The 67,180-nt window shown below is 52.9% G+C and overlaps 5 protein-coding genes across 13 annotated transcripts in view; 4 read left to right on the top strand and 1 right to left on the bottom strand.

Moving 5' to 3' along the window:
* Positions 1-5,697, bottom strand: part of ITPA (inosine triphosphatase) — a 10,423-nt gene extending 4,726 nt beyond the window's left edge. The window contains exons 1-6 of one of the 2 annotated variants that reach the window (XM_040981756.1): positions 5,575-5,697; positions 2,487-2,544; positions 2,330-2,394; positions 1,704-1,777; positions 921-952; positions 1-113 (exon numbers count right to left, since the gene is read on the bottom strand). The exon at positions 1-113 is cut by the window's left edge and continues 3 nt beyond it. In XM_040981756.1, the coding sequence (XP_040837690.1) occupies positions 1-113; positions 921-952; positions 1,704-1,777; positions 2,330-2,394; positions 2,487-2,544; positions 5,575-5,640 (408 nt within the window). In that variant the 5' untranslated portion in view covers positions 5,641-5,697. The remainder of the gene's footprint in view (positions 114-920; positions 953-1,703; positions 1,778-2,329; positions 2,395-2,486; positions 2,545-5,574) is intronic. The other variant, XM_040981757.1, reaches the window with a different exon arrangement.
* Positions 5,698-6,844: 1,147 nt separating this feature from the next.
* On the top strand, positions 6,845-15,908 carry DDRGK1 (DDRGK domain containing 1). 2 transcript variants are annotated; one of them, XM_040981749.1, is made up of 9 exons: positions 6,845-6,984; positions 7,893-8,099; positions 8,987-9,099; positions 9,292-9,393; positions 11,997-12,119; positions 12,403-12,441; positions 14,744-14,800; positions 15,283-15,331; positions 15,618-15,908. In XM_040981749.1, the coding sequence occupies exons 1-9, from the start codon at positions 6,894-6,896 to the stop codon at positions 15,782-15,784; spliced, it is 948 nt and encodes a 315-aa protein (XP_040837683.1). In that variant the 5' UTR covers positions 6,845-6,893; the 3' UTR covers positions 15,785-15,908. The 2 variants fall into 2 exon arrangements, with proteins under 2 accessions (XP_040837683.1, XP_040837684.1); XM_040981750.1 differs by having other exon boundaries at positions 8,987-9,103; positions 9,296-9,393.
* An 8,622-nt stretch (positions 15,909-24,530) lies between these two features.
* LZTS3 (leucine zipper tumor suppressor family member 3) lies at positions 24,531-32,151 on the top strand. Of its 4 annotated transcripts, none has more exons than XM_040981746.1 (4): positions 24,531-24,625; positions 29,330-29,796; positions 30,052-30,912; positions 31,138-32,151. In XM_040981746.1, coding segments are annotated over exons 1-4 (2,034 nt in total). In that variant the 5' UTR covers positions 24,531-24,624; the 3' UTR covers positions 31,843-32,151. The 4 variants fall into 4 exon arrangements, with proteins under 4 accessions (XP_040837680.1, XP_040837681.1, XP_040837682.1 ...); XM_040981747.1 differs by lacking the exon at positions 24,531-24,625 and adding an exon at positions 28,787-28,893; XM_040981748.1 differs by lacking the exon at positions 24,531-24,625 and having other exon boundaries at positions 29,330-29,466.
* A 2,713-nt stretch (positions 32,152-34,864) lies between these two features.
* Positions 34,865-61,518, top strand: UBOX5 (U-box domain containing 5). Of its 4 annotated transcripts, XM_040981739.1 has the most exons (5): positions 34,865-34,929; positions 52,636-52,728; positions 54,657-55,857; positions 59,555-59,716; positions 61,281-61,518. In XM_040981739.1, the coding sequence occupies exons 2-5, from the start codon at positions 52,675-52,677 to the stop codon at positions 61,487-61,489; spliced, it is 1,626 nt and encodes a 541-aa protein (XP_040837673.1). In that variant the 5' UTR covers positions 34,865-34,929; positions 52,636-52,674; the 3' UTR covers positions 61,490-61,518. The 4 variants fall into 4 exon arrangements, with proteins under 4 accessions (XP_040837673.1, XP_040837672.1, XP_040837678.1 ...); XM_040981738.1 differs by lacking the exon at positions 34,865-34,929 and having other exon boundaries at positions 52,485-52,728; XM_040981744.1 differs by lacking the exon at positions 34,865-34,929 and having other exon boundaries at positions 52,485-52,728; positions 61,286-61,290.
* FASTKD5 (FAST kinase domains 5) lies at positions 34,876-44,746 on the top strand. The gene is made up of 2 exons (XM_040981737.1): positions 34,876-34,929; positions 41,835-44,746. Exon 2 carries the CDS (start codon positions 41,872-41,874, stop codon positions 44,275-44,277), a length of 2,406 nt encoding a protein of 801 aa, XP_040837671.1. The 5' UTR covers positions 34,876-34,929; positions 41,835-41,871; the 3' UTR covers positions 44,278-44,746.
* Positions 61,519-67,180: the final 5,662 nt, after the last annotated feature.

The raw sequence follows: 67,180 nt of genomic DNA, 5'->3' as shown, positions 1-67,180 counted from the left end.
GGTCCGGCCCCGGAAGAGCTGCACGGGCTCGTTGGGGTCCCCAGTGCTCAGAGCAAATGTGCAGAGCGCATAGGCAGACTTGTCCTCGAAGCCGGCCAGAAGCTGGTGGAGACCTGCAGACATGTGGGTACAGTAAAGCTCAGTGCATCTGTCTGTTCATCCCCCCCTCGCCCCTAGAATCCCACCAAGGGCGAGGGGAGAGGACTGGGTTCGAAGTTGAAGGCGGTGGCTATGGAGGGCTACCTCCAGCACATGCTTTGTGAAATGCAGAAAACCAGCCATGGCCGTGTGCTTCCTGGTTCACCTGTAAGAAGGGACTTCTGCCACCATGGAAATCTACAATTATGTATGACTAAGAAATTATCATTATTATTACATTACTAATAGTATTATTTTGGCTGGTGGTTTTATGGGACTGAAGAACTTAATAGAGATGATGTTTGGGATTTGCTTTTAAAACACTGGACTGAGGCAAAACTGTGTAGGGGTGCAAATCTCACAAGACAGGCATGGTGCTGACAACTTGGGAAGCTGGGTGACCAGGACACAGCCTTCAGGCCATTACCCAAATGCTCTTTTTCTCCTTAACTGACAAATGTTCTGTGACAGCAAGCATCTTGGCCCACACCTGTGGGTGAAACCATGGACTCCAGGCACCTCCCGGGGACTGCCCCTGAGGCCTGGGCCAGGCCCTGGCTGAGGGCAGGCCAGCAGGCAGGCCCCAACAATCAACTTCAGCCCCTCTGTCTTCACTCCCAGCTGTCACCAAGCCTTCTCTTACCCACCCACCCCCACTTCTGTCTGAGTCCAGGAAACTCCTGCGGGCTGCAATGTGGAATTCCCGACTGGCAGCCTGGCCACCCATCCCCGCCGGCCCCCAGTGTCCAGCAGATGCACGGGGAAAGGCAGGGCAAGATTACCTTCAGGCTTCAGCTTCCCCAGAAACCACTTGCTGCAAGAAAAGCAAAGGCGGTCAGACGCGGGGCAGAGGATCCATCCCACCGCCGGCGCCAGAGGCCCGGGCCGACTGGCTGGGTGCCAACGAAACCAAATGACTCAGATCCAAACCAAGGGAGCGGATCTAACGGGGAAGAGGGAACGAAGGCCAAGACCCCATCAACTACTGCAGGGCTCAGCTTCCCTTGTAATATGGAAAAATGCAAACGAAAACTGCACACTCCCCAAACCACCACCTAGGGAAAGGTTCTGGTGGTGCTGGCCCAAGTCCCACGGGAGTTGGTATGGTGGCAGCTGTCCCGGCCAGCTGTGTGCTGTTCCACAAATCATACACAGCCAAGCCCAGCACCAGCACTTCCACACATGTGTCCCCAACCCCACACAGCGGTACCCCATTCCAGATACCAGCCAGGACCTTCTGAGTGGGCAGCCCTTTTAAGAAACCAGTTTTCACATCACCACGACCTCATTTCCTCTGTCCTAAAATGGTTCTGTCTACGGACGTAGTCCTCCAACAGGTGGCCCCCTTTCCCAACTCCACTTACACAGTCTCATTCACACACATGTAAAGCCGAGACTCCCCACCCAAGCCTCCTTGATTCTCCTTCCAGACGAGCTGAAATGTTTGCGCTGCGCAGAGGCAGTGAGAGAGCTGCGGCACCAGCTAACTGGTCACTGCACTCCTGGCACTTTGGTGACAAGGCCCACAAGGAAGCAGGGGGTTGGGGGTCGGGCAGGGCACTCACATGTAGGGGCCGGGGAGACCCCCGAGGGCATTGAAGCACAGACAGGTGTCTTCCACCAAGACGGGTCCCTGAACCTGCAGCAACAAAGACATGTAGCTCTGAGACCAGCAACCAGCAGCAGGCTCCTCCCTGCTCTGTCCTCCAAGGTCACAAGGCTGGACCACGCTCACAGCTGAGATCTGCAGCAGCTGACTGAAGCCCAACACGAGCCAGTTACCTCCTCTCGGCTCTGAGAGAAGGCGACACACCAGAAGCTTTTGCTTGCTCCAGGGCAGAGCAGCGGGAAGTGCTGGGACTCACACTCAAACAGCTCGACTCTTTGTAAAGTGCTCCTTTTCAGTTTCTCATGGGTGTGGGGGGCAGGCCTGCACGTGGTGGGGAGAGCGCAGGGCTGCAATGCACATTTTTGGATGGGAGGAGGGAGGTGGGAGAGTGTGTGTGTGAGTGTGGCAGGGGACCAGCGTGGAGGACGCAGAATGCAGTCAAGGCTGGGAAAGGCAGGCAGGGTTCCAAGGCCAAAAGGAACAGAACAATACGAACACAAATTGTGCCTGCTCTATTCTTGTCTGCTGTCCCCAAGAGCCAGCGGGATGAGGGTCACGGGGATTCAGGTACAGGGCACACACCTGGCGAGCAGCCTCCCGACACTTCTGAATGGAGATTTCGTCCGGCTCTCCCTGGTACTCGGGCACTTAGCAGGGAAACAGACACGGAGTCAGGCCATGGCAAGACAGACACGGCAAAATCAGCTTTTACACACAGAACAGAACAGAACAGACGTACGGTCAATCTTGCGAGCTTCCAGGGTGCACGGAAACGTGTCGCCTAGAATCTGAATGACCTGTTGCAAGAGGAAAGAACATTCAGCACAGGCTGCCTGCGATGCCTGTTCCCACAGGCCCACCAGGGAACTCTCTTGCTAGGCGCTCTTGCCCGCCTCCTTCAAGCCTCTGCTTGGGTCAAACCATCCCTTTCCTTCCAAGGCTCTCAGAGACCACACGCCTCCGCCAGGAATTCTCTAGCAGTAGCTACCCAGAATCCAGGAGGCCTGCAAACTCTGATATGAAAATAAGCACCTATTTTCACTGAAATTTAATCAAAATATAGCTTGGGGCTAATGCCATGGCATAGAAGTTAAGTTTCCATCTGTGGTGCTGGCATTCCATATGGGGGCCGGTTCAAATCCTGACTGCTGCGCTTCCAATCCAGCTCCTTTGCTAATCACTTTGAAAAACAGTAGAGGGAGACCTGGAGGAAGCTCCTGGCTCTATATCAATCCAGCTCCAGCTGTTGTAGGCATTTGGGGGGCAAACAAGTAGATGAAAATCTTTTCTCTCTGTAATTCTGCCTTTCAAAAAAAAAAAAAAAAGACCAACAGGACAGATAAGGGGTGAGCACCGGGTACCCGGTAGGACAGGCCAGGACAGGCCACTAGGACATCCCGTTCTGCAGGATGCCACTAGGGGGCGCTGACACCTTCTCCCTGTGGCTCTGGACCTAGCAGCCAGTCCTTTCAACCTCCAGCATCCCCTCAGCTGGCCACAGGTCCCCACGGGAAGACACCAGGATATCCAGTTCTAATCTATTACTCTTCTAAGCTTGGAAAATAATCCCCCCAAGTCTGGCTCTCTGGGACCCAGAAGCTCTTCAAAAAAGCAAAATCCTTCTCTGAACATGCCCTGTCCTCCTCCTCCCTCTTGCTCCCCTCAAACAAGCCACAGCGAACAGAACTTCCCTTCGGATTTATCTGATTGTCCACAAGACCCCCATTTCAGGGTCAGTATGGCACACATAGTGGGTTAACTGTAATACCCACATCCCACATGGAGCACAGGTTCAAGTCCGGGCTACTTGCTTCTATCCTGTTCCCCAATGCACCTGAGGAGAGGAGGTGGCTCAAATGTCAGAGGTCCTTGCACCCACATGGAAGAGTGGCTCAGCCTCAGACACTGCAGTCATTTCAAGAGTAAACCAGTAAAAAAAAAAAAAGGGCCCAGCACAGTAACCCAGTGCCTAAAGTCCTTGTCTTGAAAAGGCCAAATGGGCATCAGTTCTGGTCCTGCTCCACTTCCCATCCAGCTCCCTGCTTATGGCCTGGGAAAGCAGTTGAAGACAGCCCAAAGCCTTAGGACCTGCACCCATGTGTGAGACCTGAAGGAAGCTCCTGGCTCCTGGCTCCTGGCTTCAGATACGCACAGTGCCAGCCGTTGTGGCCACTTGGGCAATGAATTATTGGATGGAAGATCTTCCTCTCTGTCTCTCCTCTCTGTATATCTGACTCGGCAATAAGAATCAATAAATCTTTTTAAAAAATAAAATAATATAAAATAAAATCTCTCTCTCAGGACAGGTGCAATGGCTCAATGACTAAATCCTCATCTTGCAAGCACTGGAATCCCATATAGGCACTGGTTCTAATCCTGATAGCCCCACTTCCCTTCCAGCTCCCTGCTTGTGGCCTGGGAAAGCAGTCGAGATTGGTCCAAAGCCTTGGAACCCTGCACCCATGTAGAAAACCCAGAAGAATCTCCAGGCTCCTGGGTTCGGACTGGCCAGTGTGGCCGCTTGGGGAGCAAACCTGCAGACGGAAGATATTTCTGTCTCTCCTCCTCTCTGTATATCTGCCTTTCCAGCAAAAATAAATAAGTATTGGGTCCGGCGCGGTGGCGCAGTGGTTAAGGTCCTCACCTTGCATGCCCGGGATTCCATATGGGCGCCGGTTCTATCCCAGCAGCCCCGCTTCCCTTCCAGCTCCCTGCCTGTGGCCCGGGAAAGCAGTTGAAGAAGGCCCAAAGCTTTGGGACCCTGCACCCACGTGGGAGACCTGGAGGAGTCTCCTGGCTTCGGATCGGCATAGCATCAACCGTTGCGCTCACTTAGGGAGTGAGTCATTGGACGGAGGATCTTCCTCTCTGTCTCTCCTCTCTGTATATCTGCCTTTCCAATAAAAAAATAATAAAAATAAATCTTTAAAAAAAAATAAATAAGTATTTTTTTAAAGTTACAATGAGATCTTCCATCTGCTGGTTCATTCCCCAGATGGCCTCAATGGCTGCAGCGGAGCCAGAGCAAAGCCAGGAGTGAGGAATCCTGCAGAGTTCAAGCACTTGTGCCATCCTCGGCTGCTTTTCCCAGGCCATCTGGGAGCTGGATCCAAAGCGCAGTGCCAGAAGCTCACAGGTGTCACAGGCAGGCACATCAGCAGCTTTGCTGCAGTGCAGGCCTTATACTACACTTACCAGCTTCCTGCTAACGCACCGCCAGAGCCAGCAACAGCCCCAGTACACGCCTTCTGCCATCCAAGTTTGAGACTGGAAGTTGTTTCCGGTCCTGGCGCCCACCTGTTCTAGCATTGGTTGCTGGGGACACTAGGGGACCCAAGCAGTAGATGGAAGATCTCTGTCTTTCAAGCGAGTACATGTTTAAAAGGGAGAGCTTTCTCTACCCGACTGGCTCCTATGCATGGCAAATTTCGATCCAATCCATTTTTCTCTTGCTAACGTACGTTTTGCTGCATTTATGTGGCCATGAGCTTTACACAGAGTGAGGTTAGAATCGCCCCCTTTCTCATCTCACAGATGCGGAGAGAGGCTGTGGACACTGCTGGACCACCTCAGGACTCCGATTGCTCGGTTCAGACCTCCGTCCCACGTTCCCTCAGGCCCCCGAATCCTCGTCGGGGTCAGTGCCAGGGCCGTGAGGGGCCCTCGCCCCTCTCCAACCCACGGCCGGCCCTTCCACGCAGCCGAGTACTCCCCCATCACCGCGGACCCGCCACACTTCCTCCCGCCTGTTTCCTCCCGGAAGCCCTTTTTGTTCCTTATTCCCAGCCCCCTGATAATCCACCCACACCCCTGTTTCATAACAGCACCTCCTCCAGCTTCTTGGCGTTGCCGGTGACAAACACGATCTTCTTCCCAATCAATGAGGCCGCCATCGCGAGCCCGAGCAGCACGCGAAACCCCAGAAGTCTCTTTGCCCCGAGTCGCAGGGCACTTCCGGCTGGCGTCGGAAGGGGGCAGCCTGGTTTCCGGTCTTCGGCCGGAGAAGGAGGAGTTCCCTGGGCGCTGGACCCGCTGCCGCTCACCGTGTTGGTTGTTAAGGGCCAGGGGAGCCAGGAGCTGCAGCGAGCACCCGCCTGGCGCGCAGGAGCCTGCAGGAACGCCTAGGGGGCACAGCCTGAGGGGCTGCACGGGCCAGGTGGCGCTGCCCCGCCTGAGCTGGAGCTTGGGTGCATCTCCTGGTGGGGGCCATTCAGAAGTGACCACTCCCGTTCGCCCTGCACCCACCCCGGGCCCCGCTGACGCCCCCAAGGCTATCCGGGAAAACCAGAGCTCCCCAAACGTGGATTTTTACCGTGAACTTCTTCTTGCCAGCCAACCCTAATCTACCTGTGAACTTGAATTTACCATAGCCTGAAACAAACTGGGTTTTCACCTGTTCTAGTTTTCTGGTTGCCTCACCTCTCTACCGTTCTACCCACGTATCAGAAGCAGCAGCTTCACAAACTGCACCACAACACTGGCCCTATTTGTTTTTAATTGCCAATGCAGACTATATTTCAAGTCATCATGGTGGGATAATCCCGGCAGCCCTGCTTCCTATCCAGCTCCCTGCTTGTGACCTGGGAAAGCAGTCGAAGAAGGCCCAAAGCCTTGGGACCCTGCACCCTGCATGGGAGACCCGGAGGAGGCTCCTGGCTTCGGATCAGTTCTGCTCTGCCTGTTGTGGCCACTTGGGGAGTGAATCAGCCGACAGAAGATCTTCCTCTCTGTAAATGCTACTTTCCAATGAAAATAAATCTTAAAAAAAAAAAAAAAAAAAACAGATGTCAGGTCCTCCCCTAGTTAGAGCGCTGTCCTGAAGTTGGTATTACTCTCAAGAAGTTGGTATTACTCTCAAGCGTCTTTTCGTACTTCCGTCACGTTTATTTCCATAAACACTGCGTGGTATTTAGTGAGTTTTTAAAAGCCCACATAAATGTTGCATCTTGCACGTAACCGTCTGCCAGGATTTCCCACCTCGCGTGTTTGACACCTGCTAGGCACAGCTGAGAACTGAGGGGGCGTGGCGGGACTGCCGTGGGCGGGGCTGGCCGAGGGGCGTGGCGGTGGGCGTGGCGGCGGGCGGAACTGGGGCGACTCGGGGCCTCGGGGCGGGGCGGCTCGTTGCGGCCCGGAGCCCGCCACCATGGTGGCGCTCGAGGTGTATCTGGTGGCGGCGGCGCTCCTGGCCGGCCTTATCTTCTTCCTCACTCGCAGCCGGCGCCGGGCGGCAGCAGGTAGGAGGTGCCGCGGCGTCAGGGCCGGCGGATCGCGGCTCTCGGGCGGTCTCCTCAGGGCCGCGCTGGCCTAGGCCGCGGTGTCGCCGCTCCTGCGCACGCGCCGGCCGTGCTGCCGAGGCTGACGAGTCTTGGGCGCGAGCATGCGCGTTTGTGGGGCGTGGGGCGTGGGGCGCCCCGGGCGGAGCCCCGCGTGGGCACGCGGTGTCTGCCCACTCGCCCCTGGCCACTGTCTCCTTGAAGCAGTCCATACCTGTAGTCCCAGAGGGGCCAGGCACACACCCTCCCGATCTCCTCTTCGGAGTTCTGCCCGCTGGAAGGCCCAGGGGATTAGCAGGCCTCCAAGGCTGGCCTCTCTCCGAAACTGACAGCCTCCCCGCCCTGGGGAGAGCCAGGGTGCCACCTTGTCCTCGGCTCTCCCGTCCCTCGTCCTTACACCTGACCAGAAGACCGCGTCACTGGCCAGGACTCAGCCGCACGGGTTGCCCACCCTCCAGTCCCCTCCTTTAGCAGCGTTTGGGTAGGGTTGTGTGACACTCTGGGCTCCCAGGCCACCTGAGCACCTGTGTGTCCCCGGGACAGGGGAGAAAAATGGGTGAGGCAGGTAGCTGGAAACGCAGCCCCCACCAAGGAAGTGTTTGATGCAGGTGGGGTGCCCCATAAAAATCACAGCAAGGGAGGCAGGGAATAAAAAAATCGTGCCGTGGGCATTGGAGAAAATCTAGGGACATGAGGATGGGAGTCTTGATGGAAGAGTGGAGTATCTATCCCTGTGGGAGCGAGGTGTAGGCCTGGGCTGCAAAGGCCTTGGTGGTCAGACGGCTGCAGGTGCTGTGGGTGCAGGAGGCTGAGGCCTCCGGCATGCTGCCCCACCTGCTGCCTGCAGCATTGCGGTTCTGTACCCTAAGCCGGTCCAGAGTCGCTGCCCAATGACGAGGAGCCCATAGCAGCAGGCCGGGTGGCCCAGCCCCGGTCTCTGGAGCCGGAGGAGCAGCGAGCTGGAGGTCGGCCCCGACGTCGTAGGGACCTCGGTAGCCGCTTGCAGGCCCAGCGTCGGGCCCAGCGGGCTGCCTGGGCGGAAGTGGATGAGAACGACGAGGAAGCAGGCATTCCAGGTAAGGAGGATGGAGGATCCAGCCTTGTGGGGAAGGGAGCTAAGTGGAGGTGTGGGACACACAGGCTCAGTGTGGGAGGGGTGTTTGGAAACCACGAGATGCAGCAGGGGAGATGACTTGGGAACTGGCCTGTCATTGTGGAAGCCAGCAGTTCCAGACCCTGAGCGAGGTCCCACTGATCCAAGATGTGAAAATGTCTTCACACCGACCCAGCCCACTCCTTGTAGCCCTGCACCCTTATTGGAGTGGGGTCCCTGTGACCGTGGAAGGATTTACACAGAGGCCTCCATATCCCTGGTGCTGGCAGACCAGCAGGGCCCTTAGGAATTAGCTCCCTTGGTTCAAAAAGCAACCCGACCTTGTGCCATCCCTCCCATCCCAGACTTGAGGTCAGACATCCTTGCTGAGCAGCCTCAGCGGGCCTGGTCCCGGGGTTAGCCCTGAGATCAGAGCTGCCACTCACATTGGCTGTTGTGGGACAAAGCCACTAGCCAGTGACTGCTCCCATTGCCCTCAGCAACTTTTGACTGTGGTAGGGAGAATGTCACATGTGAGGCTGGCATACGTTTCCCCATGAGTTGCCTGGAAGTTTGGTCCTGAAAGAAAACCAGGGACTGTTGCAAGCCTGGGTACCCAGGGCAGTTGGTGTCTGGCACCTCCTGCTTTACGGCGATTCAGGACCTAAGGTCTGTTATGTTGTCCTGGGGTTCCTCTCCTCCTTCCCCTCTCTAGGTCCCCTCACACACATGTGCGCATGCATGCGTTCAATAGGGTGCCTGTGGAGCAGGTGCCATCCCCTTGTGAGGAGAGAGATGAGAGAGGGGTGGGCCCGTTGTTACAGTCCAACCTGGCTAGGACCTGAACTGCCTTTTTCTGACTGTCCACAGCCCAGGAGGAAGAAGGTGTGGAGAAGCCAGTAGAAACACATGTGTCTGGGAAAATTGGAGCCAAGAAACTCCGGAAACTGGAGGAGAAGCAGGCGCGAAAAGCCCAGCGTGAGGCAAGTGGGAGGACTGGGGTGCAGCTCTGGAAGAGGGCAGGGCATCCCCCCTTCTTTTCTCTCCCCTAGAGGGCCCCCTCACCTGCTGGGCTAGTGTTGGCTGCTTGCTTGACTGTGAGCTCTACGGCCTGTCCGGGAGGGCCAACCTCTAGCTGGGGATGGGGGCTACACCCCATGAACACTTCTCTCCAGGCAGAGGAGGCTGAGCGTGAGGAACGGAAGCGTCTTGAGTCCCAGCGAGAGGCGGAGTGGAAGAAGGAGGAAGAGCGGCTTCGCCTGGAGGAGGAGCAGAAGGTAAGGGTGACCTCTGACCTCTGACCCCCGACCACTTGCTTCCTGAGCAGCACCATGAAACCCTGCAGGTTGAAAAAACCCTGCAGGCTGCGAAGCAGGCGGCAGGCCGGGTTTACTTGGTTGCTGGACTCTTTTTGTTTGTTTGTTTGTTTGTTTGTTTGTGTATTGGCCAAATAGTCTGTAGAATGTTCCTCCAGTTGCCATTTTTCTCATGGGTAGGCAGGGTTACGGGTTGGAATGAAGAAAGCAGGTGAAGTTCCTTGTTTCAGACCACATCCCGAGGGTCTCCAGTGGACACCTTATCATGGGCGAGGCTGGCCTGGGTTACTGGACTGAGGATGTGTGTGTCGGATGTCTCCCCGATGATGTCACTGTGTTTTTCCTGTCTTCCTGTGCCCGTCCCACATGTGAGGAGTAAGGGATTCGGCTGCACCCCCTTGAGGAGAGAGAGCATCTGCCCATGTTACTGTCCGTGAGTCTCCCGTGCAGGGATTGGCTCTTCCCCGGTTCATCCAGTCATCTCCTCTTATCCCTGTGGGCTCAGAGGTGTTTACTTTGAGCTTTGTGCCGGAACTAGTGGCAGCTGACTTCTGGTCTTGCTCTGGCTGCTCCGGCTTTGGCCCTTTAAGCTGGCTGCTGTGTGTGTTTTGCATCACTTCATTGTTTTATGTTTTGTACATTTTCTTGCTTTCTGGTTCCATAAGGTATTTCTAGCTCATCCTGAGTATTTCCTGCCACAGCTTTACCTGTGTGTGTATGTGCGCGCCTTTTTAAAGAACTGTTGTCCTTTTTTTTTTTTTTCATTATTTTACTTATTTGAAAAGCAGAGTAACAGAGGCAGAAAAAGAAGCAAGAGAAAGATATCTTCTCACATGATGGTTATGATACGGGCTGAACCAGGCTGAAGCCGGGAGATAGGAACTCTATGTGGGTCTCCCACATGGGCCATCTTCCCAAGTTGGATCGGAAGCAAAGCAGCTGGTACTTGAACCTGTACTCCAGTATGGGGTACTGGCATCACAAATGGCAGTTTAATGCACTGCGTCGTAACACCAACACCTACCTTTAGATTTAAACACATTTTTTTCTTGGACTCAGTGTTGTGACTTGGTGGGTTAAGCTGCCACCTGAAATGCCAGCAGCCCATATAGTCACCAGGTGATGTTCTGACTGCTCTACTGAACCAGCTCCCTGCTAATGTGCCTGAGAAAGCAGTTACGAGTGGCTCAAGTTTCTGGACCCCTGCACTCATGTGGGAGACCTAGAAGTTCCCGGTCCTTCTCCAGGTTTTAGAGTCATTTGGGGAGCGAACCAATGAATAGAAGATCTCTGTCTAACTCTGCCTTTCACATAAGCAAATCTGAAAAAGATTTTTTTTTCCCTCTGTGCTCTGGAAAATGGATTGTGTTTAGGAGGAGGCTGTTGCACCACATGAATGTGGCGAGGGAGTACCACGGATAGGCTGATGCATTTTCTAAAAGTTAGAGAAAAAATTGGGACATAGGACCTCGTTTCTGACCAGCAGGCAGCAGGTTGAGTGATTGCCCAAGCCAGGGCTCAGTAGGAAGACCAGCGATGAGGAGATCGCGTAGTCTGCCTGGTGCCAGTGAGATGACCCAGCAGCCATGTCACAAAGGCAGAGGAATTTGGGCAGAGATACAACTGTGACAGCCACTGAGAAGGCAGTGCTTATGCATGGCAGGAACCTCAGCCAGGTGGGCTAGGCAGAGTGCGGAGAAACAAGAAGGGGCAGAGCTGTGATGGCAGCAGCAGGAAAGACGCCCCAGGGAGCAGGAGGAGAACCTGGAGAATGGATTCAAAGGGGCTAACTTGCAGGTAAAGCTGCTGCCCTTGTGAAATAGCAGGTAAAATTACCACCTGCCAGCATCCTATGTGGGCATCCATTCATGTTGTAGCTGCTATAGCTGCGCCACTTCCTTTTTTTTTTTTTTTTTTGAGATTTATTCTATTTTCATTACAAAGATATACAGAGAGAGGAGAGACAGAGGAAGATCTTCCATCCAATGATTCATTCCCCCCCAAGTGACTGCAACCATTAGTGCTGCGCCGATCCGAAGCTAGGAGCCAGGAGCTTCTTCCAGGTTTCCCACGCGGGTGCAGGGTCCCAAGGCTTTGGGCCGTCCTTGACTGCTTTCCCAGGCCACAAGCAAGGAGCTGGATGGGAAGTGGAGCTGCCGGGATTAGAACCGGTGCCCATATGGGATCCTGGCGTGTTCAAGGTGAGGACTTTAGCTGCTAGGCCACTGCGCTGGGCCCATGCTGCTCCACTTCAATCCAACTTCCTGCTAAAGGCTTGTGAAAAGTAGGAGAGGGCCCAAGTGTTTGGGCCCCAACCATCCACATGGGAGACCCAGAAAGCTGCTGGCTTTGGCCTGTCCCTGCTCTGTCTTTGTAGCCATCTGTAGAGTGTACCAGTGGATGGTTCTGTTCAGCTCAGAACCTGGGGCATCCCAGACAGTAGCAAGCCATGTCCCTGAGAGCTCGGCTCCAGGCCCTGCACCCTGCAGGGAAGCAGGTACCAGAGCAGAGATGAGGTGGGTATGGTTCCCAAATTCCTGATTCTTGCTCCTCTGTGTCTGCAGGAGGAGGAGGAGAGGAAAGCCCGGGAGGAGCAGGCCCAGCGGGAGCACGAAGAGTACCTGAAGCTGAAAGAGGCCTTCGTGGTGGAGGAGGAAGGCGTGGGCGAGACCATGACTGAGGAGCAGGTGTGATGCCCGCTGCTGCTGGGGAGCCCTCCTTTCACCCTGGAGGGTCCCACCTGTGGGAATCAGGGCCACCTCCCCATCCCAGACCCCAAGCTGGCAGTGGTCAGAGGCTTTGTCCCGGGAAAGGTGCCTCTGAAACCCTTACCCTAGGGGCCCTGCCGTTTGTGTGGGCAGGCGAGCATGGGGCTCAGCACGTGGGTAGGCAGCCCCAGGAGGTGGGCCAGCACAGACCCTGGTGGCCCCTTCCAGAGAGCCGCTCACCCTGACTTCTCTGCTCCTCTAGTCCCACAGCTTCCTGACAGAGTTCATCAACTACATCAAGGTAAGAGGCCTCAGGCCAGCATGGGCATCAACTCCGTCTCACGTGTACCCGTGGTGTGCCTTCTAGGCTGGGGGTGGGGGCAGACATGAGCCTGGCTCCAGGATGTTCATGCAGGGGTTCCAGAGGCTGGTATGCTGGCCCCAACCATGGGAGGCCCTTCTCTGCTAGCTGAGGGTGCAGGCGTGTGGGCAGGGCACAGGCACGGCCTTTGAAGGCTGTTGCACACCCTGGGCTTGACAGCTTCGCTGCTCCTCAGACCCCACGCGCAGAGTGAGTCACCATGTTTCCAAGCCTCTCCACGTGTGTTTCCTGTCAGTCCGTCACAGGGAGGCTCTGCTGAGCTGAAATAAGCGTTCCTGCCACATGCTCTGCCAGGAGCTTCAGAGATAGTAGGAGGGTGTTTCCCTGGGAATGTAGGGTGAGCAAGGCAGCAGTGGGCCCTTCCTGCTGCAGCCACCCCGACAGCAGCACAATGCCACGCGGGGTTGCATAAGAGCGACCCGTGCCACCGCACTCAGTTCTCAGCAGCAACCCCTCCCACAAAGGATGTGGTGAGGGGACAGGTTTGCCAGCGCAGCTCAGAGGTGCAGAGGCGGCTCAGGGAAACGGGGCAGAGGGAGCGGGGGCGACGGCTTGTAGGGGGTGGCACTTGGGCTGCCGGGGAGCCAGAACTTGTGTAATTCTCCCCCTACCTCTGCTGAAAGCAGCCCTGGGAGGCCTCCCACAGCTTTGGGCCCAGTGCTGCTCAGAGGACAGAAGGCCAGCTGCCCCAACAGGCTGGACATATCCCCTTCTAATGGAGGTGTTTCTGCACCAGGGCATCCAGAAGGGCATGCAGTGCGCTGCTGCTGTTGGGAATGTGCTGTCCCCATCTGCCTGGGAGGGCAGCCAACAGGTTGCCTCCAGGAAACCTTCTAAAGTGGATTTAGAGGAGAGGGTCAGCTTCAGGGTGTCCCTCTCCCCTTCAGAGGGAAGACCCCTGGACAGTTCTGCCCTTGCCTTTGGAGGTACCATTCATAGGGAGTCCTGGAACTCTGGGAGCTTGGAGGGTTCTGTGGCTGTGCTGTCTTGTAACGACAAGAAAGTTTCTAAATTTAGCCCCCCATGTTGCTCCCCACTTCCAGGAGAGAGGCTCCTTTGCCCTAAGATCTGAGAGCCAGAAAGCATGTTCTGTGTAGCCTTGGGTAGCTGGGTCTCCTCATTCACCTCTCCTTTCTGATCAAGGGTGGGATGGGTAGATTCGTTTTTCCAATGCACCTTGGGCCCTAGCAGTGCCTCGGCCCAGGTCCTCGGGAAGTGCCTGTGGTGGCTTCATGACCCTGCTCCGAGCTGTTCCGGAGAGTCCCATGCCTGCTCCCTGGGTTATAGAGAGAGGCCAGCTGGCCAGGTCACCTTGTGCTTGCCCAGCTGTCTCTCTCCTGCCTGCCTGCTTGCGTATTCAGTTTGGCATTTCAAGCAAGTCACATGCCATCTGCAGCCGGGAAGGTGTCACCATGTCACTCCTCCCCCAGCTCCCTCACTGTGGAAGATCATGGAAGTGTGAAGGACCACCTCTTTTTGAGTCACATGCTGTCTGTGGGAGAGGTGGGGGTGCTTGAATTTGTATTCCCAGCCATGTACCCCACAACTGAAGTTTCCAGTGGGAGTGTAGGGGCAGCACGTGCAGTGTGGCACGTGGCTGTGTGTGGCAGGCGTTCAGCAGGCTTTATGCTGCTGATGGTGTTAAGAGTGTGTGTGCAAACAAGTGTGGGCATGTCACGGCTATGGGGGTCCAGGCCAAGGGGCAGGGAGCCAAGGTGTGGCAAAGTGAGCTCCACTTCCTCTGCTGAGAGCTGCCCTGGGCTTGGGGCCTTGTCCACTCTTCCCATCCGTGAGTTCGTCTGTCTCAACAGGTGGCCTGTGAGTTCAAGGGTAGGAGCTGTTCCACCCTCTCAGTACCTTTCCTGGTGACAGTGTTTAAAAATAGCTTTTGGTGACTATCATTTCCTTTGTTCCTCTCCTGGTCTTTCTTCCAGCTGGGTGCAGGGGACAAGGAGCTGCGGGCCCTGGTTGCTCCCTGTGTGTCTGTCTCAAGTAGTCCCCAGGCCAGGATGGGACATGGGAAGGAGGGGATAGTGTGGGAAAGAGCCTTCCTCCCACATAGGGAATGAAAGTGTGTTCGTGTGTGTGAGTTTGTGTGTCTGTGAGAAGCAAAGATCTCTCATAGGAGCATGCGCTGGCTGATCCAGCCACTCACCAGAACAGATCAGCACGCACATCTCCGAAGGTGGTCATGCTCAGCTCTCCCTCTCTTTCCTTGCAGCAGTCCAAGGTCGTGCTTCTGGAAGATTTGGCCTCCCATGTGGGCCTGCGGACTCAGGTAAGCCCTGGAAGGTAGCCTGCTGGCAGAGGAAGCCTGCCTTCAAAATAGAGCCTTACTGTCCCTTGCCCCCAGCTGAGAGTATAGGGTAGAGGAAGCTCTTGCTTCCACAGCAGTCATACATTTTTATTAGAAGAAAAGATAGGAGAGAAAAAGAAAAAATAAATAAATTAATGAATTAAAATCTAAACTCTCTCATTCCATCAGCCCCAGCCCAAATCCAGTTACCTTGACAACTCTCTTGCAGGCAGGCTGCACCAGCGTGGTGAGAACACATCACCACTGCTCCTCTCAGCTGGAGGCAGGCCTGCACTGGGAGTGTGGCTGAGCCCAGGACCAGAGCTTGTGCCCCAGCTGAGAAGCACCAAGTGTCATTGGGGGCACGTGGGAGGGCAAGGTGATCCGACTGTAGGAAAAGGAAGGTTGCAGGTGCCAGGGGGTAGCAGTACCTGCCTCGGCTCTGAGAATTATTCTCTTCCTAGGATACCATAAACCGCATCCAGGACCTGCTGGCTGAGGGGACTCTGACAGGTGAGAGGATGAGGATCACCGCCAGCCCTGGCTTGGGGCACATCTAGCCACAGAGGACTGTGGGGTCGCCATCCGGATCTGGGCGGGCTGTGCAGGGAGGGCATCCTGAAGTCTGGGAAGGTGTGTAGCCAGTAGGACAGAAAACAGGCCCGAGTTGAGATTGTCAACATTGACTTCTGCCAGGCCTGGCCAGGCCAGGCACAGAGGAGGCCTGGGAGGATCTGAGGCAGTTATGAGTGGACCAGCCCAGGCAGGGCTCAGCCCCACGACCTGTCTATCCCCACAGGTGTGATTGATGACCGAGGCAAGTTCATCTACATAACCCCAGAGGAACTGGCTGCTGTGGCCAACTTCATCCGACAGCGAGGCCGGGTGTCCATCGCCGAGCTTGCCCAAGCCAGCAATTCCCTCATTGCATGGGGCCGGGAATCTGCTGCCCAAGCCCCTGCCTGACCCACTTGGACTTTGGAGCTGGAGTGGCCACACATCTTCAGTTACCCCCCAGCATTCCCTGCCATCCTGTGGCAGGGATGGTGCATGGCCAGGCAGTTGCAGATTAAAGACCTGTGAGCTCTAATGAGCTTGGTGTGCTTGCTGTGGCAGGAGAGCCTTGAGGCCTGGATGAACAGGTGACACAGGCTTCAGAAGGCAGGTTTCCTGGGCAGGTGATGGAAGTTCATTCAGAAAACCCCTGTTTCATGCTTACTATGTGCTTTTGTGCCTCATAGCTCAGTCCCTAAGATCTAAATGAGGTCCTTCTCTCCCTCCAACTGCCCTTGGAGTGAAAGTGGGGAAGCCTCTTAGGCCATGTCTCTTCAGCCATGTCTCAGAATTGCAAAGAAAGTCTCACTGTTTTTAATTCAGGCTGAGGAGCCTAATGTAGGGCTGAGAGCCCCTAGAAGAACGGTAGTGAGAAGGGCCAAGCATGGAGTCCTGGGGAAGATCAGCCTTTGGGCGAGAAGGAGCGGGAAGGCAGTTTGAATAAGACAATTGTGCAGCTGAGGGACACTGCTCATGTGGTCAGTCCTGTGACTCCAGTCCTACATCCTGCACCAAAACTGGTTTAAACAGTGTGGGTGATCCCACACCCTGGTGGATTTGAGAACCATCTGCTGAAGGGTGGGTGTGCCATGGGAGATATGCATCTCCTGTGAGCTGTTTGTGGCATGAGCATACTGCTGTGCTCATGTTTAAATGGGTAGTTTTGATACCAGGTGGCCCTAAACACGAACTGCCTGCTTCCCCCAGTGCCTGGTGGGGAAAACAGTTTTCTGTCAAGCCCAGGGTGAGCCATCTAAGTGGATGGTGATGCCAAGGCAGGACAGGGTCTTGCCCTGTCAGACTCCAGGACAGAGCCTTCCTGAGGGCTTAACAGGTGATTTGGTTCATTTGGTGCCATAAGCATTGAGTGTAGGACTACATTTCGGGTAGGCTGTGGCACTACTTCCGTCAGCCACCGACTTGGAGTCGGCATGGGAAGGACCTCAGGCAGTGCTTGGGAGGCCATCTGGGGCCCTCAGCCTAGTTCATTAGCATCACCAGGGGAGTTTCCTGTAGTCTCAGGCCAGGTGGCACCTGGGACCAGTTGAATCAGAACCTCTGAGCTTAATCTGAGCATTAGCAGCAGATTCCAACACATGGCCAAGATTAAGAACTGGAAGGAGGCAGGGCTGGGGTGGAGTGACAGGTGATGGAGTTGCAAGGAATTAAATTTCAGGCAGCACTTCTGCCCCACCCCCTCCGCCCTTCTGCTCTGCCATCCTCTGCTAGTACTGTACAGGTAGCCAGATGCCTGAGGCCACCCTCATGTCTCAGTCCCAGTGTGGTGCCCCAGGGCCAGGACTAGGAGAAGTAGCAAGTGAAAGACACAAATGCAGGTAGCAAAAGTTTAAGCCCCAATTACATAAAAGCATAAATAAATTTTACAGGCTACCCTGCAGAATATAAGAAAAGCATAAATCATTAAAGTAAAATGCGGTTGAGGTTTTAACCTACTACGCCATGGCATCAGCCCCACAGCAGCACCTTGAAACTAATATAAGGGACCAGCCCTGTGGTGTGCAGGTTAAGCCTCAGGCTGTGGTGTTTGCATCCCGGATAAGTGTCAGTTTAAATCCTGGCTGTTCCCCTTCCCAACCAGCTCCTTTCTAATGTGCTTGGGAAAGCAGCATGACATGACCCCAGTTCTTGGGCCCTTGCATCCCACGTGGGAGAGCTGGAAGAAGCTCCAGGCTTCTGGCTTCAGACTAGCCCAGCTCTGGCTGTTGTGGCCATTTTGGGAGTAAACCAGCAATTGGAAGATATTTCTCTATTCTCTTAAATCTGCCTTTCAAATAAAAAATAACCTAAGTGCTACTATAACAGTACCACAAAGTATGCAAAACAACATAAATCATTTAAATTCTGTAGCTTAGTAGTCACACATGTACTGGGCTAGAATCAAGATAAGGATGCATTCTTTTCTGGAGAGTTCAAAATTTTACTTATCTTTATTTTATGTGAAAGATCTTCGGCCTCCTGGCTCATTCCCCAAGTGCCCACAACAGTCGGGTCTGGGCCAGATTAGAGCCGAGAACCCAGAGTTCTGTCCACGACTGTCGTGGGGGTGATGGGGACCCAAGTGCTCCTCCCGTTATTGGAAGCATCTAGCTAGGACTCAACCCCAGATACTCTCATGTGGGTTGCAGGTGTCCTGAGCATCAAGGCAACCGCTGTGCCAGACGCCCGGCCCTGGATATTGTTTTAGAGCCTGCAGAGGCCACCCACATTTCTTGGCTGTGGATCTTTCCTCCAGCTGTGAAGTCGGCTATGTTGCTTCTGTCCAGCCTCTAGCCAGAGCTCTTCACTCTTCTGCTGACTACAGGGAGCTCGGTCATTGCACCGGGCCCACCTGCTCATCCAAGCGGATTCTCTTGTAAAATCAGCTAATCAGAAACCTTAATTCTATCTACCACTTTAGTTTTCCTTTTCCCTATCATATTCACATATTCGTATTTAGAGAGTAAAACTTGGAATTCTGAAAAAGGAAAAAAGGATCCTATCCACGTGGATCCTGTGAACTATTAGGGAGGACAGTGATAAAGTCAGTCACACAGATTTACATGCCTTGTCAGCTCTGGCGTTAAGATCATCTACTTTTATAATGAGGGGCCCGGTGCCATGACCTAGGGGCTAAGGTCCTCGCCTGAACGTGCCAGGATCCCATATGAGTGCCGGTTCTAATCCCAGCAGCTCCATCACTTCCCATCCAGCTCCCTGCTTGTGGCCTGGGAAAGCAGTCAAGGATTGCCCAAAGTCTTGGGATCCTGCACCCATGTGGAAAACCTGGAGGAAATTCCTGGCTGCTGGCTTCGGATCCGCGCAGCAGCGGCCGTTGTAGTCATTTGGGCAGTGATCTTCCTCTCTGTATATCTGACTTTGCGATAAAAATAAGTTAAATCTTAAAAAAAAAAAAAAGATGAATGAGGAAGATTTTCATCTCCTATGGTTTAGAATTAATCTCTTCAGAGACTGGGTGAGCTCAGCTGTAAAACTGTTCAAGGCTAGTGCCTTTTAAAAGGGCAGATCTAACTTAATTTCTTTTGTAGTTATTGGTCTCATTAAAATTATGTTTAAGTTTTTTCTTTTCCTATTTTGAAGCTTTACTTTGTGTAGTGAAAGACAACTAAAAAACTAGAATCTGCCCCCCACCCTTAGCTCACACATCCCTGCTCTCAAGGACTTTGCCTCACCCCGAGTTGGAACTGCATGCACTTCTGGCCTTTGACCACACTGCCTGCCACTTTCCCCTTCCCTGTGTGTTATGTTGCATGTGTGTGTGTTATATTCTTACTGTTTTTTCCTACTGGAATGCAAACTCCAGGGTAGATTTTTGAACAAACACTTCACATTTTAATAGTTTGTAAAATATCAGAACTTACCTGTTTATTCTTCCAAACTTCTTTTCCTTCTCAATTTTCTTTTCTAGCAAAAGCAATACATGCTCATGGTAAAAGTTATGGCAAAAATTATACTTATGCCTAGGGTGTTGTCTTCTGCTCTCAACATCTCAAGGGAGCTACTGTAGAATTTTAAGATCGGCATTGTGTGGCACTGCGTGTTAAGCTGCCACTTGAGACACCTGCTTCTGCTGTCAGAGTACTGGTTCAAGTCCCAGCTTCTCTGCTTCTGACCCAACTCCTTGTAAAGTATCAGGGCAGCAGATAGTGGAGTCCCTGGCTCCACCTGACCCAGGCTGACCCTGTCTCAGCTGTTATAGGCATTTGGTGAGTGAACAGAGAATGGAAGATCTTTCTCTGTCACTCTTTCAAATTAATTTTAAAAAGTTAATTTCATGCATTTCTTTTCTGCCTCTCTTTGCATGTAGATAATATGTATTCTTTAAAAAATAATAGAAAAATCAAAGGGTGATAGGTATGCGTGTTTCTGCCACTGCTTTGGTTGCTCAATATGGTCATCTTTTTGTGATACTCATGTCAGTCTTTTAAATGGCTGTTGTTAACAGTGCACTGAGTGTTATTGTAACACATTTACTCAATCTTGTGTTAATACAATGATGTACAGAACTTGTATTTAGGGCTTTAAACAATCCTCTTTACCGTCACAGTCAAGTACATCGATAACTGTCCTCATTCATATATTGTTTGTGATGATGTTTCTTCTTTGTCATGGGCCACTGGGTCCAAAATATGCACACTTGACATTTTTACACTCCTCAGCTGTCCTCCCAAAGGGTGTACTGATTTATACTATCAAACCACAGTGTGAATTCTTTGCTCACACAGTCATTAACATGTGATGTGTTTGATCTTATCAAGTTTTAAAAAATATGATCAAGTTGTTTTAATGATTGCTTCATCGCATTGTTGCACGATTTCCTTCCAACAGTTATGGAAATGACCAAACAGGTGGGAATAGTTTTTTTTTTTTTAAGGTTTATTTATTTACTTGAAAGACAGAAGGAAAGAAAAATATTTGCTGGTTCGCTCTGCAAGTGGCCACAATAGCCAGAGCTGAGCCAGATTGAAACCAGAAACCATCTACTGGATCCAGGTCTCCTGCATGGCTGCAGACGCCCAAATATCTGACCCTTCTTGCACTACCTTCCCAGATGCATTAGGTGGGAGTTGAATCAGAAGTAGAAGAGGTGGGACTCTTAACTGGTATAAACAGGATGCCAGCATTATTGCCAGGGGCTTAATGTGCTGTGCCACAATGCCAGCCCCTAACTGTTGGGATTGACTACAATTTATTAATTGCACCTACTAACATCCTGGGGGGAAGACTCCATAAACCACAAGGAGCTACGCTTGGGAATGAACGAACAGGGGCTAGAGGGGGTGGACTTTGTAGTAACAAGAGGATGAGGTGGCCTCTAGATCTTGCCAGGGATGGGATGTCACTGGCTTGTCTGAATAATTCTGAGGGTGCAGGGACATGAACTGCACGTGGTCTGCTGAGTAGGGACATTGGCCAGGGGACCTTGTCCACATAGATCCAGGGGAGAGGGTGACTTGCAATAAAGCCATTGGAGGCCCTTCTGGTTTTAAAGGATGCCAAGGTAGCATATAATATCGAGTCTCATAACTTTAACTGTTCCTGGTTAATTAAGAGGAATCTTTAAGTAGTACTTTTTGAATGAATTGTTGGCATTTGTTACGGTGATGCTTTTTCTCATTAACACATGCATAGCTTATGAATTCATATACAGGAAGACTGGCTTTTATCTTCTTGTGCTGTGTTTAGAATCTCCCTCCAGAACTGATAAAAACAATTGGCTTGCAGGTCTCCCTTCTGTGTGGTCATAATCAGGAACAGTAAAGGGGGAATAATGAATCCTTAAAAGGAAGCCATATCATTGCACAATTCCTGTGCAACAATACCTGTTTACCAGGTCAGGATTATCTGTGCAGTGAAAGTTTGAGAGAATTCTTCCATGAAACCCTTTGAGCCAGAGCCTTATGGGATATATGTCTTGGATATTTGTAACATTTTTGCTTATTTTTGTAATTTCATTTTCCAGAAAAGGAGCCACTTTATCAAGGTTTTCATATGCATTAGCACAGAGCAGGGTCCAGTATGCTCTCATTTCCTTGGTGTTCTTCTAGAACATTGTGAAGTGGGAACAGAGAACTATATAGAGTTTAAGCTGAGATCAAGACAGAGGTGGAGCGGAAATGTGGCAAAAGTGAAAGTGAAGCAAGCAGAATCAGTGTCCTTAAACTCACTTCTGATTTATGATTTGTGAGACAAAATGCTTCTCTTTGGCTAACTCCTCAAATGCCCACCAGATTGGGCATTTGGCAGGACTGCATTGGGCCAAACCCTAAGCTGATCCAACTCTCCCTCAGCAGTGGCAGCACTCAGTAACCAGAGCCATCACCCTGCCTCCCCGCCTGGACAAGGTCAGGAGGCGGGCAAGGGTCAGCACTGCAGGAGACAGACATTGTCATTGTCAGGCTACCTTCCCACTCCTCAAGTGACTCATGGGAAAAAACAGAGTCTTGATCCAAGAAAAACATGAGATAACATCCCAGGATGCAGAGGACAAAAAGACTTATCTGACATGGAGAATACAATGTGTTCATTTTAGGGGAGAAAAAAAACAATGACAGTCTGTTGGCAGAACGGACCAGGAACATCTTAGAAGAAACTTCATTTTTAGAAATCAGATAGGTTGTCTTGTTTGAGAGCGCGAGCTCCCATCTACTGGTTCACCTCCCACATGCCCACATTGGCTGGGTCTAGGCCAGGGCTGCAGCTGAGGCCCAGGAACTCTGCCCACATCTCCCATGTGGGTTGCAGGAACCCACAGACTTGAGACATCACCTGTGCCGCCCAGGGTCTGAGTTAGAAGGGATTCTGCAGTTAACGGCACACAGCCATTGAATAAGCCCTCCTGTGTGAGTCACAGGCATTTTAACTGCTAGCCTGAATGCCTCCTCCTAAGGAAAACAAAATTAAAGGTTTATGTTATTTATTTGAAACGGTTACAGAGAGAGATAAAGGAAGAGACAGAGATCTTCCATCCACTGGTTCACTCCCTAAATGGTTGCAATGGCCAGGGCTGGGCCAACCTGGAGCCAGGAGCTTTTTCAGTGTCTCTCACATGGCTGCAAGTGTGCAGGCAACTGGGTTGCCTTCCGTTGCTTTCCCAAGCACATTGGCATGGAACTGTATTGGGAGTACAGCAGCTGGGACTCCAACCAGCCCCTGTATGTGATAGGGGTGGTACAGGTGGCAGTTTCACTAACTATGCCACAACAACCAGACCCCAAGGAAACTTTCTTAACTTGAAAAGATCTCCTTTGTTCCTGAAAAATTAATAGAGGCCTGCAATGGGACTTAAACTTACACAATGTTTTTTCAGGGTAGAGAAAAATTCTTACTGGCTTGGACAAGCCCAGCTTTGCTATGGCTTTAAGCATCAGAGATGAGGAGATAGGGTCAAGGGAGTCTTGGTAGGCCAAGTTTAAGACTGAGGAATTCTTTCTATAGGCAGGGGCAGGTGTTTGGCGCAGCAGTTAAAATGCTACTTGGGTTCCAGTCCTGCTCCGTTTGAGTCTAGCTTCCTGCTAATGAGCATCATGGTTAGGTCCTTACCATCACATAGGAAAGACAGACTGAATTCAGTCCTGGATGTTGTGGGCAATTGGAGGAGTAAAATAGGAAATGAAAGATTTCTCCACCTGCACAGGAGGTGAGAATGGAGTCATGTCCCATGCCCCACACCCTCCCCTCAGCCTGGTCTAGGCCTGGCTGTTGGTTACATTTAGTCAGGGAACTAGCAGATCGGAGGCCCTGTCTCCGGAATCAAAGGTAAAAAAATTTTAATTAAATTAAAATAGTGCATAAAAAGCTATCAGCGGCATTGAAGCCAATTAGATGGTTGAAAGACAGAGGGAAGTGAGGGTTTTGTAGCTTAACAAAGTTAAAAGCTTGGGCTATACCGGGTCAAGGGGACGCACATACATGGCTGCTAAGGGTAGCAGGCCAGGAAGTGGAGAAGCATGTTACAGTCCTCATTCCATCAGGAAAACAGAAAGGTGATTTGTGAAGCAGAAACTATTCTTATTAATGAATTTAAAGGCAACCATTAGAATTAAATACAGACTTCCTGCCCTGAGCAATCAGCGTACAAGATAAAAGCAAGTGTGAAAATTTTCAGGAAACAGTGAGGAAGGAAAGCTATGAAACAGGCTGACATAAGAGCAAACGCAGGAGCTACAGCAGCGCCATCTCCGGGAAGGGTTAAGTCGCAGCCGCGGTGCCGGCGCTGTAGTTCGCCTCGAGCCCCAGACTCCGGTCACGCTGAACCCGTGACCAGGTTTGCTTCCCCACCCTCTTCCAGGCCCCGGCCTCGGCCCAACGCCGCCTCCTTCCAGCCGGCAGTCCTCCCGGGACGCCTGCGACACAGAATTCTCCCACAGTGAACGGTGCGCACACGTGCAGAGCTGGCGCACAAGGTCGGGGCTCGAGTCCCCCCTCGCCCCCGACGCAGCGTAGGGGCTGGGACCCGGCCTGGTGCAGGGCGCCTGGGAGCGAGTGTCTCCTCAAGTTGTGTGTGGTTTCATCCGCCTTCTCGTCCCTCCTCCGGCGCGTGGCAAGCGTCAAGTTTCCAGGCGGCTCAGTTGGCCGACGCACGGAGTTACTGCCACTCGCCGCCTCCCACCCACGCGCTCTCGCCGGGGCAGGAGCTCCCCTCCGTTGCCACTACGGCCGCTGCCGTCCCCCACTTTGCAGATCTTCAGGGTCCCAGGGCGTCCGCCGGAGGCCGCGTGTTGAAGGGGAGGCACGGGAGAGGGATGGGGCTCAAGATCGCAGTCGGACATCCCCATTCCCAAGCCGGAGAGGCCACTCCCCCTCCCGTCAAAGACGCGGGATTCAGGGAGGACGCAGTCCCGCAGCATTTGTTGGAGGAGACACTGGGAACCCAGGCCCAGGGTTTGCTGCGGAATGGGGGACGCAGCGGGCGACAAGCCGAGGACTTGGGGCGCCCCGGAGCGGGGGAGACCCAGGAGACCCGCGCACCGGGGCGGCCGAGGCGCGCTGTCCAAGGGGTTAACAGCGCGCCCCGCCCCGCGCCCGGGGATTGGCGGCCCCGGGGGGCGTGGCTGGGGGCGGGCCCGCGTTTGCCGCAGCCGCTGGTGGGCGGGGCCGGGCGGGGAGCGGGAGGGGCGCGGAGCGCAGCCGGGCCCGCGCCGCGCGCCCCGCCGGGCGGGCTTCGGGCTGCGCCAGCGAGCCGGGCCGGTGGTGCCCGCGTCCGATACCCAGCGCCAGACCCAGAGGCAGCGAGTGAGTGAGTCCGCTCCACGCCAACGCCCCTCCCAGCTCCGGTCTGCCTCCGTGGCCGCTGCGTCGCGCGGTGCGTCTGGCCGGACTCGGAGCTGGGGAGGGGGCGCGTCCCGCTCCTGGGGTCCTTGGGTGGGGGCGGGGAGGGGAGCAGAGAGGAGGCCAGTGATGTCATGGATGCTTCGCCCGGTCTTTGAGGGGGAGGTGGCGGCCGGAGGGGGTGCGGCCCGGATTATGTCACCTCTTCCCTCTGCGCCCCGCCCCCCGGGGCCCCACGCGTTGGTGGGGAGCACGGGGAGGTGCGGGCGGGATTTCCCCCATTCTTGAGACCCTGGGCACCTTTGTGGACCGTCTGTGGCCAGGGTCTTGCGCTCTCTCTGCTCTGCGGACCGTAGGCTGCTGGTGCATGGCGACCCCCTCCTCCAGCGGAGACTCGCGTGTGTGTGTGTGTGTGTGTGTGTGTGTGTGTGCGCGCGCGCGCGCGCGCGTGCGTGTGCTGGGAGTGGGAGGGGTGCGCGTTGCCGGCCCCCTCAGTCCTCAAGCACCGCTCTTCATAGCCAGGCTCCAGGGGATGATCTAAAATCTCCCCTCATATATCCCAGCCAAGAAGTTCTGGAGATCTCTGCACCCTTCCCGCAAACCCTACAGTGCCCCCACATCCTCCTCCCCACTCAGTCCTTCTTCCCGGGAGCCCTCCCTGATTTCTCTGCCTGAATTCATTTCCTGTTTGCAGCTTTCATAACTACCATTACCCCCTGTTTTGTGTGTGTGTGTGTGTGTGTGTGTGTGTGCGCGCGCGCGCGTGTGTACCAGGGAGGGAGGCCCAGAGGCCCCCAAAATTCCCCCAGTTGGTGCTCCTGGAGCACCCGGAGCCCATCCTTGGAGGAGATTCTGAATGAAATCTTCCTGGAGTGTTGTGAGATGGGTGCTCCTAAACCCCCTTGCGCAACAGTGGGGCATATGTGCCAGGAGGCGGCATTTGAACTGTTTCTAGAAGGCTGTGGGTTAAGCTGAAAGGAGGTCTGTGTGTTGGAGAGGGACTCAGGAGGGGCCCCGGGGAGACTGCTGCAAGCTGTGCTCTGCTCACATGGGGCTAAGGGGAGCCCCAGGCCTTTTACCCATCATGCCTTGACTCCTGCAAGGTAGGTGTGAGAACCCAAGGTGAAATCACCTGCCTAAGGTTCCACCCACCCCCACCCCCTCATGGGGAGCTGTGATTTACACCTGCAGCTGACGCTGTTGTTGCCTCAACTCCCGGACTCCTGCTCTTGGCCCTGGTCCTGGCAGAATCTGGCCAGAGCCAGATCAGCTTTGCCCTTTAGAAGAGTTCCTTGGCAGCTGCTCTGGGAAGGGAATGCAGGCCGAGGAGCAGGCCAACCAGGACCCCTCCCCAAACCCACCAGAAAGGATGCTTGGTGTGGGGATGGGGTCCACTGAGGTTGTTAGGAGGTGGGATGGGCTGGCCTCAGGTGTGTTCCAGCTTTGGGAGAGACACCAGTGGATTGGAGGGACCTGTCTGAGCAATCCCCCAGGAGAGTCCAGTTAGCCCCTGTGTAATGTGTAACATTCCGACGCTGAGGACAGAGGTGGACACCTGAGCAAGGTGTCTTCTGATGTCATGAAGCCGCCTTTGCAGCCTGCTCTCAGTTCCTTGGGTCGGTTGTAGACTCTGAGCCACAAGATAAAGCTCAAACCCTTTCCTTTGGCTCGTTTCTACTTCTCAGGGAGAAAAAACGAATATCTCCAGCTCCCTGCAGTCAGAATGATGGCAAGAAGCTCTTGTGGGGAGCAAGACTCCAGGGAGAGTTTCTGTAGGTTGCTAGTCCAGGGTTCCACAGCCAGAGCCCAGAGAGAGAAGGATGATGGGTGGAAGGACTCTAGGACAACAGTGGGCCATAGTGACACACCACCAGCCCTGGCCTATGCTCCGAGATGCTGGCACTGTGTCTGTGCTGCACCTTATAAGTGGACAGAACACCTGCCCAGGCATGCTTGTCACTCTCCACCAGCACAACAAGCACTCTTGGGGTTTGGTCTGACCCCTACCCAGGCCCCAGCTGTAGCCTCCCCCCACCCCGGCTGGCTCCCTTGCCTCTATCTTTGATCTCTGCCATCAGCAGTAAAACATGTAAAAAGCCGTTGGATCTCAAGTCTCCTGGAAAACGGTGCTCTTCCTGGGTCCTCTCGCTCCCTCCTTAGCCCTCTCACTCACCGTCTGCCTTTCCCAGGTACTACTTTTTCTGAAACCATTCTGTCACGGATACCAGTGATATCCCAGCTGCCAAGTCCAGGGCCCATTCTCCCTCTCGAACCGCACCTCGGCTCCTTTCTTTCTTTGCCACCAGGAGCTGTGCCCACATTCTTTCTATTTTTATTGATGAAAGATGGACAGATAGAGACAGAGGTCTCATTCACTGGTTCACTCCCCAGATGCCTGCACTGGCCAGGGGTAAGGCTGAGCAAAATGGAGAGCTGAGAATGTGCTCTGGATCTCCCACGTGGCTGCTATCACTGAGCCATCACCACTGCCTCTCCTCCACGTTATCAGGAAGCTGGAGCTAGGAACCAAACCTGGGCGTTCCCACAGGGGAAGCAGGTGTTTTAAACAACCAGGCACAACCTCATCCCACACCCCCACATTCTTGAATTCCTGCCTCCTATCTTGGGCCCACCTATTCCTGGCCTTCTTCCTTCCAAAATTTGGGGAGCTCTGCTCCCCTTAGTGTGGGGCTGGGCTCCACACCACCCTGGAATGCTGACAGTCTGTGCTTGCGCCATCAGGTAGGATGGAGGCGCTTTTCTCTTGTTGTCGCCAAAGCACCTGTTTCCCCCTAGGCAGTCTCCTCCTGTACTAAGGGTGTCACCGCACTCTAGTGCCCCAGCCTATCCCAGCCCCCTCCTGTCCCCAGTACCTGAACTCCCATCTCTGAGATTTTTCCAGTTCTTCTCCAACCCTCCCCAGGACTTCCCACTGATAACAAGCTCCAGGCCACTCAGCTGCCACCCTCCCGGCCCCCAACTACTCCCTACCTTGCACCCAGGCTGGTAAGAAAAGCAGCTAGGCGTGTTTAGCATGAGAGGGGTAGCAGACTGGGGAGAGGTGGTGGTGCAGGGGCCAGGGTGAGGCAGGAAATGATGTTGAAGGAGGCCCTCAAACCCAGGGTCCTGCAAGCCTGCATGTGGGGGACCGGCTAGCCACTGGAAGAGGGGTCTGGCTTGCTGATAGACTTCCCAGCCCTAGGGGCCTTCAGTTTCTGGTGTGCTGGCCAAGAGGCTGCTGCTTTGGCCAAGCTGCCTTGGTCTGGGGCCTCAGGGAAAGGACTCAGCGTTAGAAGTGGGCTCCTGGGTAGGAGGCACCTAGGGAAATCCCTTCAGCTTGGTGTGGGGGGAGGTGGCAGATGTCTCTGCCGGGCTGGCTAATGCAGACCTCCAGGGGCCGAACAGAGACAAAGGAACCAGGAAGTGGGGCCTCTCTGAGCACAGAGGCCCCGCTCCCCCTGATCCTGTGGGCATGCATAGAAGGAGGGGAATTCACCCCCACCTCCACCACCAGTGCTGGGAGCCTTCACACGGAGCTGAAATGAACTGGGTCAAGGTCCACTGGGAACGGGGAACGGGGAACAACGGGGAAGGGGAGTAATCCAGGAAGTCTTCCTGATGGCAGTGAATTCTTAGCAGGGTTCTGCAGGCGCTGGATCTTGGGAATGGAAGGGGGGAGGGAAGCCACTGGTGGGGGCGGAGCCCTGCCCCTGTCCCCTCCCACTTGTGGGAAATGCAGGCCCAGAGAAGGGGAGGCACCACTGCTACCACCTCCACAGGCCTCAGCCCTCCGGGCCCTCCCATACCAAACCAGAGACCTCTGGGAGGACTTCCAGCCCCAGCCATCTGTAGGAGCATGGTGTGCCAGGGGTGGTGCCCACCAGAGACACCCACAGCTCCTGTCACCCCCCACTCCACCTGCCTCCAGACTCTAGTTCCTTCCCACAGCACCTGCTGCCTCAGCACACTTGGCACATGGCAGCTTGGTAAGTTGGTCCTATCTTTCCATTTTGCAGAGAACACTGCAGGCTGGGATGGCTCTGATGGCCCCTGCAAAGTCGCAAAGCTGGTTCGGGCGCAGCCCCTACTATGAGAGCAAGGCACCTGGCCCCTTCAGACCGGGCCTCGGAGGGTCCCAGGCTTGAGGACCCAACAGCTCCTCACACCGCTGGAAAGGCAAGAACAGCCTGCACTGGTAGTGAGCTTCTATCTCCTGGACTGCAACACCCTAGGTTCGGGAACTTGCAAGGATCCCTTCTCCCCTAGATCTCCTCCTCCTGCCCCACCCCACCCCTAGTTTCTGGATATAGGAAATTTTCTCTCCCCTAACTTCCAAGCTTCCTAGTTGGATTCAGGTACCAAGCCCATCACCACAGCCCGTGAGGTTGAGTATAGTGGCCTACCCCAAAGTAAAGAACTCCTAAATTCTAGGGGTCACTGTATGGGAGGCTCTTAGAGGCAGTGGGGTTAAACAGAAGCTGAGGAGTAGACAGGGAAAGCTGGGCAAAGCTGGGAGGGTCTGCACCGTGCCCTGGGTCTTTGTAGGATGGGCACCAGGTGGTCCCAGTCCTATGCCTTCACCTTGAAGGTCTGGGAACTCTGTACCCATTAAGGGGCGGGGGGTGGCAGTGGGGCCTGACCCAGCTGCCTTTCCACCTGTGCCCACAGTGCACCCCGACTTAGCTATGGCGAAGCTGGAGACGCTGCCCGTGCGTGCTGAGCCGGGACGGGACCCACTCCTGGCCTTTGCCCCGCGGCCTGCTGAACTTGGACCCCCGGACCCCCGCCTGGCCATGGGCAGTGGGGTGACCCATGCCCAGGAGTTTGCTATGAAGAGTGTGGGCACCCGCACAGGGGTTGGGGGCAGCCAGAGTGGTTTCCCAGGTCCCCGTGGTGGAGGTGGCAGTGGTGGCAGGGAAAGGCCAGGCCGCTGCCCCTCGGAAGACAAGGTTCTCGCCAACTCCCTCTACCTCAATGGCGAGCTGCGGGGCAGCGACCACACCGACGTCTGTGGCAACGTGGTGGGCAGCAGCGGGGGCAGCAGCAGCAGCGGCAGCAGTGACAAGGCCCCGCCACAGTATCGTGAACCCAGCCACCCACCCAAGCTCCTGGCCACCTCTGGCAAGCTAGACCAGGTCAGGCTCCAGGACTGGAGGAGTCACCCACAAGCCTGTCTGGGAGTGGGAGGCAGCCTGAGAGGAGGGCTGGAGGTTGGGGAGCCACAGAGCGGGGTTCTTGGATGTGGGGAGCCAACTGGGTTGGGGACCCCAGACAGAGATGCGCTGAAGGTGGGCGATGGGGCAGAAGCTGAGGTCCAACCTGAGGCCCCCTACCATGTCCCCCCCCCACCACCTTTTTTTCCCTCTTTTTTCTCCTTTGCTTTTATTCAGTGCTCAGAGCCACTAGTCCGGCCATCTGCCTTCAAGCCTGTTGTACCCAAGAACTTCCACTCCATGCAGAACTTGTGTCCCCCACAGAGTAACGGGACCCCAGAGGGACGACAAGGCCCAGGAGGCCTCAAGGGCGGACTGGACAAGTCCAGGACCATGACCCCAGCGGGCGGGAGTGGGGGTGGCCTCTCTGATTCTGGCCGGAACTCACTCACCAGCCTGCCCACCTACAGCTCCAGCTACAGCCAGCACCTGGCGCCCCTCAGTGCCTCCACCAGCCACATCAACCGCATTGGCACTGCCAGCTACGGCAGCAGCAGCAGTGGTGGGGGGGCAGGCTACCAGGACCTGGGAACCTCAGACAGTGGGCGGGCCTCCAGCAAGAGCAGCTCATCCACAGCCGCCTCTGTGGGGCGGCCTGGCCACTTGGGATCTGGGGAGGGAGGAGGTGGGGGTCTACCCTTTGCAGCCTGCTCCCCACCTTCTCCCAGCACCCTGATCCAGGAACTGGAGGAACGGCTGTGGGAGAAGGAGCAGGAGGTGGCAGCTCTGCGGCGCAGCCTGGAGCAGAGCGAGGCGGCCGTGGCCCAGGTCCTGGAAGAGCGGCAGAAGGCATGGGAACGGGAGCTAGCTGAGCTTCGGCAGGGCTGTAGTGGGAAGCTGCAGCAGGTGGCCCGCAGGGCCCAGCGTGCCCAGCAGGGCCTCCAGCTGCAGGTGCTGCGGCTGCAGCAGGACAAGAAGCAGTTGCAGGAGGAGACGGCCCGGCTGATGCGGCAGCGCGAGGAGCTGGAGGACAAGGTGGCCGCCTGTCAGAAGGAGCAGGCCGACTTCCTGCCCCGCATGGAGGAGACCAAGTGGGAGGTAGGGCCCCCACCGTCTGCCTTCCCTTCTGACTCTCTGGAGAACCTCAGAGCAGTAGCCCACTCCCTGGGGTAGGGTGAGAAAGGAATATGGGGGCAAGGAGCCCTTGAGGGCTCCCCCTGACCTGGGTGATTTGACCTCTGCTCTGCTTGTCACCCTGGCCAGTCTGATGAAGGGCTGGGGCAGGGCGGGCTTTCCCCGCATCACCTGGCCTCCCTGTCCCAGGTGTGCCAGAAGGCCGGCGAGATTTCCCTCCTGAAGCAGCAGCTGAAGGACTCGCAGGCCGATGTGTCGCAGAAGCTGAGTGAGATTGTGGGGCTGCGCTCTCAGCTGCGTGAAGGCCGCGCCTCGCTGCGGGAGAAGGAGGAGCAGCTGCTCAGCCTGAGGGATTCCTTCGGCAGCAAACAGGCCAGCCTGGAGCTGGGCGACAGCGAGCTGCCCACGGCCGCCTGCCTCAAGCCGCCACTCACCCCCGTGGACCCGGCCGAGCCGCAGGAGGCGGCGCTGGCCACCTGCGAAAGCGATGAGGCCAAGATGCGCCGACAGGCTGGGGTGGTCGCCGCCGCCTCCCTGGCCTCGGTGGACGGGGAGGCGGATGCCAGCGGGGAGAACGGGACGAGGGCTCTGCGGCGGGAGGTGGGGCGGCTGCAAGCTGAGCTGGCAGCCGAGCGGCGCGCCCGGGAGCGCCAGGGCGCCAGCTTCGCGGAGGAGCGCCGCGTGTGGCTGGAAGAGAAGGAGAAGGTCATCGAGTACCAGAAGCAGCTGCAGCTGAGCTACGTGGAGATGTACCAGCGCAACCAACAGCTGGAGCGGCGGCTGCGCGAGCGCGGGAGTGCTGGGGGCGCCAGCACACCCACCCCGCCGCACGGCGACGACAAGAAGGCCTGGACGCCCTCCCGCCTCGAGCGCATTGAGTCTACAGAGATCTGATCCATTCGCCACCTGGGCATTCGGCCTCCTGATCCGCACCCTGTTGGGAGACTGGGTCCCCAGCATCCCCTCTCTTCTCCTCTCCATCGCTTTTCCCATCCCCACCCCGTGTGCCCCATGTCCCCAGACCAAAGAGGTTCTCAAAGCAGCTGTGACCAAGTTCCTCCCTGCACTGTAGGGTGCTCTCCCAGCTCCAGCCCTGTCACCCGCCACCCTGGGGGTGTGGGGGTGGCCCTCCCAGACCCTCCTGGCCAGGGGGGAATGGAGGAGGAGGGCAGAGCCAGTCGGTCGAGGGCCCAGGCAGCAGGACGGTAGTGCTCCCTTTCATGGCAGCCCTTGTTGGAGATGGAGGCGGCAGGTCTGCAGTGCCACCAGGTGGCCCAACCCCTCTGGGTGGGGGTCTGGGTTACTTCTGTCGGCCACTTGGCATCCACTGAGCGTCTCCGCGCTTGCCTCATAGGCCAGGGACCCTAAAGGGGTCAACACAGGGTCAGCCAAAGGTGGCAGACCCTGGACCTCCTTCCTGGGCAAAATGGCAAGACGAGAGGGAGCAGATGGCCTGCCCGTGGTTGAGAGGGCTACCTGTCCAGCCCCTCCCCACCTCTCCCCCCAAAGGTCTCTTGGGGTCAGGCCTCAGAGGCTGGCCTGGTCCTGAGTGTGTGTGTGTGTGTGTGCGCGTCCCTAATGTGTGTTGAGGGGAGGGCAGGGCTGAGGGCTGGAAACCTTCCCGTTCTTGGCTTGACCCTCGCCCCTTTGGCCACAAGCCCGCAGCACAACAGCCCTACCTGCTTGGCTGACCCCACACCCAGGACCCCCGTCCAGCTCGTAGCACAGCTTTGAAATGCTGCTTGCCTCCCAGCACTCTCCTCAGGCTGAGTGCGGAGGCTGTCTTCCTGTGTTTTGCCCCCTCCATTCTCCCAGCCTCCCTCTGCTTTCACACTCAGAACATCCTCTTCCCAAGCTGCCCGGCTCCCCTCAGCCCTAAAAACAAAACAAAAAACTGCCCTTTTTCTGGTAGAAAAATCCTGTTTGACCTTCCGTGCGCTGCCCACTTCTCAGCTCCACTGGCCCTTGTTTTGGGGGCTGGGAGGGGAGGATTGGATGAGATTCCTGTTGAAGAACAAGGCTGAGCTGAGAGTGACCGTGGACTCTCCACTCCCAGATCCCACATTTGCCCAGGGAAAGGCCTGGCATGGCCAGCAGTAGGGGTTGGCACAGCTGATGCCACTTCCTTCTCTTGGAACCCTCTCAGAGTCTACTTCCCTAAGACAGGAAGGGAAACAAATTTCTAATTCACCAGCAATAAAAATCGGAGGTGGCATGGCCCTCAGCCCTTGTATTTCTCTCCTAAACTCTCTCTTCCTCCCACCCTCAAGACTGAGTTTGGGGGGGGGGTACAGGGTAGAGAGAGCTGGCGACTACTGTGAGCAAGTCCCCCCCAGCCTCGACCAGCCTCCTCCATGACTGGTGACTGTTTCAAGTGCTGTGTGTCCCCCACAAAGACAAAAGTGCCCCTCCACGTGGCCTCTAATTTTGCACACCCCCTTCCCGGGGCGCCTCAACGGGTCTCTTAGCCTGCTAAGAGGCCGTCCTGGCAACCACTGCCTGGTCCGTTCATCTTTCACTGCCCCTAAGCCTGGGCCACAGGGGCTAGGAGAAGAAAAGGCATTCGTAGGGAAAAAAAAAAAAAAAAAGAAAAATGAACAGTCTCAGCTTTGAGATGTCCAATTACAAAATAAATTATATATAAAAATATATATATATAAATATATATCTCTACCATATGTGATGGAAAGACTTTGATTTCCTTTCCCAAAGAAATAAACTGGAGAAACACCTCTTGGCGGTCATTGGTTGCCTGGTGTCTTTACAGGTGTGGGAAGTGAGGCCTGGGCGAGGGAGGGTTGGAGGCAAAGCTGGAGGGTGGCTCGAGGCCCATCTTCTCCACATTACCCGGGCGGAGGTGTCCTTCTGCATTTCTGCCCACTGGAGCTGTCTCTTGACCCGAGACTGCCCTCACAAAGATTTTAAGCTAGTTCCAGACTCAGAGTGCGGTGTGCAGTCACCTAGGCTGGCTTCCCGTGATCGGCAGGTCATGTATTTGCGGGTGAAATGCATGGCAGAGAATACTAAGAACAGCTGGGCAATTAGTGGTTAGACTCCAAGCACAAAAGAAACCCTGAGGTGCTGCCCAGCAGAGAGCTGTTCTTTTTAAGTTTATTCCCGCCCATCAGTTTCCCAGAACTCCTGGCCGGCGTCTTTGGCTGTAAGGAACTCGAGTTCCAAAACTCCTAAGAGTCCTACAGGAGCAGCCTAGGGGTGGGGATCGCGGAGCGCAGGTGTCGGCTCCTTGCTGACCCTGGCATCTCTCCTATCCCAGCAAGATTCCGCCTTGCCACAAGGGGGATTCTGCGGCTCTGGGAGGGGTCTGAAGCTGCACCACTAGATCTCTGAAACCAAAGATGTTGCCCAGAACCCTACCGGTACCTCCTTTAAATCTCGTTGGCCAGAACTCAGTCGCATGCTCCTCCCACTTCAGGTAACTCTGGGAAACGGAGTATTTGCAGACGGTCTATGCTCTCTCCGGTTCTGAGGGAAATATCATGCAGAACTGTCGTCAGCCACTAGCTGTGTTTGCCCTGGTCTGGCTGGCACGGACCTCTGCGTGTTCACACCTAAGCAAACAGTGTCCCCATCCCCGGCCACGAGGCTCCTAATAGGCATGTGTATCAGGCTCGTTTATACACTCTTCAGTAAGGAAAAGTCAAGTCTAACGTTTTCATGATTTCCCTGAGGCCGTAAAGCGCCCCTCCGCCGACCCCTCGGGATTCGAACCTGGATCTAAGACACCCGATGACACGTGCACAGCCACTCCCTCCAGGTCGCAGTCTCCCTCGTCTTTTGCAGTCGCAAGCGTCCTTGGGAAACGCTTGCGGCGCCTTCTGAGCCTCGGCGGCACCCGTCTGCGTCCCCGGCGGCGGAAGCGGTGAGCAGCGGGACGGAAGGGGAGCGCCGGGAGCCGGCGGTGTCGCCGGGAGCCCTCGGGTCTGAGTGTGTGTCGGTGGCGCCCGCCCGGGCCAGGCTCAGGTGAGAGGGCAGCGGCTTCGCGAACGGCCTGGGCCTCAGCGTCCGCGCGCAGGCTCGCGGGCGGCTCTCGGCGACCCTCGCCCCTCTGGGGTTCCGCGACCTTGGCCGAGAGCTTGAGCCGAGCCTTGGTTTTCTTTCTTGTGTCGGTTGGGGGGGCGGTACGGACCCTTCTCTCGGGGGGGCTGTCGTGACGTCGGCCGCCCCTGCTGCCCCTACCCCCCGGCTGTACCTGGGGACGGTTCTGCAAGGTGGGGTGCGGGGCTTGTAGCTTAGCGTTGGGGACGAGGTGAGACTTGAATTATCGGCACAACAACGTATGCACCCTTTTGCATTTGTGGTAGTTTCTGGCTGTAGAAAGGGTCCGTTTAATCTCTCCCAAGATAAAAAGATGGCTCCCCCACTACCCCCCGCCCCCGCCCTCCACTGTTTGCCCTCCACGCCCCAGGGACCTAAGGGGGTCCTCACTGTCGTTCCCCGCAGACCCGTCTGCTGGAGCTGCTACCCGCGGCCTGGACACTCGCATTGTATCCCTCGCGTCTGCTGCCTCCGGGTCCGTAATGGCCTACCCTGGGGGTGCACGTCCACCTCCCCCCAGCCCGGTGTGGCTTCCAGCCAGCCTGCAGTCCCTGTGCTCCTGCCTTGTAGACCAAAATGGAACCTCACGATGTACTACCCCATCGGGCAGCTGAGAACGCAAGGCCTTTGGCAGCTGGGCAAGACACAGCATGGTGTCCCATTCAGTGGTTTATGTATCTATTTATGTAATTATTTTGTTTTAAGTAGTGCCTTATCTAGCATTGTAAGAATCTTGAAGCTCTTCCTGTGCTTGTCTGAAATGCTGGGACCCAGCTTTGCTTAGTGTGAAAGCAGGTAGAACTCGGTGTTTGTTTCAGCTGACAGTGGTAGCGGCTGGGGTCACTGGGGGATTACATCCCCTGACCATGGGGAGAAGGCGGACATTTCGCTTTGTCTGCTTACATCTTCTCATTCCTCTTTGAGTCCCATTGTGATGGGCTACAGGGACAGAGATGCTAGTTGTTAGTTGGAGGAAAAAAAAAAAACATTTTTTTTTTAAAGACAGTCTTAGGTCAGTCTTAAAGACAGTCTTTAAAACAGTGACTTGAGTCGGATGTTTGGCCAACAGTGAAGCCTCCGATTGGGATATCTGTCCTGGAATGCAAAGCCTGGGTTCAGGTCCTGGACGCAGCTTTCTGCTCCTGTACCGACTAGGTGGCAGGAGAGATGACTGGTTGGGGTACCTGACATCCGCATGGGAGAGCTGGGTGAGTTTCCTGTTTTCATTTTACGAGCCCAGCCATTGCCAACATTCTGGGAGTGAACCAGTGATGGGAGCTCCCTGTCTCCCCACCTCTCAGTATAAAAAGCATTGGTTCTAACACCATGATCTTGGGGGCTTCTCCAGGAGGTCTACCCTCTGTGTTTCTTGTCACTCTGGTAGAAGAGTAGCAGTCTAGGGAGGGGAGAAAGGGGTTTGGGCTGTAAGCTGATGTGATGTGCTGTTTTGTCTGTTATAGTATGGACTCTACAACAGAGGAGGGGTGATTGCTAGCTTGATTTTGGCTTGGCCTGAATAACTTTGCACTAATGGTCCTCATAGAGGCATCTCTTGGCGGCCCTGCTTCAGTGTGGAAGTGAAGCTTGGAAGAGAAGAGATTGAAGGGGTTAACATGCTCGTTAACTGCTAGGTAGAGGTCCTTACTGTCAGTCTCAGCCAGAACTGGAGAGTATCCGGCCCACAGGCTGCAGAAGGGCCTGCAAGGTCACTTCACCTTTTGTTTGTTTTTTAAATATTTATTTTATCTTTATTGAAAAGTCATCTACAGAGAGAAGGAGAGACACAGAAAGATCTTCCATCTACTGGTTCACTCCTCAAGTGGCCACAATGGCTGGAGCCCATCTGGTAGGGAACCAGGAACCTCCTCCAGGAATCCCACATGGATGCAGGGTCTCAGGCCTTGGACCATCCTCCACTGCTCTCCTAGGCCACAAATAGGGAGCTGGATGGGAAGTGGAGCATCTGGGACACGATCCAGCAGCCATATGGGATCCTGGTGGTGGCAAGGTGAGGATTTAACCACCAGACCATTGCGCTGGGCCATGGCCTGCTTTTAAATTGATAATTGTGTTTGGCCCATGAATGATGTTGTAAGTATCCACATAGCCCTTGTCAGCTAAGAGGTTCCCCACTCCCCATTACACCCTCACTCATGGCTTTCCATCTTTGTAAACCCTCAGCAGAATACCTCATTGTCTAGGGAAGGTTAGCTGTTTTATTAATTTGCTGAGGCAAATGGTGTTTGGAATATCCATTTAAGCATGGTAATTTGCATGGGACATGGGAAGGTCGAACCTTGCTAGCAAGAGGGTCAGAACTGAGGGAGGAGACTTGGTAACTGATAAACTGTGTAGTCTGTGGTGGGCTTGACCACTCCTCTCCTGACTTCTGGACTGTAGCTGAAGCTGTTTGGCCGTGTTCAGGCCTGCAGCTGGAAGGCAGAAAGGTAAAGACGCCTGGCTCCTGTCAAGTCATGTCACTGAGGGTGGTCTGGCGAGGATCCTGTTTCTGAAGCTCCACCCCTTTCCAGGGGTGGGGAAGGGTATAGCTGAGGCCCCTGGCAGTGGTGTCCCAGGCCTCTGAGCTGCTGGGAAGCAGTCAGGAGCCAGTTGTCTCTCATGTGGAGTTTTCTCTCTCAGGTGCCCTCTGGGCATCCTGGAAGAAGGACGAGTGGGCTCAGTGGGTGTTCTTGCCGGACCACCCGGTCAGCCTCCTCTCCTTTGTGACACCTTTTCTCCCTACTGCTGTACTTTCGTTGCTTTTTTCTTTTTTTAAGATTTATTTTATTTTTATTGGAAAGGCAGGTATACAGAGAGGAGAGACAGAGAGGAAGATCTTCCGTCCCATGATTCACTCCCCAAGTGAGCGCAACGGCCGATGCTATGCAGATCTGAAGCCAGGAACCTCTTCTGTGTCTCCCACGTGGGTGCAAGGTCCCAAAGCTTTGGGCCGTCCTCAACTGCTTTCCCGGGCCACAGGCAGGGAGCTGGGTGGGAAGCAGGGCTGCCGGGATTAGAACCGGCGCCCATATGGGATCCCGGGCGTGCAAGGCGAGGACCTTAACCACTGCGCCATTGCGCCGGGCCCTGCTTTTTTTTTTAAGTTAGGCATTTATGTTAGATTTTTTGTTTTTTTTTAAGATTTACTTATTTTTATTGGAAAGTTAGATATACAGAAGGGAGGAGAGACAGAGAGGAAGATCTTTGGTCTGATGATTCACTCCCCAAGTGACCGCAGTGGTCGGAGCTGCGCCACATCACTCAGAGCACTGGGTCACCACCAAAGGTTGATGTTCTAGGAAGGGGTTCTTGTGGTCATTTCAGGCAGTGTACAGTGATTTCATTCAGTACTCGTAGATACTTAGTTGAATTTTTAAATTTTTTTAAGTATATTTTATTTATTTGAAAAGCAAAGCGACAGAGACACACACACACACACACACAGCGAAGAAAGTTCTTCCATCTCTGCTGGTTCACTGTCCAAATGGTGCAGTGACCTGTCTGAAGCCAGGAGCTTCCTCCAAGTCTCCTCCATAGGTATAGGGACCCAAGTGGGTAGCTAGATCAGAAGCCAAACAGTTGGACACAAGCTGGCGTCCATATGGAATACTCCTGCCCCAGAGCCACAGGGAGCAGGGTTAACCTACCGTGCCATTGCACCAGGCCCTAAGAATAGTAGTTATTCAGTGTGTTATTTATAGAGATTTCTTTCATTAACTCATATGCTCTTCAAAATCAATAATCTTAGTATCAATAAAAAGGAGGAAAAGTTATCCTAGATATGACAGGAATTGTCTCACAGAGAAGCTGTGCAGTTCATTTACTTTTCTGTAAGTGTGTTTTGGGGGATGGGCTGGCTTGTTCTCTGCTGCGCTGAATCTCTGTGCATTTGCGGACACCAGCCACCCCCAGCTGGGTGAACATTTGGGTGGTTCTCAGCTTTTAGTTAAGTGTTAACACAGCTATTTTTAATGGGATCTTTTTTTCTATATTAATATTATTCTTTCTTTCTGTATTCCGGGGTAAAGGGAGAGATAAAAGGAAAAAACCTCACCCAAGCTGCCACCCATCTCAGGTCCCTGACATGGGGCATGCTGCAAGGGTCCTGCTCATGCAGGTTTGATAGTTCATCAGTTCTGAATTGCTGCCAATCTCACCGTTCCAAGCATGATGAAATATCTTCAGAATCCACTGGCTGACATAGTCTGTTCATGGCTGGGGTTCTGAGATCAGCAGTTCAGTTGGAGGGAATCTCCAAACAAATTTTGTCTAAGGTGATCCCAGACCTGGTTTTTTTTGTTTTGTTTTGTTTTGTTTTTAAGATTTATTTTATTTCTTTTGCAAAGTCAGATATACAGAGAAGAGGAGAGACAGAGAGGAAGATCTTCTGTCTGATGATTCACTCCCCAAGTGACCGCAACGGCCGGTGCTGTGCCAATCTGAAGCCAGGAGCCAGGAACCTCCTCCAGGTCTCCCTTGCAGGAGCAGAGTCTCAAGGCTTTGGGCCATCCTGGACTGCTTTCCCAGGCCATAAGCAGGAAGCTGGGTGGGAAATGGAGCTGCTGGGATTAGAACCGGGGTCCATACATACGGGGTCCCGGTGCGGCCAAGATGATTACCTTAGCCGCTAGACCACCGTGCTGGGGCCAGACCTGATTCTTGTGTGTTAATGCCAATACAGGGTCCAACACTGTCTGTCACCACGATCAACGCTGGTGGTTGCATTTGCTGGGTCGTTTCTGTTTTCCAGACCTGTCTTCCACGGGAAACAATGTGTGTTTCAGTCCAACCTGATTCTGTCCAGCACACACTTGGCCCTCTGGCAAAACAGTGGGAGCTACAGCCTGGTCGGGGCGACTCCCACTAACCCCCACCAGTCCTGTCCCCTACCCTGGTTCCCGTGCTTGCCAGAATGTACAGCAGACTTGTCCAGTCTGTCCCACATCCCATTCACCTCTTCTACATATCAGTGGGCACTGAGGCCTAGTTCAACCCAAGCAGCCCTACTTTCCAGCCCACACATGCTGGTGGGTGCCGTTCTGTCTGGCCACCCCTGCCCCAGGGGATGGGATTTTAAAAAGTTATTTCCTATGATGTGGCTTCCAAAATGAGAACGATCACAAATGTGAACACTTTATGGCTGCATTTGCACCCTGTTTTGGACTAAATTTAGATTCCAGCTTCCAGAACCGTTTTACAAAGCCTTGCTCTGTCAACTGGCAAATTCTGTCACTTGTCTGTCGCTTATTCTCCCCAGGCCTATTTTGCAATATCAACTGAGATTCCCAGTGAGTATCTTGGGGCCTATAAATCTTCAATTGTTACTAAATATTAAAGAAAAAGTTGTTTCAGTAATGCTTTTCCTTTGTTTTTCTAACATTTGAAGAATTGGCCATGTGTACTAGAAGTACACTAGCAGTCTGTAGCCAAGGCCAGCAGACTTTGTAAAGAACCACACTTCGTGGACCACACTGTCTCCACCACAGTTATGTGGCTCTGTATTAGTAATAAGAAAACAGACAAGTGACTTAGTGTTTTTTGGGTAAAATTGTATGTACCACAAGACATGAGCCGTAACACATAGTCTGCTAGTCCGTAGCATCAGAACCCATAGGGTGAAACTTGGTGGGCAGGATGGTCTACAGATCACAGGAAAGAGCCAGATGTTAAATATTGAATACGAAAATGTTTTCCTCCAGCTCATAAAGTGATTGGAGTTGACATTGCTGCCACCCAGGGAAGTCTGGGTCGCCGGGCATTTGGCCCAGAGTTGCTGCACTGCTCTATGAGCCTGTTTCTCATGGCAGGGAGGGCTGACAGCGGAACAGCTCAGGCATTTCACAGGGCTGCTCTGGCTCCCTTAGAACCCCCTCCTGAGATTTTTTGCTGTGGCAGCCCTGTTGAGTCCCTTGATGGGCACTCAGATCTCTTTGGGTCATGCTTGTCCAGCTTTGCTATTTAAGTACAAAGAAAGTAAGCGTTAAGAAAATCAAGAATACAGCAGAAGCAATTTCCAAATCTTTCGTCACTTCTACCTGTGGGTAAAGATGGGGTTTGTGCAGCATATGGAAGTCACTGGTGCCCAGCTTTCTGAAAGTGTTGCTTGTTGCCTCCTTCAGGGGATCACTGTGCTGTTCCTGGGATCTGTTACAGGGTAGCGCTGTGACCTGGGGGTACCCCGACCACCAGACCCCCAAGCTCCACTTCCAGCTGCCATTTCCTTTCCAGCTGTAAGCTGCCCACGAGCAGGAGGCAGCTGGCTGTTTTCCTTCCCCACAATGACTTGACCTGTCGAGGATACTTCCCAATTGCACAGTTACTCTGGGATGGTGGTTCCGAATCTGTTGTGAGCCTCCTGGAGAGATCAAGCACTTTCCGAGAGGTACAGGAGCAGCGTCAGAATGAAGAATCCTGTAACGGCGTTTTGTACTTGAAGTTCGAGGCAGGTTATTGTGGGTTAATTGAGTAAACCTTACATGGCATGCCGTTTTGCACTGTGAGCATGGCAGCTTTTACACAGGAGCTGCTGCTTCCAGCGGGATGTTGACATTCTGCTCTCGGAGTAGAGTGGGCTGCTCACCTCCAGCCACTGTCAGATGGTGGTGGAGCAGCTGCATCTTCTGCAGTGAAGGAAGTTGGCTTGAACAGCAGTCCAGGAACTGCCCAGTGGTACCCTGGCTGGGGACTTTCCCGTCGCCTTCACGCAAGGCACAAACTTTGCCCCAGACACGAGTTGGCAGCAGTGTAGTTTGAGTCTATTTCTGGGAATGTGTGCATTTTGATATTGTGATAGGTAGAATCCACTCATTCTTGATCTACCCTTTTTTCAGTCTCTGGCACGAATTCTGGCCCAGTCATTTGTGGTTCATGGCTTTTGTGATATGCCGAAGATTTCCAGGCAGTTTCTGTGGAACGGCTCCGTGGCCAGCTCTAACCAAGCACCATTTAAACAAGATATTGCCTGGTCAAAGCCATCAGGACTGTGCTCTCAGTAGTGACATCAGAATGGCAGCCACTCTCAAGTTGTTCAAACCTTTAGCATATCAAACATTTAGCAGTCCTTTCGCCTACAGTACAATCCGAAGAGCAGCATATTGGAATGTGGGATGCACCCCATGGCACCTGGGACAGGACCCTCCAGAACACGATAGCCCCCACTACCCTCACGGCCAAGTTCAGAATGTCTGTAGCACTCATTCTTCTCGGAGGAGGCTTGCTATCAGCCATGTGCTCCCGGCTCTGGAGTTGAGCAAGGCTTCTGCCTCCATGGCCAGCATGCTGCCACAGGGCTCACCCAGGACCAGGAGAACAGATGAAGAGGATGTAGAGGTTTTTGACACCCTTGAAAGCACCCGAGTTTTCCTGCAGCTGAGACCAGAGTACCGGCTTCACAGCTATTGCAGGCCTGAGACTTGTCAGCCGCTGTCTGTTTCAGAAGGTGAGCAGATTTTGCACAACGTCACGGTCAGCCAGAAGCATCTGCAACCTCCAGCCATTGCCGATTACTTCTCTAAGCTGAGCACTTTGCCTGCAGAGCAGCGCACTGTTTTGCTGTCCGATCCTGGTTTTGCTCTACTCTGCCAGCTAAGTGTGAAAGACATACGGCTCTTTGAGACTCTGGACCTGATCCGTATTTTGAAAGCTTTTGTCAGTTTAGGAATCCCTCACTCCCATCCAATGCTAGATGCATACGAAACGCGGTTTTGCCATCTGGTGTGGGAGATGAACCTGGATCAACTCCTGCTGGTGGCTGATCTGTGGCGGTACTTGGGCCACAAAGTGCCTCGGTTTTTAAAAATCTTCTTTAGTTACCTTAATTTACACTGGAAAGATCTTTCTTTGTCTCAGCTGATTCACTTAATTTATATCATAGGTGAAAGCCGTCAGGCACCCCAGGACCTAATGCAAAAACTGGAATCATTGATCCTTAAGTATATAGAGTTGATCAATTTAGAGGAGCTTGGTACGATCTGTTTAGGATTCTTTAAGTCAAGCAGCAGTCTGTCCGAATTTGCCATGCGAAAAATCGGAGATTTGGCTTGTGCCGACATGCAGCACCTAAGCAGTCATGCTCTAGTGAATATTCTTAAAATGTTGCGTTTCACTCACGTGGATCACATACACTTCATGAGGTGCTTTGGAGAGCTGGCTCCTCAGCGAATTCCCTCCTTGGGGGTCCAAGGAGTCATGCACCTGACTCTTGCCTGCTCCGCCTTACGGTTCTTCGATGAAAGAGTCATGAATGCCGTGGCTGCTTCTTTGCCTCCCAGGGTAGCACACTGTCGAAGTAAAGATGTTGCCAAAATTCTGTGGTCATTTGGAACTCTGAATTATAAACCACCCAATACAGAAGAGTTTTATTCCAGCCTCATAAATGAGATTCACAGAAAAATGTCTGAATTCAAGCAATACCCAGAACACCTGCTCACCTGCCTGCTGGGCCTGGCATTTTCGGAGTACTTTCCCGAGGAGTTCATCAGTTTTGCTCTGAGTCCAGGGTTTGTGAGGTTAGCTCAGGAGAGGAGTAAGTATGAACTTTCTAAGGAACTGTACACTCTTGATGGTACAGTTGGTATTGAGTGCCCAGATTACAGAGGCAGCCGGCTAAGTTCCCACCTTCAGCAAGAGGTAGCTGAAAAGCTTTGGAATTTAGCCAGAAAGGATATGACCTCAAAGCCCGAATTCCTAGAAGCCCTGTTTTCATTGGAAACCATGTTGGGTGGGCCTCAGTATGTCAAGCACCATATGATTTTGCCTCATACTCGATCTTCTGACCTAGAAGTCCAGCTGGATTTTAACCTGAAGCCATTGCCGTTTAACAAGGAAGCCATCCCAGCCGAAGACGGCCCCAGAGTTAGGCTTAAGCATGTAGGAGTCACTCTTACAGATGATTTGATGAGCCAGTTACTAAGAGGGAAAGCCAGAGGGCGTTTCCAGGGGGCACTTGAGTCAGAGCAGGCAGCCAGACCCTTGCAGGACACCCTTTGCAACGTGGATGATAAGTCAGGGGCCAAGGAGACGGCCAGCTTTTGCCCCCCAGACCCTGCGCAAGCCCCGCTAGTGAAGCTGGCCATCCAGCTGACAAACAAGAACCAATATTGCTATGGTACCAGGAATCTGCTCGGACTGCACAACATGAAGAGGCGGCAGCTGATTCGGCTTGGGTACCGGGTGGTGGAGTTATCCCACTGGGAATGGCTCCCGCTCCTGAAACGAACTCGCTTGGAAAAGCTGGCCTACCTCCATGAGAAAGTGTTCACCTCTGCTCTCTGAAGGGCCCACGGGGGGAGTTTGACTTACAGAAGCCGCAGGCACGCACAGCATCCCGCACACAGCCACAGGTGCAGCATCCCTCCAAAATCCAGAACCCTTGGCAACAGCAAACTTGTTGAGCCCTGATGTGAAGCTCACTAGTGTTTGGAACTTTGGAGCAGTTTGGACCTTGGTTTTCCAGATTAGGGATACTCACCTGGAAAGTCTCCAAACGTTTAAGATCAGTCTAGAATCAGAAGCATTTCTGGTCTTGAGCATTTCAGATAAGTGATATTCAACCATGTTGCAAAATATTTACAAAGACCAGGTATAAATTTGATAATTATCCACTTTGAGGAGACCTAGCTGTGCTTTTGTCTCCAATGAATTGGTGCTAATATATGCACTGTGAATTATAACCTGGTTGATTATACAAGTTGCTTCCAATTTGTGCTTAAAACTCTTAATAAACAGCTTAAGTGCTGTTGCATGTTTCTCTGTTTACTGGTATGTCTTATGTCACAAATTATTATTATTATTATTAGTTTTTAGAATAAAAGTTAAGTCAGATATTGTCTAAACTCATCTTTTTTCTTTAAAATAAGAACCTCTTGAAACTTACATCTCAGGGTTTCTTCCCTGAGGGTATCTTTATATCCACTAAAACTGAGTGTTTATTGATGTTAGGAGTGGCTGGTTGTCTTAGTGGGCCACTCTTCCTACTTGAAGGAAGCATTTCAGAATTGGTAAGCTTGGGGCAGGTCTTGTGGCACAAGCTTACCAATTCTGAAAAAGCTTAAAACGGCTGCTGGAGATCATATCCCATTTCAGAGTACCTTGTTCATGTTGGACCTGCTCCGTGCTTCTGTTCCAGTCTCCCACCACTGCAGCTGGCCGGCAGCAGGTGCAGTCTCTCAAGCACCTGTGTTCTTGCCACACACATAGGGGTCTGAATGGGATTCCTGGCTACTAAGTTTTGGTCTGCCTGACCTAACCCTGACTGTTACAAGCATTTGGTAGATAGAAGATACCTCTGTCTTTCACTCCCTGTCACTCTGCTTTTCAAATCTTTATTTTAAAGAGAAAAAGAGATGAACCTAGGGTGATGGCTCAGTAGCTAAATCCTCACCTTACAAGCACCAAGATCCCATATGGGTGCCAGTTTAGTCCCGGATGCTCCATTTCCCATCCAGCTCCTTGCTTGTGGCCTGGGAAAGCAGTCGAGGGTAGCCCAAAGCCTTGGGATCCTGCACCTACATGGGAGACCTGGAAGAAGCTCCTGGCTTCTGGTTTTGTAGATACAAATGGCCATTGAGTCATTTGGGGAGTGAATCAGCCAATGGAAGATCTTTCTGTCTCTTCTTTCAGTGTATCTGATATGTGATCTAACTTTCCAATAAAAATGAATAACTCTTTTATCTTGACTTCTGTCCCACATTTCTACTCTTCTTGCATAAATTGTCACTCAATCCTCCCTGCACACCACATTTCCGGTCTGGTCTTCCTGCTGAGCTTGCACTGGCAAGAAACTGAGGCACACTCAGACAACAGCTTTGGTTTTAACTAGCTCTAAGTCCGACTTTGTTCGTGGATGGACAGGTAACTCAGTTGTGGGCTTCTTTAAAAGCCAGAGTGCCCCATTTGTAAAATTACTCAGCGCGTTGGTGTTCTGCTCACCCTGACACTAAATGCTTGTGTTTGACAGGTAATCTTTTACCTTGTCCCCTCTGTAGGCTGTTTGAGTCTAGGTAATCTTTGGAATATGTGTATTTGCCAGAATTAGTTCCATCATTTTTTTTTTTTTGAGATTCAAAATCAGATTGCATGTAATTCAGTTATGGCAACTTCTTTTGTGGGTGAGAGGAAGATAGACACTTCAGTGTCATGGTCACCTTATTCTCTGTCCCTTCTCACTTTCCTACTCCCAGATTCTGAGCCTCAGGAGCAACAACAGGTCGACTTGGTTGCTTCAAGTTCCAGGGAAACACTAACAGCAGTATTCAGACAGGATGGCAAGCTTGCCCCAGTTTGCCTGGGACATTCCTGATCCTATCCTTGAAAATCCCATGTTCAGGGAAACCCCTTAGTCCTGGGTAGACCAAGGTTGGTGCCATCCTTCTGATTCCCACCTTGACCCATTGCGCTTGGCCTTCCTGAACTCTTAGTACATGAAGGCCGAGAAGAAAGGCTTGTCTCTGTCCGGACCTCCGGTCCCATGGGAGCTGTTGGCTACAGGAGGTGCTCCAAGTATGCCTCTGGCTCCCCAGTCAGTCCTCTGATAGCCCAAGACCAGTCCAAGTGTCAGTATGAAACATGCAAACAAGAACAGAAAAACAAAGTCCCACCAGTCTAGTACATTGCCTGCTTCAGTTTCTTCATGTCTGCCATTCCTCCCAAGCTGTATGCATGTTCCTGGTGCAGATGGTCAACACATGTGTATCATCATGAGTCCACAAGTTTTTGTGCTTATATATATATATTTTTTTACATTTGTCTGCAATCATTTGAGGAGACATAAACATTAAGAAAAAGCATCAGTCAAGTTTATTTCAATAATGTGGGCAGTGGCTTACCTGGAGTGTTTTTGTTTTGTTTTATGATGTATTCTATGGCAGAATGACACAGAGGGAAAGATCGTTCATCAGCTGGTTCACTTCCCAATTGCCTGAAGTGTCCAGGGCTAAATTGGGCCAGGAGCTTGGAATTCCATCTAGTTATCCTACATGGGTGGCAGTAGCTCAAGTACTTGGACCATTTTCTGCTCCCCTCCCAGGTGTGTTAGAAGGGAATTGGATCTAAAAGCACAGTAGCCAAAACTTGAACTGAAAATTTGGTATGAGGTACCATGTAGCAGGTGGTATTTTAACTTGCTGTACCATAACACTGGCCCCAATTCATCTTTTGAAAATGTTTTATTTATTTGAAAGGCAGAGACAGATCTCCCATCCACTGGTTTGCTTCCCAAATGCCCACGCACAGCAGCTGGATGAGACAGCTCTAGGCCCAAAGCCAGGAACTGGGAACTCAGTCTGGGTTCTCCGGTGTGGTTAGCAGGGTCAAACTTTCTGAGCTATCACCTGCAGTCTCTTCAAAGATGCATTAGCAGGAAGCTGGAATTGGGACCAACCGCAGGACTTTTGACCACTGAAACAAGTGCTCACCCCTTCACTGGAGTCTTCACAGCGCTTGAATCTGGGTGAAAATTTTCAAGAGTTCTGTGATTAGAGATGATTTGTATTTATGAAGTCAAAGACTTCTTTTAGGGCGAATGGTTAGCTTAGTGGTAAAGGCACTGGCTGAGATTGCCGCTTCCCATCTTGGAGTGCCTGTGGGTTTGATACCCAGCTCTGGCTCCTGACTATCTTTCTGCTGGTGCAAACCCCAGGAAGCAGCAGGGAAGGCCTAAATGGTTGTGCTCCTGGGAGACCTGGATTGAGCTCCTGGCTTTAGTCAGGTCCCAGCTCAGCCCCTTCCAGGCATTTGGGGAAGAACCAGAGGCTGAAGGTGCTCTTGTCTCCATTCTCTCAGTTAAAAAACATGAGTGTCCTAAGGGTGACACAAGGAGTCCCTTGGTGATGGGCTAATCATGTATCTTGCTGTCTTGACCACAAGGATCTTTTTTTTTTTTTTAAGATTTATTTATTTATTGGAAAGTCAGATATACAGAGAGGAAGAAAGACAGAGAGGAAGATCTTATGTCCGATGATTCACTCCCCAAGTGAGTACAACGGCTGATGCTATGCCGATCCGAAATCAGGATCCAGGAACTTCTTCCAGGTCTCCCACATGGGTGCAGGGTCCCAGGGCTTTGGGCCGTCCTCGACTACTTTCCCAGGCCACGAGCAGGGAGCGGGATGGGAAGTGGAGCTGCTGGGGTTAGAACCGGCGCCCATATGGGATCCCGGCACGTTCAAGGTGAGGACTTTAGCTGCTAGGCCACGCCGCTGGGCCCAACCACAAGGATCTTATATTTGCAATACATAGACTTAAATAGCTAGGTACTGGCCCAGCACAGTAGCCTAGTGGTTAAAGTCTTGGCCTTGCTAGCGCCCGGATCCCATATGGGCACCTGTTCATGTCATAGCAGCCCCACTTTCCACCCAGCTCCCTACTTGTGGCCTCGGGAAAACAGTGGATGATGGCCTAAAACCTTGGGACTCTGCACCCACTTGGGAGATTGGGAGGAGACTCCTGGCTCCTGGCTTACAATCGGCTCAGCCTCAAGTGGCTGTTTGGCTGCTTGGGGAGTAAATTATTGGACAAAAGATCATCTTCTCTATCTCTACTCCAATCTCTATGTCTGACTTTCTGATAAAAATAAGTAAATCTAAAATAAATAATTAAGTAGCTAGGCACAGGTGAATATACAATTAGTGAAATCTGAGTAAGGTCACAGGGTTGTTACTGTCTTCCTGGTGATGGCACTGCAGCCATGCAGGATGTTACACTTAGAACTGAGCAGAAGATACATGGGGTCCATTTTAGTTTTAAAGATTTATTATGTTTATTTGAAAGGCTGAGTGACAGGCAGGGACAGAAAGATCTTCCATGCACCGGTTCATCTACCTGGGGCACACGCATTTCAGCTATCTTTTGCTGCTTTCCCAGACACATTATCAAGAAGTTGGGGCTGCTGGCACAATGGCATAGCAACATAATACTCCGTCTGTGGTTCTTGCGTCCCATATGGGTGCCGGTTCATGTCCCAGCTGTTCCACTTCCCATGCAGCTCCCTGCTTATGACGTGGGAGAGCGGTACAGGATGGCTCGAGTTCTTGGACTTCTACACCCACCTGGGAGAGCCCAAAGAAGCTGCTGGCTGCTGGCTTCAGATAAGCTCAGCTCTGGTCCTTTTGGCCATTTGAGGACTGACCTAGCAGATGGAAGATTCTCTCTGTATATAAAATCTGTCTTTTAAATAAAATCAATCTTTAAAAAAGAGGGGGGTGGTTGGAAATGGAGCAGCTGGGACCCCGAGTGGTGCTCTAATATGAGATGCCTTTGTCACAGTAGCAGCTTAACCAACTGCACCATACTGCTGGCCTCGTGATTTCTTACATCTGCACTGAAGCCATAATTATCATCTTAAAAAAAAAAAGATTTATTTCATAATTAAAAGTTTAGATATTTTAAGAATAACAATGTCTCAGAAAGTAGCTTTTAAATTCTTGTAAGGTACACAGTCATATAATTCATTTTGAATGCCCATTGTTCAGATAGAAGGGAGAAAATGTCAAGGAAAAAAGCTGAGACTACTCATTCATTTCTAAGTCTGACCTTGATCCTAATCACTGATGTCTTCACGAAGCCATTTGCGAAGTAGCCCTGGTGGGGGAACACATCAGCCAGACTGGAGGAAACTCTCGGGAAGTGTAGATTGCCATTAAGTGGTTCAGAATTGCTATTGTGGTTAGCAGGTTAATGGGAGGTTAATGGTAGCCTTTTTGTTAGTGTCATTTCCCTTCCTGGTTGTCAGATTTCTGTGACTTTCCTCTGAGTAGTGGCTTTCAGGCTTTTTAAAAATGTTCTTTTTTTTTTTTGTAATATTTATTTTTATTACAAAGTCAGATATACATACAGGAGGAGAGAGAGAGAGAGAGAGAGAGAGAGAGGAAGATCTTCTGTCTGATGATTCATTTTCCCAAGGTGCCGCAACAGCCAGAGTTGCACCAATCCGAAGTCAAGAGCCAGGAGCCTCAAGCCTCTTCTGGGTCTCCCAAGTAGGTGCAGGATCCCAAGATTTTGGGTCATCCTCCACTGCTTTCCCAGGCCACAGGCAGGGAGCCTGATGGGAAATGGAGCCGCCGGGATTAGAACCAGGGCCCATATGGAATGTCAGCACATGCAAGGCGAGGACTTTAGCCATTAGGCTACTGTGCCAGGCCTATCTATTTATTTCCTAAAACATGGTAATGACTCCAAAGTTAACTTCTCTGTTTTTGACTTACAGTTTGGAGAATCACTACCTTAGCCCATCAGGGGAAGCAGGGTCAGCCCCTGGGTATGGCATTCAAGGCCTTCCCAGCCTGGACCCTACCTGGCCTGTAGCTAAGTGATACATTCAGCGTTTCCTAACCTGCCTCACACTGTCCCTTGTCTAAGCCTTGACTCGTAAATGGCCCCCCTTCTCGGAGTCCTTCCTCTGTTCCTGCTCTCATACACACAGGCATGCTCACACATCTAGTCCGCTGTGCCATTAGTGTATAAGTCACTGTCCCTGTTTCTTCAGCGTTGTCCTCAGTTCACAATGTTATTTGCTTGAAATTTTCCTTGGGTCTGCATACTTTTTTAATTATTATTATTATTAGTGTGAAATTGGAAGAGTTACAAAGAGGGAGAGAGACAGAGATTTTTCCATATACTGTTTCACTTCCCAGATAGCTCCAATAGCTGGGGCTGGGTGAGCCCGAAGCCAAGGACCCAAGTCCTTGAGCCATATTCTGCTGCTGCATTCCCAGGCCATTAGCAGGGAGCTGAATTGGAAATGAAGCAGCTGTGACACAAACCAGAATCCATATAGTGTGCAGGCCCTACAGGAGGTAGCTTTACCTGCTGCACCATAGCACCAGCCCTGTGGATATCCTTTGGCAGCTGCCTCGGCAGCGCTGCTGGCTTGCTTCACTGTGTTGCAGGCATGTTGCGGGTGTGCCTGCTTGGCCAGAGTTGTGTTTTTGCTGCTAGGTGGTTCTTGTCTCACTGAAATGGTGAGCCCCATTTTCGCTGAAACATAATGCAAGTAAAATCTGTTAAATTATCATACTGATTAGAGAAATGAGCCACAGGCAACTAAGCTTTTTTTTTTTTTTAATTTAATCTAATTTAATTAAAAGAAAAAAAAATTTTTTGAGAGTGCAAGCTAGCTTCTACCTGCTGGTTCTCTAATCAGATACCTGTAACAGTGGAGGCTAGCTCCAGGAGCCGGCAGTCCAGTCCAGGTCTACCTGGTTATCCGAGTACTTGAGCTGTCACTTCTGCCTCCTAGTGTCTGCAGCCGCTGCACTGGCAGGAAGCTTGAGTCAGGTGCTGGAACCAAGAATCACATCCAGGCACCACAGGCTGGGACACAGGCATCTTCACTAAGCTCAACTTCCAAGAGAGTCAAGTTGTCAGAGTCCTCTGGTCAGCCTTGTGCTTCTCATCCTTACAATTTTTCAGATTCAGCCTTAGGAGCAGGCATCCCGAGGGTGCTGAGCTGTGGGTTAAGGGCAAAGGGCAGCTGACCTGGGCAACTGTGTCTCGCATCACAGTTTACTACTGGGGTTCATACATACCCTTTGTGAGGACATTTTCCCTTTGCTTCTTACAGGAAGGTGGTTTGTCATGGCTCTAGGAAGTCACCTGCCCAACTTGCTCCTGGTTCTGGCATTTAAGTCCTCAGAAAAGCTAATATTCGGCTGTGTAGCAAAAATCAGAGGGTGCCCCTATCCTGTTGGACAACAGCTTTCATAGCCAAGTCTGCTAGATGGGAAAACCAAACAGCGGGCTAGCCTCACCCAAGGAGTTTGGATCCACTAGCAGGGCCGCCTGCCACTGCAGACAGTTCTGGTGGCTTCCAAGTGTCTCTAAAGAGAGTCCCCAAAGCTAGTGGACATTGGCCATGAGAAGAAGAATTAGGGGTCCTCCCAAGTGCTTTCCAACTTTTGATCCTTTTGATTGCTTTTTTTGTTTTGTTTTGTTTTAACAAGAAAATGTAGTTCCCTTGTCAAGTGTTAGATGTCCAGCACGTTGGTCCTTTTTTTTTATCTTTCTGTTTTAAACTTTCTGTTCTCTGAGCTCAGCCACTTTTGCTTCTCCCTTTCCCTTGTGGAGGCCCTGCCGCCATTGAGTCTTTGGACCTACTGTCAGCCAGACAACTGCACTTTGTGCCTACCCACCCACCTACCAAGCCAAGCCTGCAATTCCTGTGACATTTTTGTGTGAATGAATGTAGGCCGACAGTATATGGGGCTTAAAGTTTCTGTTGACATCCTTTAAAAAAAAGATTTATTTATTTTATTGGAAAGGCAGATGTACAGAGAGGAGGAGAGACAGAGAGGAAGATCTTCCTTCCAATGATTCACTCCCCAAGTGGCCACAATGGCTGGTGCTGCGCTGATCCAAAGCCAGGAACCAAGAACTTCTTTCCGGGTCTGCCACGTGGATGCAGGGACCCAAGGCTTTGGGCCATCCTTGACTGCTTTCCCAGGCCACGAGCAGGGAACTAGAAGGGAAGTGGAGCAGCCTGGGCATGAACCGGCTCCCACATGGGATCCTGGCATGTGCAAGGCAAGGATTTAGCCACTAGGCCATTGCGCCTGGCCATTGTAGTCTCTTTTCTTGATTATCAAAAAAGTTTGGAATTGAACTTTGACTAATACCAAGTTTTCTTTTGTATTGAAGGCTGTTTTTGATGCTTGGAAGCTGTCTTCAACTTTAAGGATGGTAATGAATCTTTGCCTTCCACAGTTCAGACCCAGAATTCACTGCAACAAGGTAAACAAAACAAATACATACACGTAAACATATGATCTGATCATGCTTTCCCCAAGTTCCTGCTGTGGATATGTGGACTTGATTCAGGCCTCCTGGACTTTGACCCTCACTGTTTGCAATTCCTCCAGCAGGTACCTGGGCAAGCCTGGGCCAGGCTCCCAGCTAGTCAGAGTCCCAGTGTAAGGTGAGCTGTGGCTGGTCTGGTGCCAAGCCAGCTTTCCCCTTTGATGAAGGATTTCAGTCCTACCAGAGCAGAGAGAGATACTACTTCCCACACACACCACTTCTTGCTAGAGTTAATTCTTGTACTTGTTCTTTGGATTCCTTGTTGCTTGTTCTTTGAATTAAACTCCTTTCCTGGGCCTCCAGCACAGAGCCTGGGTTTGAGGATTCAGAGAGAAAAACTGAATTCCCCCTTCCATGTGGAGCCTTGCACACAGTGTGCTGTTCCAGGTTTCCAGATGGCTGGGCCCACTCCATCAGACAAGGAGCTCTTAAAATTGCCCTGGGTTTTAACAAGTACTGACAATACTAAAAGAGAAAGTTTCTTATAACCCACACCGTCTGTACTTTGACTGTCTTCAATTCTCTATACTCTCTTTTTAAAGACAAGTTTCTTTTCCTAGGTTTACAAGAAGCTTGCTATAATGCATTTTTTTTTTTTTGAGAAAATGTTACAATGGGTAGAGTCCAGTTATGAAACTGAGAAGCTAAATAAATGTTGTTTTTCCTTTACTCTGTTTTTTATATGTAAGTTTTAAAAAGATTTATTTTATTTTTATTGGAAAGTCAGGTATACAGAAAGGATGAGAGACAGAGAGGAAGTTCTACCATCCGTTGCTTCACTCCCCGAGTGGCTGCAACAGCCAGAACTGTGCCAGTCCAAAGCCAGGAGCCCAGAGTCTATCCCATGTCTCCCACACGGGTGCAGGGTCCCAAAGCTTCAGGCCATCCTTGACTGCCTTCCCAGGCCACAAGCAGGGAGCTGGATGGGAAGTGGAGCTGCCAGGATTAAAACCAGCGCCCATATGGCATCCAGGAGCATTCAAAGTGAGGACTTTAGCCGCTAGATTACTGCACTGGGCCCCTTTACTCTATTTTTTTCTCTGTCCTCTTAAAATAAAAGAGTCCACTAGTATATATGCCCCCATTTCAGAGAGATGCTATTTGAAGGAATTTTGGGTTATGTTGGGCAGGATTTGGTTCCTTGTGTGTTTCAGGTTGGGCAGCCCTTCAAGATGTGATTATTCTCCATCCTCTGCAACCCGCATGGGAGACACTCATAGAAGATGCGCATGGGAGACCCACACTGACTCCCTGGCTTCAGGCTTCACCCTGCCCCAGCTCTGGCATTTGGAGAGTGAGCCAGGCAGTGGAAGATCTTTCTCTTTGTCACTCTGTGCTTGACCTAATTTGGGATTTGGGGCGCTTGTACCCCTCCCAAAATAAATGTCTTGGGTGGTTCTAATAGAGAATATATGTATTTTTGAAGACTTATTTATTTTTATTGCAAAGTCAGATATACAGAAAGGAACAGAGATAAAAATATCTTCCATCCGATGATTCACTCCCTAAGTGACCACAACAGCTGGTGCTCTGCCGATACGAAGCCAGGAGCCAGGAACTTCCTCCAGGTCTCCCACGTGGGTGCAGGGTCCCAAGGCTTTGGGCCATCCTCCACGGCTTTCCCAGGCCACGAGCAAAGAGCTGGATAGGAAGCAGTGCTGCAGGGATTAGAACCAGTGCCCATATGGGATTCCAGAGCATTCAAGGCAAGGACTTGAGCTGTTAGGCCATGGCGCCGAACCCGAGAATATTTTAAAATGAAAAACTTGCAACTTCATTTAAAGTTGTTTTAGAAGTGGCAGACTCTTAAGTGCTGATTATCTTCATGTGTCTCCATATGTCTCATGTTTCATTCAATGTAGATATCAGCTGATGGTTATGAAGTAGAAAATCTCATCTCTGAAGACCCCACAAAGAGAAGTCATGGCTTTAGGACAGAGTATTTCATTAAGCCACCCGTCTACGTGATCGTGTCCTTTCCCTTTAATGTGGAAATCTGCAGGATTAACATAGACCTCACAGCCGGAGGAGGTCAGAGTGCCACCGGCTTGGAAGTTTACACGTGTGCCTCGGCCAGCAGAGCATCTTGGAGCACACCTCGGGGCGAGGCCCTGGACCTGGCAGATCCACTTGTCCCAGACAGGGAGGCCTTCACTTTGGTGGGCAAAGTCTTGCTGAAGAACCAGAACCAAATAGTGTTCAGCCACAGGGGCTTCAAGGCCAGACCCCCTTTCAGCCCAGTGCAGGTCACTCTCCCCTCACCTGCTGTTGTGGCCCAGGAGCTTTGGAATAAGGGGGCTCTGTCCCTGAGCCAGGTGGCCCACCTCAAAGTCTGCATCACTCACATGACAGGTGGCGGCGTCCCTTGCATCAAACGGTTGGAAGTGTGGGGTCAGCCGGCCAAGACCTGTTCCCAGGAGCTGATAGACAGCATCCTGCTGGCAGCTTCTGAGAGCCTGCCCCAGGACGTGGCTCCTCATGCCTCAGCATTGCCCATGGAGAGTGACTGTGAGCCCGCAGGCCAGACTCAGGACCAGCAGGCTCCCTCCAGCCTACAGGAGTTGGCAGAAGTGATCCAGGACGTGCCCGAGGAGTTCCTGGATCCCATCACCCTGGAGATCATGCCCTGCCCCATGCTGCTGCCATCGGGCAAGGTCATCGACCAGAGCACACTGGAGAAGTGCAACCGCAGTGAAGCTGTGTGGGGCCGGGTGCCCAGTGACCCTTTCACTGGGGTAGCCTTCACGCCCCACTCCCAGCCCCTGCCTCACCCTGCCCTGAAGGCCCGGATTGACCACTTCCTGCTGCAGCACTCCATCCCTGGCTGCCACCTGCTGGGCAGGGCACAGACTGCATCAGCCGTGACCCCTTCTTCCATTGCTCTGCCCTCTCGCAAGAGGAAGATGGAACCGACTGAACAGGCACCAGGCTGCAACCTTGGTGTGAATGCCTCCTGTTTTTCTACCATGAACCCTCCAGTCTTAGCCACTACCTCAGAGCACACCTCTAAGAAAATGAAAGCCCGCAGTGAGCTCAGCTTCCCACTCATGGACTGTTCAACAGGTAACCTACCACCCTGTGTCCGTGGCCCCTTGCCATCTTGCTCTTTCCAGTGATGCCACCTGGTGTCACTGCCCTCTGCCTTAGGCTTGCTGGATGAAGTTCCTGACTGGTGCCCAGGAATCCACTTGATGGCCCAAGTACCCTCATTCCTCCGCATGCAGCTCCATCGCTCTATCATCAGCCTGGAAATGTTCCAGGGCGCTGCCAGATTAGCATGTTTCCTCCCAACCCACCTGGTACAGGCTTCTGGCTGCGTGCTTGCTCTTCTGCCCAGTGATACACTCACTGGCCGCTCTGCTTTCCTGGGACTCCCTTCCTGTGTTTTGGCCAGGGCAACAGTTCTTATTTGAAGCCTCTGATTGCAGCTGCTAGAAGAGAAGCCCTGTTGAGAAGCTGTTCTCATGTCAGCGTGGTTGAATCCCAACCACTCAGCACTTCAGGTCCAGCTTCCTGCTGATGTACCTGGGAGGTGACAGATGATGGCCCAAGTACTTGATCCTGCCACTTGCGTGGCAGACCCACACTGACTCCCTGGCTTATGGCTTCACCCTTCCCCAGCCCTGGCTACTGCAGATATTTAGAAAGTGAACCAGCAGATGGAAGATCTTTCTGCTTATCACTTTGCCTTTCAAATAAATAAATCTTTAAAAAATTTTCAGAAAATAGAGAAAAATCAGTAAACTTTCATCATTATAAAATTGAAACGGAGGTTCACTAATTATATTTTTGGAAAATGAGGTAAGAATTCAAAGTTAGTTTCAATAGAAAAATCTATCACGAAATCTGAGGCTAGCGTAGATTTCTTATTATAATCAATATAATCATGTAGGTTAAAAGTTGTACAAATATGTGCACGTTTGTGATTATCTTACTCTTTTTTTTTTTCCCCCACAAATCTTACTTGTTTATTGAAGAGACAGATGGAGAGCCCTCATCTGCTGCTTCACTCACCAAATAGCTACCATGGTCAGAGCTGGGCCAGACCCTGAGGAGGAAGAATCCAGGACTCCCACATGGGTAGAAGAGACACCCCGCCCTCCCCCCAATCACTGAACCATTGCAGTTGCCTCTCCTGCATGTTAGCAGAAACCTGGAGTCAAGTCAGACTCAGGTATGAAGCCCAGTTACTCTGACATAGGGCGCCAATGGGAGCCAGGCACACACATAGCTCCCATGTGCTGGTTCACACTCCTCACATGCCAGCAGCAGCCAGGGCCAGGCCAGGCCAAAGCAGAAGCCAAGAACTCAGCCCTGCTCTGCCCCGTGGTTAACAGGGACTCAGCTGCTTGAACCATCACGGGCCTTTGCTTCCGGGCTTTGCATTAGCTGGAATGCTGGAGTTGGGTGCAGAGTCAGTGCTTGACCTAGGCACTCAGATATGGATTGTAGATATCCAAAGTGATATCTTTTTTTGAGATTTATTTTATTTACTTGAATGACAAAAATAGACACACAGAGAAAGAAATCTTCCATCCACTGATTCTCTAAATGACCGCGGTGACTGGGGCTGAATCACACTGAAGCCAGGAACCAGAAACTCCATCTCTGCCTCCTGTTTAAGTGGCAAGGGCCAAACACTTGGGCCATCCTTCACTGTTTTGCCAGGTACATTAGCAGGTAACTGGATCAGAAATGGAGCAGCAGGCTGGAACTGGTGCTCGTCTGATATGCTAGTGTTGCAGCCAGCCACTTAGGTTGCTACAGCACAATACCGGCCCCGAAATGTAAATCTTCACCTTTATACCAAACATGTGACCCCGGATGCAGCATCTTAACTCCTGGACCAGATGCCCAGCCCTGTGTATTAGTGTCTAACTAGGGTTTTTGCATTCATTAATGAGCACAGACTGGTTACGTATGTTTATTTGTGCCATCTTTGTTAAAGTTTTAGTACCAGTGATTTTGCTCCTTAAAAATAGGCCAATGCCTATTTGTACAGGTTCAGACACCTGTACAATAGCAGCATCCCATATAGGTACAGATTTAAGTCCTGACTGTTCTGCTTCCCGTCTAGACCCCTGCTAATGCACTTGGGAAGGCAGCAGAGGATGGCTGAAGTGCTTGAGCCATCATACTTCAGACCCAAAAGCAGCTCAGGCCTCCTGCCTTTGGCTGGGGCATAGCTCTAGCTGTTGTAGCCATTTGGGGAGTGAACCAGTGGGTGCAAGATCTCTCTCTCTCTCTCTCTCTCTCTCCCCCTCTCCACCCCCCTCCTATCCTCCTCCCTTTTACCTTTCAAATAAGTACAATTTTTTGGATACATTAGAAGTTTTCCTAAATTTTTAGAAAAATTTCTTTTATTTCAGTAGTGTGGAACAATTTCATAGTGTTACCATCATCTCATGTGTATTCTTCCACTAGAATCCCCTGGTGATGACAAGTGTGTGGCACTTCTGGAGGAGAGCCCTTCAACAAGTTTTTCTTTTCCTTCTCTAACAGGCTATGCAAATAGTGCGCTAAATGGTTATGTCTGTGTCTCTGGTCTTAGGAGTAAATTTCCGTTAATGCGACCCCCAGACTCCCAAATCATCTGAGGTGCAGTGGGGTGAGCAAGGACAACATCTGTAGACCACAATGTCTGCTTGCAAAGGTCTCAGTGGAACTGGCCTTGACACAGTTGGTGACATGGGACCATCCTGACCAGTGCTTCTTCCAGTCCCTAAGCCAGCACCTTGTGTCCCACCAGCTGTAGACAGAATGGCCCACTCCCCTCTCTGGAAGAGTCTGGCAAGTCCTGCGACCAGGAAGATGACCAGGCCTTTCCTAGGCAGCTGTCCCCTTCCTCTGTAACCCCATCCTGATTCCATAGCGTGGCTTTCTGTTGACCACATTCAAGGAGTTCCCCAGGTCGTGCAGTCTCAGTGAGGTCTTAGTTACTCTGCTTGCTAACAGCTGCTCTGGTTTCTTAGCAGAGAGGACAGGATTTGAGTATGCAAGCAGGCAGCCCAGCAGAACAGGGTCCCAGAAGGGAGGAGGTGGGGAAAGAGACTGAGAGGCTGCTGGTGGAGGAAGTCAGGCTAGGGGCCCCAGAGCAGCACCACTGCAGGCATTTACTTACCCATCCTTTCCTTGGCTAGCAGGGATGCAATTAGAAAGACAGGTGAAGGGCCTGGCACAATAGGCTAGGGACTAAAGTCCTTGCCTGGCATGTGCCAGAATCCCATATGTGGGCACTAGTTCATGTCCGAATGCTCCACTTCCCATCCAGCTCCCTGCTTGTGGCCTGGGAAAACAGTCGAGGATGGCCCAAAACCTTGGGACCCTGCACTCATGTGGGAGACCTGGAAGAGGCTCCTGGCTCCTCGCTTCGGATCAGTTCAGTTCCAGCCGTTCCAGCCACTTGGGGAGGAAACAAGTGGATGGAAGATTCTCTCTGTCTCCTTCTCTCTGTAAATCTGCCATTCCAATAAAAATAAATAAATCTTAAGAAAAAAAAAAGGGTGCAGTACAGCAGTGGGGCCATGAGGGGGCCCACACCCACCCTGCTGTGTACCCAAGGGAAGGACAGCTGGAGCAAAGCTTGGGACCTGCGGGGCTGGCTGGGTCCCTGGCTGACTCCACTGTCCATTCTGTCATCACGGTCCAGCTAAAGACCACAGCAGGAGGTCTCCATGTTGATGTGTACTTGTAGCCAGAAGCACCATCTTCATTCTTTGGTGGGAACTCTCTGGATAGTGTGGTCTGCATCTCTCAACAGATCCAGTGTCCCATGAGCAGAAGCTGTCACAAAGCTTGGAAATCGCCTTGTCATCCACACTTGGCACCATGCCCTCCTTCACAGCCCGACTGACCAGGGGACAGCTCCAGCAGCTGGGCACCAGAGGGACCAGCCCTTCGGGGAGGCTGGGCAACAGCTCAGGTACCAAGGGCCTCAGGCTAGGAGGAGGCCTGTTTGCTGGGATTATCTTGGGGGGGGGGGGGGGGGCGAGGGCTTGATTGTTGGCAAGAGATGCTTCCCTTTGGCAACCCTTGGTTCTGTGGACTTGAGGCCTGGCCACACTGTACTGGGACTTTTGATAAGGTGTACTCATTTCTCTCCTCTGAGGATTGTAGTTTTTCCTGTTCTGTTTGTTTTCCCAATGTCATCTCTCTGCCAGCTGGCAGCTGAGCTATTCCGTGTGCCCACAAAGGGAGGGTGGACTGGAATGTGCCTCTCCTCTCCTCCTGAAAGAGGAGTGGCAGCTGCCTTGGCCCATGTGGTTAGATGACCCTGGGTCTCACTGTCTGGCATAGCAGCCAGGCTGAGGTGGGAGGGCATGACTGGCATGTCGGGGCCTCTGGGATGTAACCTGGTGTGGCTGATGGTAAGTCGAGCGCTTGGCTCACCCAGGCATGGCCCGTGTCTCCTGCCCTTGCCTGGGTCCCAAGCCATCTTCCTGTCCTCTTCTCTTTCCTGTCTCTCTGTCTCCCCTTCCTGCACGTTCTTATTCGTCCCCACTCTGCTGTTCTCAAGGACCTGCCTTGTAAAGTGACCAGTGATTTCCCTGGCCCCCCACGTGCTGGTCACCACCTCAGTGGTCCGTGCCCCACCTGCATGTCACTGCCCTCAGGGGTGTGTTCCCCCCACACGCTGGTCAGCACCATTGCAATGGCATGTGCTGGAGCAGCCTGCCCAAGTCACCCTCTCTCTGGCATTCTGAGGGTAGCACTCCTTCTCTCATGCCCTCAGTTCCCATTGCCAGCTTCCTTCTCTCACCCTGGGACCTGGATCCTCTGCTGTTGTCACTCAAGAGAGAGCCCTCACCCAGGAATGCTGTGTCCCCCACAGCTCTTGCCTCCCTGACAGGCTGCTCAGTGTCTCCTCGTTCTGAGCTGCTCGTGCCAGCCTCCGAGCTCTCCCTGGATCCAGTCCGTCGTCCTGACCCCTCCCTGTTGCCCCAGCAGGACAAACAGCACCTTATCCCAGCCTGCAGGCCCCTAACTTGGGAGTCATCTGTGGCTTCTGTCCACATCAGGTCCTCCACACACTCCCTCAGAATAGATGTTGCGTCAGTCTTGCCGTCTGATCCTCTCAGTTCCTACATTCCCACCCTGCCTTTTTGCTGGATGCCGCAGAAGCATCCAAGACAGCCGACCACCCTTGCAGGAGTCAGAGGGCGCCCCCCGTGAGCTCTCTCCCACCCTGTGCCATTTGCTGCTTTTCCCTTTTCCAGTTGCATCTCACAATTTCAGTTGTTTGGGAGCTTGTCCTTTGTCATGGTCCTGGCAACCTGACTCGGGAAAGTGGCTTTGCTGGGAGGATAGGAAGGGGCAGGTCTGCATGCCCTCCCAGCAGTTGTGGGAGTTGAGGTAACTGAGGGAGGTCCCCCAAGCTCCCTGCTGCCCATTCCTCCCAGGTCACTGGAGGCAGGAAGTGTGTGTGTCCCCAACCACAGCACAGCCTTCCCTAACCCTGGCCTCTCTTTCCTCCCTGATTTCCACAGAGCAGTCTGACAGCGTCCTGGGCCCCAAGTGCATCTCCTGCGACCGAGTGTTTTCTCCCTACTTCAGAAAGGAGCCGCTGTACCAGCTTCCCTGTGGCCACCTCCTGTGCCGGCCCTGCCTGGGCGAGAAGCAGCGCTCCATGCCCATGGTGTGCACAGCCTGCCAGCGGCCATTCGGCAGCCAGGACGTGCTGCGGGTCCACTTCTGAGGGGGTGCCTCAGCCAGGGGCTGCTCGGAGCTGCCTTTTCCTTCCCAGAGGGCTTTCCTCTGTCACCTCACAGTGTAGCACACCTATTCCTGCTTAAGTGGCAACAGGATAACAAAGCCATAGGCTGGACCAGCCAGCTGGGCCTGCCCTCCTGTGCCTCCCAGCCAGAGCCCAGGGTCTGCTGGTGCCAGCTTGCTCTTGCCCAGAGCCCCGAACGTGGGCAGTGTGAGCGCCTCCCCTGCAGGGTCGCCTGCAGAGAGCCGGTGGCAGGGGCTGTGGAGTGCCTGACTCAGCCGTCATGCGCAGCCGCTGCAAGCCTTAATAAAGTGACAGTGACGTCCGCTGTGGTTTCCTCCTAGCAGAGTACCTGTCTGTGTCGTCACACTCAGTCCCCCGTGATACACAGCACAGCTGTCACAGGGCAGCCAGCTGTTCATATCACATTGGAGCTCAGCACCGTCCTATTGTGAGGTTCAGGGTTCCCGCCCGCAGCTCTGCAGGTGGCTGGGTGGATGGTGGGGGGTAGGGGCGCCCAACTCCCCACTGGTCAGGCACCAGCAGTGAGCTCAGCCTGGCACCAGCAGTGAGCTCAGCCTGGCACCAGCAGTGAGCTCAGTGAGCACTGCCCTCTTAGGATGCGTGTGCACAGTGCAGGGAAAATCCTTGCTTTTAGACATTTTTTTTGTTTACATTCAAAATTGAGTCTTACGGCGCCTCAGATGGAGAGTATGTGACAGCACATGGATTGTAGCCCTAGAACATGTCCAAAAATGGACCCCGCTCCTCCTGACACCCTTTGATTGTGTTTGGGCGGCGGCGTAGTCCAGAGCATCCCACACAGGCCCTGGGGACTGGCCCAGAGCCGCCCACTCCTGCTCCCTGCAGGAATGCAGAGCACTCAGGTTGGGCTTTAGATCCCAGGGGCTCACTTTGTCCCCAAGGCGGCTGCAGGGAGGCAGTGGCCTCTTTGCCTCCCTTTCCTGCTGGGGCCCTGGTGGCTGTGGCAGGAGTGCTTGTTAGGGATAGGCCTGCAGTCTCAGGTGAACAGCCCACTTCCCCTGCAGCTACTGCCCATCCTCAAAGCCCTCAAACTCTGGCTTCCTTCTTTGGGCAGGATGAGCTGCCTGTCTACCCCAAAACCCCAGCGCCCATCTGCAGGGGCCTGGAGACCTGCATTCCAGTCAGGGTCTGGCTCCCTAAGAAGCCATAGTAGGAAAGCAGACCCTGATTTGGGCCCTGGTGAAGCCACCCACACACCTGCAAGATGGGCCACTTATATCTTAAGACTAAAAAGAAGTAGGCTCCTCTCTACAGCCTCGTTGCTAGCCACATGCGAAGCCCTGTTGAACCGTCTCTCCCTAGAAAACACGAACAAGACTTCCGTTGCTGCCAGCCTGCTCCAGGGCGAGTTTATTTCTCACTGGAGCCTGGGGCCAAGCACAAAGCCTGTTCGTGGGAACCCACAGAGTTCAACTCCACAGACCAGGACCTGCAGCCTTGCCACTTCCCGGCTGCACTACGGAGAGTCTGCACGCACGCTCCTGCACACAGGGTTTGCAGGACATGAGTCTCTTCCCTGTATGGAACCGTGTACTCCAGGGAGGCACCGTGTCTGCTGGTGGCATGCTGTCCCGGGGGCCTCTGGGAGCAGAAGGCAGGACTGCAGTGGTGTAGCATGGTGTAGCGTGGGGAGGCAAGCAGCCTCCTGTCTCCAGATCATCCCCACTCAAGGGACGCAGGGACATAACCTGTTCATCTGCCCCGTGGGGCCACGGCCTCATTCGCAGGGGCTGAGCCATAGCAGCTGTGGTTCCGCTCCAGTGGCCCCTTCAGCTCAGAATGTGGGCGGGTGCAGGCACAAACGAGTTCTGGGCAGAATTAGTCCTGGAGATAGAAGAAATAGAAGAACCAAATCGCCAGGAAGAAGAGGAGCAGCTGCTCGGTGCTCACGGCGTAGCCACCTGTCTCCCCACAACTGGATGACCGGCTTCTGCAGCTCCTGGTTCCCGGGGCCGGGTAGCTGCCCCTAGCCCCGCACCTGTCCTGCTTCTTCCTGTGGGTCTCCAGCTTGAGGTCACTCAGCTGCTGAACTCTTTTCCATTCACCAGAAATGGGTCCTTCTGACGCCTGGGCTGCTAGAAGTAGGTCTGCAGACAAAGAGAGCTCTCCCTAGAGGGACCCGCCCACACGGCCACAACACAGCCTCCCCCTGTGGCATTGTGACAATGGGCTGCTTGCCATTGTGATGGCCACAAGGGTGGGGGATGGGGCTGCTGCATGGTCCTCTCTCCACAGATCCCCTGTGGACAGTCTGTGAACAGGACCCGGGCTGGCACCGGCTCCTGCTGTCACCTCATGGGGCTACATTCCTAGTGCACAGCAACAGCTTCAGTTCTGGGTTGGAAGGGAGTGGCTGGGCTGGGAATTGCCACAAGCCACACTGGTCAGCGTGATGGGCTCCAGCCACCTGCCACTATTTAGTTAAAAGTAAATAAAGTACAGAACTAGGGACCGGCGCAATGGCTCAGTGGCTGAATCCTCACCTTACACACTTCAGGATCCTGTACGTGTGCTGGTTCATGTCCAGGCTGCTTCGCTTCCCATCCAACTCCCTGCTTGTGGCCTAGGAAAGCAGTAAAGGATGGCCCAAAGCTTTGGGATCCTGTACCCATGTGGGAGACCCAGAGGAAGCTCCTGGCTCCTGGCTTTGGCTCAGCTCCTGCTGTTGTGGCCACTTGGGGAATAAAGCAGCAGACAGAAGGTCGGTCTTTCTTTCTGTAAATCTGATTTTCCTTTTCAGATTTTTTTTCTTATTATTATCATTGGAAAGGCAGATATACAGAGGAGGAGAGACAGAGAGGAAGATCTTCCGTCTGATGGTTTACTCCCCAAGCAACCGCAATGGCTGGTGCTGAGCCAATCTGAAGCTAGGAGCCTGGAGCTTCTTCCGGGTCTCCCAGCAAGTTGCAGGGTCCCAGGGCTTTGGGTTGTCCTCAACTGCTTTCCCAGGCCATAAGCAGGGAGCTGGATGGGAAGTAGAGCTGCCGGGATTAGAACCAGCGCCTATATGGGATCCTGGCACGGTCAAGGCTAGGACTTTAACCACTATGCTATTGCACCAGACCCTCCAGATTTGTTTTCATTGGAAAGATTTACAGAGAGAGGGAGAGACAGAGAAACCTGGAAAGGAATGGTGCAGAGGCCTGTGTTGTGGCATAGTGAGTTAACCTGCTGTTTGGAATAATACCTGCTTGCCATATTGGAGTGCCAGTTCTGGTTTAGGTTGGGAGTGAACTAACCATTATTTCACAGATAGATCAAAAAAAAAAAAAAAAGAAAAAGAAAAGAAAAACGGGCTCTGAAACTGCAGCTAGCATTTCTCTAGAGCCAATTACTGTGCAGGTCAGCGGTCAGCCGAGGGTACAGGAGAGAAACCTCCAGGTTGAAACGTGAGCAGAGTGCCCATCGGGTGACTGCTGCCAGCCCATGTGGAGGCCCTGAGTGTTCTGGAAGGCTGCCTGGGCTGAGGGGACTCCACACAGCCCTCGGCCTGCGTGTGCCGCCCAGAGGTGGGGTCGGAAAGAGAACCGGGCCTTAGGGAAACCACGCGTGGACTCCAACCTCCGGAGCCCTGTGTGGTCGCCGGACGGCAGCGTGAGGGTGGAAGGGACATTGGCACTCTAGTCAGAAAGGACTGGTGAACCTGCAGGCCAGGGGTGGCCTGGGGCCGGGACGCCATCTACACTGGCGAAGCGGACTGGGTTTGAAAACCACGGGGTAGAGGGGCTGGGCTGCCCCACCCCCCCTCCACCTGCCTGCCCGGGTCCAGGGTGCCCTCCCCGGGACCCACGCCGCTCTGACTAACTCAGCCGAGGAAATGCAGCCCCATGGCTCATTAATTAGGAAGTCTGTAATTAGCCGGCTCGGCGACCGGGCCTCCCGAGGGAGAAGCCTGCTTCCTCCCGCCCCGGAGACCTGCTAGCCCAATGAGATGCGGGGCACGTTCCCGCCCGCGGAGCCGGAGAACTTCGGTAATGACCGAGAGGAAGGGCGGGAAGCACCCCAACCATCTGCGGGAGCCGCCAGGGTGCAGCCTGGGGCGCTGGGGGGCCGACCCCCGCCAGGGCTGCGATCCCGCTCCCTCCCGCAGGGACACTACCTCCCCGCCCCGGGCGACTTTAGAGATCTGAAACCTTAGCTTTCTCCGTTCCTCCCGACCCCATTCCACCGCGACCACTGAGAAGCAACGACAGAAAATAACAACAAAACCCAATAACTTTATTTGCAAGGCGAGAGCTTCCATACACTGGTTCGCTGCTCAAGTGGCTGGGCCAGAGCGGGAGCAGGTGTCCCACGTGGGTGGCAGAGCCTTCCCTCTGGCCTCCCAGGCACTGCATGAGCAGGAAGCTGGAGTGTGGGGCTGGAGCCAGTGTGACGGCAACATGGGTGTCCTCACTGCTGGGTTATACACATCGGTTCTTGGAAGCTATTTTAAATTGTCAGGTGCCAGCAGCCCACCTGCCTCTGAGGCCAGAGCTGGACTCTTCTGCTTGGGGCTACGTCAGCCAATAGAGCATGGCAGGATTGGTCCCGTGTGGTGTCTGAGTTTGTCATAAATGCCATATCACCGCCTCCTCATTTTCTATTTAGAGCATTCACTTAAAAAAAAAAGATTTATTTATTTTTATTGCCAAGTCAGATATACAGAGAGGAAGAGAGACAGAGAGGAAGATCCTCCATCCAATGATTCATTCCCCTAGTGTCTGCAATGGCCACAGCTGAGCTTAACCAAAGCTAGAAGCCAGGAGCTTCTTCCAGGTCTCCCACGTGGGTGCAGGGTCCCAAGGCTTTGGGCCATCCGCCACTGCTTTCCCAGGTCACAAGCAGGGAGCTGGATGGGAAGCGGGGCTGGAATTAGAACCAGCGCCCATGTGGGAACCCAGAACGTTCAAGGTGAGGACTTTAGCTGCTAGGCCACCGTGCCGGGCCCAGGAGCGCTTCTTCTTCAGTAGACACCAGTCCCACAGACAGTGCCGGGACCAGAAGGGAATCAGGGAGCCCTGAGGCTCTGGGACCACAGAGCTCCAGCCCTGTGGGGAGCCCCTGTTGGGACTCCAGGCAGTGTGTGTGTGAGGTGGCTGCATCGTAGGTGGGCTGTCAGGACCCTGGCATCCTTGTGCAAGGAACTGGGTCCCACTGCCCTCTAGTCCCACAGCTCCTGGTCCTGCAAGCTCCCATGTTGTGCTGCTCCCAGGTCTGGCGGCTCCCCAATCCCTTGACTCCCCTGTTTCCCTGTGCCAGTGTGGGTGAGGAGGCTTCCTTTGCTGCAGGGCACAGTAGTTAGAGGAGGAAAACCCAACTGCTGAGGCTGAGGACCGCACTGGCACACAATTGGCAGGTGCAAGGCGGACTTTCAAAGCAATTTTAAAATTTACGTTCATTTTGGGCTGTAACCTAGTGGTTAAAGTCCTCGCCTTGCTTGCACTAGGATCTCATATGGGTGCTAGTTCGTATCCTGGCTGATCCACTTTCCATCCAGCTCCCTGTTTGTGGCCTGGGAAAGCACTCAAGGACGACCCAAAGCCTTGGGACCCTGCACCATCGTGGGAGACCCAGAAGAAGCACCTGGCTTTGGATCAGAGTTCAGCCCAGCTGTTGTGGCCACTTGGGGAGCAAACCAGCAGATAGAAC

Source organism: Ochotona curzoniae, unplaced genomic scaffold (genome assembly GCF_017591425.1).
Source record: "Ochotona curzoniae isolate NIBS_2020 unplaced genomic scaffold, NIBS_Ocur_1.0 contig_3520, whole genome shotgun sequence".
In the NCBI taxonomy this organism is placed as follows: Eukaryota; Metazoa; Chordata; class Mammalia; order Lagomorpha; family Ochotonidae; genus Ochotona; species Ochotona curzoniae.
This window is presented reverse-complemented; position numbering and strand designations above follow the sequence as displayed.

Bases quoted from the DNA above. Each gene is read 5' to 3' on its own strand.
- DDRGK1 (XM_040981749.1), top strand. From the start codon at position 6,894: ATGGTGGCGCTCGAGGTGTATCTGGTGGCGGCGGCGCTCCTGGCCGGC. The intron at 8,100-8,986 runs GTAAGGAGGATG...GACTGTCCACAG, and splicing joins CGAGGAAGCAGGCATTCCAG to CCCAGGAGGAAGAAGGTGTG. The intron at 9,100-9,291 runs GCAAGTGGGAGG...ACTTCTCTCCAG, and splicing joins CGCGAAAAGCCCAGCGTGAG to GCAGAGGAGGCTGAGCGTGA.
- LZTS3 (XM_040981746.1), top strand. The intron at 29,797-30,051 runs GTCAGGCTCCAG...GCTTTTATTCAG, and splicing joins CCTCTGGCAAGCTAGACCAG to TGCTCAGAGCCACTAGTCCG. The intron at 30,913-31,137 runs GTAGGGCCCCCA...TCCCTGTCCCAG, and splicing joins TGGAGGAGACCAAGTGGGAG to GTGTGCCAGAAGGCCGGCGA.
- FASTKD5 (XM_040981737.1), top strand. From the start codon at position 41,872: ATGGCTTTTGTGATATGCCGAAGATTTCCAGGCAGTTTCTGTGGAACG.
- UBOX5 (XM_040981739.1), top strand. From the start codon at position 52,675: ATGGTAATGAATCTTTGCCTTCCACAGTTCAGACCCAGAATTCACTGC. The intron at 52,729-54,656 runs GTAAACAAAACA...CATTCAATGTAG, and splicing joins CCAGAATTCACTGCAACAAG to ATATCAGCTGATGGTTATGA. The intron at 59,717-61,280 runs GTACCAAGGGCC...TGATTTCCACAG, and splicing joins GAGGCTGGGCAACAGCTCAG to AGCAGTCTGACAGCGTCCTG.